This window comes from Lepus europaeus, chromosome 21 (assembly GCF_033115175.1).
Source record: "Lepus europaeus isolate LE1 chromosome 21, mLepTim1.pri, whole genome shotgun sequence".
NCBI lineage: Eukaryota > Metazoa > Chordata > Mammalia > Lagomorpha > Leporidae > Lepus > Lepus europaeus.
In genome coordinates this window covers 27,075,058-27,146,473 of record NC_084847.1, presented here as the reverse complement: position 1 = coordinate 27,146,473, position 71,416 = coordinate 27,075,058, and the positions used below count along the sequence as shown (strand labels likewise).

At 50.2% G+C, this 71,416-nt stretch overlaps 2 pseudogenes; both read left to right on the top strand.

Moving 5' to 3' along the window:
* Positions 1-27,905: 27,905 nt before the first annotated feature.
* On the top strand, positions 27,906-35,967 carry LOC133750490 (septin-14-like; annotated as a pseudogene).
* Positions 35,968-39,633: 3,666 nt separating this feature from the next.
* On the top strand, positions 39,634-59,311 carry LOC133750489 (histone-lysine N-methyltransferase EHMT2-like; annotated as a pseudogene).
* Positions 59,312-71,416: the final 12,105 nt, after the last annotated feature.

Sequence of the window (71,416 nt, the reverse complement as noted above, 5' to 3'; positions counted from 1 at the left end):
ACGGGGCAGCTCGGGCCCGGGTCTCGACCCCAGGGCTGGCCCAAGGAGTCAGGCCTGTCTCCCTAGACCCCAGGGCCGGCCATGGGTATCTTGGGCCTGTCTCCCTCTTCTCCAGGGCCGGGGTGGGGTGACCCAATCCCATCTCACTAGATCCCAGGGCTCGCCAGGTGCAGCTCGGGCCCACGTCTAGAACCCATGGCTGGCTGGGGGTGGCACAGGCCATTATCCTGACTCCAGGGCCAGCTGGGGGAGGCCCATCCCTTTTCCCTAGACTCCAGGGCTGACTGGGGGCAGCTCAGGCTCGTGTCTCGACCCTATGGCCAGCCGGGGGCAGCTTGTGCCCGTCTCCCTAAACGCCTGGCCTGGCCAGTGGGTGCTTAGGCCTGTCTCCTCACCCCAGGGCTGGCAGGGGATAGCTCGGTCCGGTTTCCATAGACACCAGTGCCAGCCAGAGTGCTAGGGCCTGTCTCCCTCTTCTCCAGGGACAAGGGGAACGGCCATGGTCTGTCTCCCTATACCCCAGGATTGCTGGTGCTGGCTCGGACCTGACTTCCTCTTCCTCAGAGCACAGACGAGAGGCAGCCTGGGCCCTTCTTCCTAGACTCCAGGGCCACAAGGAGACTGCTCAGGCCTGTGTCTCAATCTCAGGGCTGGCCGGGAGTAGCTCTGGCCAAGCTCCCAAGACCCCAAGGCCGCCAGGGGCACTTGGGCCTGTCTTCCTCTTCTCCAGGGCCAGGGTGGGGGACCTGGGCCTGTCTACAGACACCCCAGGTTTGCTGGGGGCAGCTCGGGCACATGTCTTGACTCCAGGGCCGGCCAAGGGCAGATCCGGCCCGTCTCCCTAGACTGCAGGGCTGGCCAGTGCTGGGCTTAGGCCTGTCTACTGACCCCAGGGCTGGCCGGGGGTAGCTTGGCCCCAGCTCTCTAGACCCCAGGGCCAGAACGGGGCAGCTCGGGCCCGTGTCTCGACCCCAGGGCTGGCCCAAGGAGTCAGGCCTGTCTCACTAGACCCCAGGGCCTGCTGGGGACAGCTTGGGCCTGACTCTGTAGACCCCAGGGCTGGCCAGAGAGCTTGGGCCTGTCTCCCTCTTCTACTGGACTGGGGGCAGTGGCTTTGGCCCGACTCCGTACCCCAGGGCTGGCCGGGGACAGCTCAAGGCCTGTCTGCCTCTTTTCCAGGCTGTGGGAGGAGTGGACGGACCCTTCTTTGTAGACAACAGGGCTGCCAAGGGCAACTCGGGCCTGTCCCCCTAGATCCCATGGCTGGCTAGGGACAGCCCAGGCCCGGCTCCCTAGACTCCTGTGCTGGTCGGTGGGGGGTTTAGGCCTGTCTCCTGACCCCAGGGCTGGACAAGAGCAGCTTGGGCACGTCTTTGTAGACCCCAGGGCCAGCCAGAGAGCTTGGGCCTTTCTCCCTCTTCTACTGGGCTGGGGTGGTGGCTTGGGCCCGATTCCATATATCCTAGGGCTGAGCGTGGGCAGCTCGGGCCAGTCTCCCTATACCGCAGTGCTGGCTGGGGATAGCTCGGGACCGTCTCTTGACTCCAGGGCCAGCTGGGGGCAGATTGGGCCTGTCTCCCTCTTCTCCAGGGACACGGGTACGGCCGCTCCATCTTACTAGACCCCAGGACTGGCCGGGGGCAGCTCAGGCCTGTTTTCCTCTTCCTCAGGGCCCGGGCGAGGGGCAGCCTGGGCCCTTCTTCCTAGACCCCAGGGCCACAAGGAGACTGCTCGGGCCTGTGTCTCAAACTCAGGGCTGACCGGGAGTAGTCTGGCCAAGCTCCCAAGACACCAAGGCCACCAGGGGCAGCTTGGGTCTGTCTTCCTCTTCTCCAGGGCCAGGGTGGGGGACCTGGGCCTGTCTACAGACACCCCAGGTTTGCTGGGGGCAGCTCGGGCACATGTCTTGACTCCAGGGCCGGCCAAGGGCAGATCCGGCCCGTCTCCCTAGACTGCAGGGCTGGCCAGTGCTGGGCTTAGGCCCGTCTACTGACCCCAGGGCTGGCCGGGTTTAGCTTGGCCCCAGCTCTCTAGACCCCAGGGCCAGAACGGGGCAGCTCGGGCCCGTGTCTCGACCCCAGGGCTGGCCCAAGGAGTCAGGCCTGTCTCCCTAGACCCCAGGGCCGGCCATGGGTATCTTGGGCCTGTCTCCCTCTTCTCCAGGGCCGGGGTGGGGTGACCCAATCCCGTCTCACTAGATCCCATGGCTCGTCAGGTGCAGCTCGGGCCCATGTCTAGAACCCATGGCTGGCTGGGGGCGGCTTGGGCCGTTTTCCTGACTCCAGGGCCAGCTGGGGGAGGCCCGTCCCTTTTCCCTAGACTCCAGGGCTGACAGGGGGCAGCTCAGGCTCGTGTCTCGACCCCATGGCCAGCCGGGGGTAGCTTGTGCCCGTCTCCCTAAACGCCTGGCCTGGCCAGTGGGTGCTTAGGCCTGTCTCCTCACCCCAGGGCTGGCAGGGGGCAGCTCGGTCCGGTTTCCCTAGACACCAGTGCCAGCCAGAGAGCTAGGGCCTGTCTCCCTCTTCTCCAGGGACAAGGGGAACGGCCATGGTCTGTCTCCCTATACCCCAAGATTGCTGGGGCCGGCTCGGACCTGTCTTCCTCTTCCACAGAGCACAGGCCAGGGGCAGCCTGGGCCCTTCTTCCTAGACCCCAGGGCCATAAGGAGACAGCTGCCGGGGACAGCTTGGGCCTGAGTCCCTAGACACCAGGGCTGGCCAGAGAGCTTGGGCCTGTCTCCCTCTTCTACAGGGACTGGAGAACGGCTGGGGCCCGACTCCATAGACATCAGGGCTGGCCGGGGGCAGCTTGGGCCCATATCTTGACTCCAAGGCTGTCAGGGGTGGCCCGGCCCCGGCTCCCTAGAACCCATGGTTGGCCGGGTTAGATCGAGCCCATCCCCCTAGATGCCAGGGCTGGCCGGTGGAGGGCTTAGGCCTGTCTCCTGACCCCAGGGCTGGACAGGGGAAGCTTGGGCCATATCTTTAGACCTCAGGTCGGGCCAGAGAGCTTGGGCCTGTCACCCACTCCTACAGGGCAGGGTGGACGGAGGTGACTGGGACCAGACTCCATGGACCCCAGTGCTGGCCAGGGGCAGCTCGGGTCCATGTCTCAATCCCAGGGCCTGGATCCATTTTCTTAGACTGCAATGCCGGCCGGGGGCAGCTTGGGCCCATGCTCAATTCCAGATCCTGCCCTGGCCCGGCTCCCTAGATAAAAGGGCCAGCCGGGGGCAGCTCTGGACAGAGTATCGACTCCAGGGCCAGCCGGGGTGTAGCTCCGGTCCGTGTCTGGAAGCCAGGGTCAGCTGGGGACAGCCCTGGCCCGGCTCTCTAGACCCCAAGGCTGGCCGGGGGCAGCTCGGTCCTGTCTGCCACTTTTCCAGGACTTGGGAGGGGGCCGGCCTGGACCAGTCTCCCGAGACCCCAGGACCAGCCGGGGGTAGCTTGTGCCCGTCTCCCTAAATGCCTGGCCTGACCACTGGGTGCTTAGGCCTGTCTCCTCACCCCAGGGCTGGCAGGGGGAAGCTCGGGCCGGTTTCCCTGGACACCAGGGCCGGCCAGAGAGCTTGGACCTGTTTCCCTCTTCTACAGGGCCGAGTGGAAGGGGGTGGCTGGGGCCGGACTCCATGGACCCCTGTGCTGGCCGGGGGCAGCTCAGGTCCATGTCTCAATCCCAGGGCCTGGATCCATTTTCTTAGACTCCGGTGCCAGCCAGGGGCAGCTTGCGCCCATGATCAATTCCAGATCCCGCCGGGGGAGGCCCTGGCCCGGCTCCCTAGATAAAAGGGCCAGCCGGGGGCAGCTCTGGACAGAGTATCCACTCCAGGGCCAGCTGGGGTGCAGCTTGGGCCCGTCTATGGACTCCATTGTAGGTTGGGGACAGCCCTGGCCCGGCTCTCTAGACCCCATGGCTGGTCGAGGGCAGCTCAGGCCTATCTCCCTCTTTTCCAGGGTTGCGGGGGGCGGTCCGGGCCCCTCTCCCTAGACCTCAGGTCTGCCGGGACAGCTCAGGCCCATCTCCCTAGACCGCAAGGCCGGCAGGGGAGGCTAGGTCCAAAATCCCTACACGTAAGGCTGGCTGGTAGGGGGCTTAGGCCTGTCTCCTGACCCCAGGGCTTGACAGGGTCAGGGGCAGCTTAGGCCCGTATCCCTGGACCTCAGTTCTGGCCCAAGAACTTGGGCTGGTCCCCCTTTTCTACAGGGCTTGGGGCGCTGGCTTGGGCCCGACTCCATTGACCCCGGAGCTGGCTGTCTCGACTCCAGGGCCAGCCGGAGTGCAGCTTGAGCCTGTGTCTGGACACCAAGGTTGGCTGGGGCCGGCCCAGGCACACTGCCTAGACCCCAGGGCTGACCGGGGACAGCTCAGGCCCGTGTCTGGACTCCAGGGCTGGCAGGGGGCAGCTCGGGCCTGTGATTTTCGCCAGGTTGACCAGGGACGCCAAGGCCTGTCTCCCCAGACTCCAGGGCTCACCAGCGGCAGCTTCGGCCAGTCTCCCTCTTCCCCAGTGCTGGCTGGGGTAGCTCGGGCCCGTCTCTCGACTCCAGTGCCAGCTGAGGGCATATTGGACCTGTCTCCCTCTTCTCCAGGTCTTCGGGAATGGCCCGGGCCCATCTCACTAGCACCCATGGCTTGCTGGGGGCAGCTCAGGACCACCGTCTTGACTCCAGGGTTGGCTGGGTACGACCCAGGCCCGGCTCCCTGGGCCCCATGGCTGGCCAGCGGCAGCTCGGTCCTGTCTGCCACTTTTCCATGACTTAGGGGAGGGGGGGCAGCCCAGAGCAGTCTCGCTAGACACTAGGGCCAGCTGAGGGCAGCTTGTGCCCATCTCCCTAAACGCCTGGCCTGACTGCTGGGTGCTTAGGCCTGTCTCCTCAGCCCAAGGCTGGACAGGAGTAGCTTGCGACCATATCCTTAGACCCCAGCGCTGGGAAGAGAGCTTGGCCCTGTCTCCCTCTTCTGCAGGGCTGGGTGGGGGGAGGTGACTGGGGCTGGACTCCGTGGACACCAGTGCTGGCCGGGGACAGCTCGGTTCCATGTCTCAATCCCAGGGCCTGGATCCATTTTCTTAGACTCCAGTGCCGGCCAGGGGCAGCTTGCGCCCATGATCAATTCCAGATCCCGCCGGGTGAGGCCCTGGCCCGGCTCCCTAGATAAAAGGGCCAGCCTATCTCCCTCTTTTCCAGGGCTGCGGGGGGCGGCCCGGGCCCCTCTCCCTAGACCTCAGGTCTGCCGGGACAGCTCAGGCCCATCTCCCTAGACCGCAAAGCCGGCAGGGGAGGCTAGGTCCAAAATCCCTACACGTAAGGCTGGCTGGTAGGGGGCTTAGGCCTGTCTCCTGACCCCAGGGCTTGACAGGGTCAGGGGCACTTGTCCCATCTCCCTAGACCTCAGGGCTAGCCAGAGAACTAGGGCTGGTCCCCCTTTTCTACAGGGCTTGGGGCGCTGGCTTGGGCACGACTCCCTAGACTGCAGGGCTGGCCGTCGGAAGCTCGGACCTGCGTTTCGACTCCAGGGCCAACGGGAGTGCAGCTTGAACCTGTATCTGGACACCAAGGTTGGCTGGGTCTGGCCCAGGCCCACTCCCTAGACCCCAGGGCTGGCTGGGGACAGCTCTGGCCTGTCTGCCTCTTTTCCAGGCTTGCAGGGTGGGGGTGGGGGGGACCCTTCTCTGTAGACAACAGGGCTGCCAAGGGCAACTCGGGCCTGTCCCCCTAGATCCCATGGCTGGCTAGGAAAGCCCAGGCCCAGCTCCCTAGACTCCTGTGCTGGTCGGTGGGGGGTTTAGGCCTGTCTCCTGACCCCAGGGCTGGACAAGAGCAGCTTGGGCACGTCTTTCTAGACCCCAGGGCTGGCCAGAGTGCTTGGGCCTTTCTCCCTCTTCTACTGGGCTGGAGTGGTGGCTTGGGCCCGATTCCATATATCCTAGGGCTGACCGTGGGCAGCTCGGTCCAGTCTCCCTATACCGCAGTGCTGGCTGGGGATAGCTCAGGACCGTCTCTTGACTCCAGGGCCAGCTGGGGGCAGATTGGGCCTGTCTCCCTCTTCTCCAGGGACACGGGTACGGCCGCTCCATCTCACTAGACCCCAGGACTGGCCGGGGGGAGCTCAGGCCTGTCTTCCTCTTCCTCAGGGCCTGGGCGAGGGGCAGCCTGGGCCCTTCTTCCTAGACCCCAGGGCCACAAGGAGACTGCTCGGGCCTGTGTCTCAAACTCAGGGCTGGCCGGGAGTAGTCTGGCCAAGCTCCCAAGACACCAAGGCCGCCAGGGGCAGCTTGGGTCTGTCTCCCTCTTCTCCAGGGCCGGGGTGGGGTGACCCAATCCCGTCTCACTAGATCCCATGGCTCGTCGGGTGCAGCTCGGGCCCACGTCTAGAACCCATGGCTGGCTGGGGGCGGCTTGGGCCGTTTTCCTGACTCCAGGGCCAGCTGGGGGAGGCCCGTCCCTTTTCCCTAGACTCCAGGGCTGACTGGGGGCAGCTCAGGCTTGTGGCTCGACCTCATGGCCAGCCGGGGGCAGCTTGTGCCCGTCTCCTTAAACGCCTGGCCTGGCCGGTGGGTACTTAGGCCTGTCTCTTCACCCCAGGGCTGGCAGGGGGCAGTTCGGTCCGGTTTCCCTAGACACCAGTGCCAGCCAGAGAGCTAGGGCCTGTCTCCCTCTTCTCCAGGGACAAGGCGAACGGCCATGGTCTGTCTCCCTATACCCCAGGATTGCTGGGGCTGACTCGGACCTGTCTTCCTCTTCCTCAGAGCACAGGCGAGGGGCAGCCTGGGCCCTTCTTCCTAGACCCCAGGGCCACAAGGAGACTGCTCGGGCCTGTGTCTCAATCTCAGGGCTGGCCGGGAGTAGCTCTGGCCAAGCTCCCAAGACCCCAAGGCCGCCAGGGGCACTTGGGCCTGTCTTCCTCTTCTCCAGGGCCAGGGTGGGGGACCTGGGCCTGTCTACAGACACCCCAGGTTTGCTGGGGGCAGCTCGGGCACATGTCTTGACTCCAGGGCCGGCCAAGGGCAGATCCGGCCCGTCTCCCTAGACTGCAGGGCTGGCCAGTGCTGGGCTTAGGCCCGTCTACTGACCCCAGGGCTGGCCGGGGGTAGCTTGGCCCCAGCTCTCTAGACCTCAGGGCCAGAACGGGGCAGCTCGGGCCCGTGTCTCGACCCCAGGGCTGGCCCAAGGAGTCAGGCCTGTCTCCCTAGACCCCAGGGCCGGCCATGGGTATCTTGGGCCTGTCTCCCTCTTCTCCAGGGCCGGGGTGGGGCGACCCAATCCCATCTCACTAGATACCAGGGCTCGCCAGGTGCAGCTCGGGCCCACGTATAGAACCCATGGCTGGCTGGGGGGGGGCTCGGGTCGTTTTCCTGACTCCAGGGCCAGCTGGGGGAGGCCCGTCCCTTTTCCCTAGACTCCAGGGCTGACTGGGGGCATCTCGGTTTCGTGTTTCAACCCCAGGGTTGCCCGGGGGCAGCTCGGTCCTGTCTGCCTAGACCCCAGGGCTGGCCCAAGGCAGATTGGGCCTGTCTCCCTTTTCTTCAAGGCCGGGGAGCGAGGTTACTCCGGCCTGTCTCCCTAGACCACAGAGCTTGCCAGGGGCGGTTCGGGCCGGTCTCCCTAGACCCCAGGTCCAGCCAGAGAGTTTGGGCCTGTCTCCCTCTTTACAGGGCCGGGGGATGGGCTGGCTGAGCCTGAAACCATAGACCCCAGGGCTGGCCAGAGGCAGTTTGGGCCTGTGGCCCTGTTCTCCAGGCATGGCGGTGGGTGGGGTGAGGGGTTGGACGGCCCGGGCCTGTCTCACTAGAACCCAGCTCTAGCCAGGGAAGGCTCAGGCCCATCTCCCTAGACCCCAGGGCCAGCTGGGGGCAGCTCGTGCCCTTCTTCCTAGAATCCTGGGCTGGCCGGTGGGGGACTTAGGCAAGTACCATGACATAGGGCTGGCCAGGGGCAGCCCTGGCCCATCTCCCTAGACCCCAGTGCCAGCCAGAGAGCTAGGGCCTGTCTCCCTCTTCTCCAGGGTCGACGGGGGGAAGAGGGTAGCTGTGCCTATCTCCCTAGACCCCAGGATTGCTGGAGGTGGCTCGGGACCATGTCTTGACTCCAGGGCCAGCCAAGGGCAGATCTGGCCTGTCTCCCTAGACTCCAGGGCTGGCCGGTGCTGGGCTTAGGCCTGTCTCCTGACCCCAGGGCCTGCCGGGGACAGCTTGGGCCTGAGTCCCTAGACACCAGGGCTGGCCAGAGAGCTTGGGCCTGTCTCCCTCTTCTACAGGGACTGGAGAACGGCTGGGGCCCGACTCCATAGACATCAGGGCTGGCCGGGGGCAGCTTGGGCCCATATCTTGACCCCAAGGCTGTCAGGGGTGGCCCGGCCCCGGCTCCCTAGAACCCATGGTTGGCCGGGTTAGATCGAGCCCATCCCCCTAGATGCCAGGGCTGGCCGGTGGAGGGCTTAGGCCTGTCTCCTGACCCCAGGGCTGGACAGGGGAAGCTTGGGCCATACCTTTAGACCTCAGGTCGGGCCAGAGAGCTTGGGCCTGTCACCCACTCCTACAGGGCAGGGTGGACGGAGGTGACTGGGACCAGACTCCATGGACCCCAGTGCTGGCCAGGGGCAGCTCGGGTCCATGTCTCAATCCCAGGGCCTGGATCCATTTTCTTAGACTGCAATGCCGGCCGGGGGCAGCTTGGGCCCATGCTCAATTCCAGATCCTGCCCTGGCCCGGCTCCCTAGATAAAAGGGCCAGCCGGGGGCAGCTCTGGACAGAGTATCAACTCCAGGGCCAGCCGGGGTGCAACTCCGGCACATGTCTGAAAACCAGGGTCGGCTGGGGAAAATCCTGGCCCAGCTCCCTGGACCCCAAGGCTGGCCGGGGGCAGCTCGGTCCTGTCTGCCACTTTTCCAGGACTTGGGAGGGGGCCGGCCCAGACCAGTCTCCTGAGACCCCAGGGCCAGCCGGGGGCAGCTTGTGCCCGTCTCCCTAAACGCCTGGCCTGACCGCTGGGTGCTTAGGCCTGTCTCCTCACCCCAGGGCTGGCAGGGGGAAGCTCGGGCCGGTTTCCCTGGACACCAGGGCCTGCCAGAGAGCTTGGACCTGTCTCCCTCTTCTACAGGGACGAGTGGAAGAGGGTGGCTGGGGCCGGACTCCATGGACCCCTGTGCTGGCCGGGGACAGCTCGGGTCCATGTCTCAATCCCAGGGCCTGGATCCATTTTCTTAGACTCCAGTGCCAGCCAGGGGCAGCTTGCGCCCATGATCAATTCCAGATCCCGCCGGGGGAGGCCCTGGCCCGGCTCCCTAGATAAAAGGGCCAGCAGGGGGCAGCTCTGGACAGAGTATCCACTCCAGGGCCAGCTGGGGTGCAGCTCGGGCCCGTGTCTGGAAGCCAGGGTCAGCTGGGTACAGCCCTGGCCCGGCTCTCTAGACCCCATGGCTGGTCGAGGGCAGCTCAGGCCTATCTCCCTCTTTTCCAGGGCTGCGGGGGGCGGCCCGGGCCCATCTCCCTAGACCTCAGGTCTGCCGGGACAACTCAGGCCCATCTCCCTAGACCGCAAGGCCGGCAGGGGAGGCTAGGTCCAAAATCCCTACACGTAAGGCTGGCTGGTAGGGGGCTTAGGCCTGTCTCCTGACCCCAGGGCTTGACAGGGTCAGGGGCAGCTTAGGCCCGTCTCCCTAAACCTCAGGGCCGGCCCAAGAACTTGGGCTGGTCCCCCTTTTCTACAGGGCTTGGGGCGCTGGCTTGGGCCCGACTCCACTGATCCCGGAGCTGGCCGTTGGAAGCTCAGACCTGTGTCTCGACTCCAGGCCAGCCGGAGTGCAGCTTGAGCCTGTGTCTGGACACCAAGGTTGGCTGGGGCCGGCCTAGGCCCACTCCCTAGACCCCAGGGCTGGCCGGAGACAGCTCTGGCCTGTCTGCCTCTTTTCCAGGCTTGGAGGGTGGGGGTGGGGGGGACCCTTCTCTGTAGACAACAGGGCTGCCAAGGGCAACTCGGGCCTGTCCCCCTAGATCCCATGGCTGGCTAGGGACAGCCCAGGCCCGGCTCCCTAAACTCCTGTGCTGGTCGGTGGGGGGTTTAGGCCTGTCTCCTGACCCCAGGGCTGGACAAGAGCAGCTTGGGCACGTCTTTCTAGACCCCAGGGCCGGCCAGAGAGCTTGGGCCTTTCTCCCTCTTCTACTGGGCTGGGGTGGTGGCTTGGGCCCGATTCCATATATCCTAGGGCTGACCGTGGGCAGCTCGGTCCAGTCTCCCTATACCGCAGTGCTGGCTGGGGATAGCTCGGGACCGTCTCTTGACTCCAGGGCCAGCTGGGGGCAGATTGGGCCTGTCTCCCTCTTCTCCAGGGACACGGGTACGGCCGCTCCATCTCACTAGACCCCAGGACTGGCCGGGGGCAGCTCAGGCCTGTCTTCCTCTTCCTCAGGGCCTGGGCGAGGGGCAGCCTGGGCCCTTCTTCCTAGACCCCAGGGCCACAAGGAGACTGCTCGGGCCTGTGTCTCAAACTCAGGGCTGGCCGGGAGTAGCTCTGGCCAAGCTCCCAAGACCCCAAGGCCGCCAGGGGCACTTGGGCCTGTCTTCCTCTTCTCCAGGGCCAGGGTGGGGGACCTGGGCCTGTCTACAGACACCCCAGGTTTGCTGGGTGCAGCTCGGGCACATGTCTTGACTCCAGGGCCAGCCAAGGGCAGATCCGGCCCGTCTCCCTAGACTGCAGGGCTGGCCAGTGCTGGGCTTAGGCCCGTCTACTGACCCCAGGGCTGGCCGGGGGTAGCTTGGCCCCAGCTCTCTAGACCCCAGGGCCAGAACGGGGCAGCTCGGGCCCGTGTCTCGACCCCAGGGCTGGCCCAAGGAGTCAGGCCTGTCTCCCTAGACCCCAGGGCCGGCCATGGGTCTCTTGGGCCTGTCTCCCTCTTCTCCAGGGCCGGGGTGGGGCGACCCAATCCCATCTCACTAGATACCAGGGCTCGCCAGGTGCAGCTCGGGCCCACGTCTAGAACCCATGGCTGGCTGGGGGCGGCTTGGGCCGTTTTCCTGACTCCAGGGCCAGCTGGGGGAGGCCCGTCCCTTTTCCCTAGACTCCAGGGCTGACTGGGGGCAGCTCGGGCTCGTGTCTCCACCACAGGGTTGCCCAGGGGCAGCTCGGTCCTGTCTGCCTAGACCCAAGGGCTGGCCCAAGGCAGATTGGGCCTGTCTCCCTTTTCTTCAAGGCTGGGGAGCGAGGTTACTCCGGCCTGTCTCCCTAGACCACAGAGCTTGCCAGGGGCGGTTCGGGCCGGTCTCCCTAGACCCCAGGTCCAGCCAGAGAGCTTGGGCCTGTCTCCCTCTTTACAGGGCCGGGGGATGGGCTGGCTGAGCCTGAAACCATAGACCCCAGGGCTGGCCAGAGGCAGTTTGGGCCTGTGGCCCTGTTCTCCAGGCATGGCGGTGGGTGGGGTGAGGGGCGGGACGGCCCGGGCCTGTCTCACTAGAACCCAGCTCTAGCCGGGGACGGCTCAGGCCCATCTCCCTAGACCCCAGGGCCAGCTGGGGGCAGCTCGTGCCCTTCTTCCTAGAATCCTGGGCTGGCCGGTGGGGGACTTAGGCGAGTACCCTGACATCAGGGCTGCCTGGGGGCTGCCCTGGCCCATCTCCCTAGACCCCAGTGCCAGCCAGAGAGCTAGGGCCTGTCTCCCTCTTCTCCAGGGTCGGGGGGGGCCGGGGGGGAGCTGGGCCTGTCTCCCTAGACCCCAGGATTGCTGGGGGTGGCTCGGGCCCATGTCTTGACTCCAGGGCCAGCCAAGGGCAGATCTGGCCTGTCTCCCTAGACTCCAGGGCTGGCCGGTGCTGGGCTTAGGCCTGTCTCCTGACCCTAGGGCCTGCCGGGGACAGATTGGGCCTGACTCTATTGACCCCAGGGCTGGCCAGAGAACTTGGTCCTTTCTCCCTCTTCTACTGGACTGGGGGCAGTGGCTTTGGCCCGACTCCGTAGACCCCAGGGCTGACCAGGGACAGCTCAGGCCCGTGTCTGGACTCCAGGGCTAGCAGGGGGCAGCTCGGGCCCGTGATTTTCGCCAGGTTGACCAGGGACATCTGGGCCTGTCTCCCCAGACTCCAGGGCTGACCAGCGGCAGCTTCGGCCAGTCTCCCTCTTCCCCAGTGCTGGCTGGGGTAGCTCGGGCCCGTCTCTCGACTCCAGGGCCAGCTGAGGGCAGATTGGACCTGTCTCCCTCTTCTCCAGGTCTTCGGGAATGACCTGGGCCCATCTCACTAGCACCCATGGCTTGCTGGGGGCGGCTCAGGACCCCCCTCTTGACTCCAGGGTTGGCTGGGTACAACCCAGGCCCGGCTCCTTTGACCCCATGGCTGGCCGGGGGCAGCTCGGTCCTGTCTGCCATTTTTCCATGACTTGGGGGAGGGGGTGCGGCCCAGAGCAGTCTCACTAGACACTAGGGCCAGCTGGGGGCAGCTTGTGCCCTTCTCCCTAAACACCTGGCCTGGCCGGTGGGTGCTTAGGCCTGTCTCCTCAGCCCAAGGCTGGACAGGAGTAGCTTGCGACCATATCCTTAGACCCCAGCGCTGGGAAGAGAGCATGGCCCTGTCTCCCTCTTCTGCAGGGCTGGGTGGGGGGAGGTGACTGGGGCTGGACTCCGTGGACACCAGTGCTGGCCGGGGACAGCTCGGTTCCATGTCTCAATCCCAGGGCCTGGATCCATTTTCTTAGACTCCAGTGCCGGCCAGGGGCAGCTTCCCCAGCAGGCCCTGTGTAGCTCCGGCCAAGCTCCCAAGACCCCAAGACTGCCAGGGGCAGCTTGGGCCTGTCTTCCTCTTCTCCAGGGTGGGAGTAGGGGCAGCCCGAGCACGTCTCACTAGCACCCAGGGATACCTGAGGGCAGCTCAGGACCTGTTTCTTGACTCCACGGTTGGCTGGGGATGGCCCAGGTCCGGCTCCTTAGACCCCAGCGTTGGCTGGGGTCAGCTCGGTCCTGACTGCCACTTATCAGGAGTTGGGGAGGGCGGCACGGACCAGTCTCCCTAGACCCCAGGGCCTGCCGGGGGCAGCTTGTGCCCATCTCCCTAGACTCCTGGCCTGACCGGTGGGTGTTTTGGTCTGTCTCCTGGCCCCAGGGCTGTATAGTGGCAGCTTGGACCTATATCCCTAGACCCCAGGGCAGGCCAGAGAACTTGGGCCTTTCTCCCTCTTCTACAGGGCCGGGGGATAGGGTGGCTGGGCCCGAATCCATAGACCTCAGGGTTGGCCAGAGGTAGGTTGGGCCTGTCTCCCTTTCTCCAGGCCCGGGGGTAGGGGGGATGGCCCGGGCCTGTCTCACTAGAACCCAGGGCTGGCCGGGGGCTGCTCTGGCCCATCTCCCTAGCCCCCATGGCCGGCCAGAGGCTGCTTAGGCCTCTCTACCTCTTCCCCAGGGTTGGGGGGTGGTGGCCTGGGTATATCTCCCTAGAACCCAGGGCCAGCCTGGGGCAGCTCGTGCTTGTTTCTCAATTCCTGGGCCAGCCGAGGGCAGCTTGTGCTTGTCTCACTTTATCCAGGGCCATGGTAGGGCAGCCCGGGCCCATCTGCCTAGACCACAGGGCTGGCCGGGGGCAGCTCGGGCCTGTCTCCTTAGACCCCAGGGCCAGCCAGAGAGCTAGGGCCTGTCTCCCTTGCTCTCAGGGCTGAGGGGTGGTGCTGGGCCTGTCTCCCTAGATCTCAGGTTTGCTGGGGGTGGCTCGGGCCCGTGTCTTGACTCCAGTGCCAGCCAAGGGCAGAACCCGCCCGTCTCCCTAGACTCCAGAACTGGCCGGTGCTGGGCTTAGGCCTGTCTCCTGACCCCAGGGCCTGCCGGGGACAGCTTGGACCTGACTCCCTAGACCGCAGGGCTGGCCAGAGAGCTTTGGACCGACTCCATAGACATCAGGGCTGGCCGGGGGCAGCTTGGGCCCATATATTGACACCAAAGCTGTCAGGGGTGGCCCTGGCCTGCCTTCCTAGACCCCATGGCTGGCCAGGTTAGAGCTAGCCCATCTCCCTAGTCACCAGGGCTGGCCGGTGAAGGGCTTAGGCCTGTCTCCTGACCCCAGGGTTGGACAGGGGTAGCTTGGGACCATATCCTTAGACCCCAGCGCCGGCCAGAGAGCTTGGCCTGTCTCTCTCTTCTACAGGGCCCGGGGTGGGGGAATGCCTGGGGCCGGACTCCATGGACTGCAGGGCCAGCCGGGGGCAGCTCGTGCCTGTCTCCCTCTTTTCCAGGGCCAGGGTGGGGCAACCCGGGCCCATCTGCCTAGACATCAGGGCTGCCGGGGACAACTCAGGCCTATCTCCCTAGATCCCAGGGCCGCCTTGGGGCTGCTCGTGCCCATCCCTAGACTCCTGTGCTGGTCGCTGGGGGGTTTAGGCCTGTCTCCTTACATCAGGGCTGGCCGTGGGCAGCTCGGGCCTGTCTCCCTCTTCTCCAAGGACAGGGTGGTGCGGCCCAGACCCGTCTCACTAGACCCCAGGGCCGGCTAGGATCAGCTCAGTCCAAAATCCCTACACTCCAGGGCTGGCCAGGGGTGGCTCAGGCCCATCTCCTGACTCCAAAGCCAGCTGGGGGAGGCCCGTCAATGTCTCTCTAGACTCCAGGGCTAACTGAGGGCAGCTCGGGCTCATGTCTTGACCCAAGGTCTGCCCGGGGGCAGCTCATGCCAGTCTCCCTAGACTCGAGGGCCACAAGGGGCAGCTTGGGCCTGTCTTCCTATTCTCCAGGGCCGGAAAGGGGACGGCCTGAGCCCGTCTCACTGGAAGCCAGGGCTAGCTGGGGGCAGCTCGGGCCTGTCTCCCTAGACCCCAGGGCTGGGGGTGGGGGTGTCCCGGGCCTGTCTCACTAGACCCCAGGGCTACCTGGGGGCAGTTCATGACCCGCGTCTTGACTCCAGGGTCAGCTGAGGACGGCCCAGGACCGGATCCCTAGACCCCAGGGTTCGCCGAGGGCAGCTCGGTCCTGTCTGCCACTTTTCCAGGACTTGGGGGGCATGGTGCCCGGACCAGTCTCCCTAGACCTCAGGACTGGTCGTGGGCAGCTTGAGCATGTCTCCCTCTTTTCCAGGGCTGGGGGGGGGGTTGGCTGTCCATGGCCCGTCTCCCTAGACCACAGGGCTGCTGGGGGCAGCTCGGGCCCATCTCCCTAGACCCCAGGGCTAGCCAGGGACAGCTTGTGCCTGTCTACCTAGACTCCTGGGATGGCCGGTGGGGCGTTGTGGCCTGTTTCCTGACCCCAGGGCGGTCCTTGGGCAGCTTCTACCTGTCTCCCTCTTCTCCAGGGCCAGGGCGGGACAGCCCAAGCCCATCTGTCTAAACCACAGGGCCGGAATGGGGCAGCTTGGACCCGTGTCTCGAACTCAAGGCTGGCTGGGTGTAGCTCGGGCCAAGCTCCCTAGACCCCAAAGCCTCCAGGGGCAGCATGGGCCTGTCTTCCTCTTCTCCAGGGCTGGAGGGTGTGCGGCCCAAGCCAGTCTCACCAGAACCCAGGGCTGGTTGGGGTCAGCTCGGGCCCATCTCCCTAGACCCCAGGGCCAGCCAGAGGCTGCTTAGGCCTGTCTCCCTCTTCTCCAGGGCCAGGGGAGCGGCCCAGGCCTATATCCCTAGACCCCAGGGTCGGTCAGACAGCTTGGGCCTGTCTCCCTTTTCTACAGGGCCAGGGGAGCAGCTAGGTCCCAACTCCATAAACCCCAGCACTTGCCGGGGTCGGTGCGGGCCTGTGTCTTGACTCCAGGGCCGGCAGGGGCAGCTAAGGCCTGTCTGCCAAGACCCCAAGGCTGCGAGAGAGCTTGTGCCAGACCGGGAGTGTGGCTGGAGCCAGACGCCATAGACCCCAGGCCTGGCTGGGGGCAGCTGCTCGGACCATGTCTTGACAGCAGGGCTGCCTGGGGGCTGATCAGGCCTGTCTCCCTAGACCACAGGACTGGCCAGAGGCAGGTTGGGCCTTTCTCCCCCTTCTCCAGGGCCAAGGGGGTGGTTGCCGGGCCTGTCTCCTTAGACCCCAGGGCTGGCTGGGGGCAGCTCAGGCCTGTCTTCCTCTTCCTCAGGGCCTGGGCGAGGGGCAGCCTGGGCCCTTCTTCCTAGACCCCAAGGCCGGAAGGGGACTGCTCGGGCCCGTGTCTCAAACTCAGTGCTGGCCGGGAGTAGCTCTGGCCAAGCTCCCAAGACCCCAGGGCAGCCAGGGGCAACTTGGGCCTGTCTTCGTCTTCTCCAGGGCGGGAGTGGGGGCAGCCCAAGCACATCTCACTAGCACCCGGGGCTGGCTGGGGGCGGCTCAGGACCTGCGCCTTGACTCCAGGGTCAGCTGGGTATGGCCCAGGCCTGGCTCCCTAGACCCCAGGGTTGGCCGGGGCAGCTCGGTCCTGTCTGCCACTTTTCCAGGACTTGGGGGGGGGGGGCGGCCCGGACCAGTCTCCCTAGACCCCAGGGCCAGCCGGGGCAGCGCGTGCCCATCTCCTTAGACTCCTGGGTTGACCGGTGGGGCGTTTAGCCTGTCTCCTGACCCCAGGGCAGGCCAGGGGCAGCTTGGGCCTGTCTCCCTCTTCTCCAGGGCTGGGGTAGGGTGGCAGTCCGGGCCCTTCTGCCTAGCTCCCAGGACTGGCCATTGCCTGATTGGGCCCATCTCCCTAGACTCCTGGGCTGGATGGTGGGGGATTCAGGCATGTCTCCTGACCCCAGGGCTAGACAGGGGTAGTTTGGGCCCATATCCCTAGAACTCAGGGCCGGCCAGAGGGTTTGTTCCTGTCTCCGTCTTCTACAGGGCCAAGGGGTGGGATGGCTGGGGCCCAACTCCACAGACCCCAGTGCTGGCCGGGGACAGCTTGGGCCCAAGTCTCAATCCCAGGGATGTCCGGGTGGCGCCCAGGCCCATTTCACTAGAATCCAGGGCGAGCAGGGGGCAGCTTGGGCCCCTGATCATCTCCAGATCCCGCCGGGGGAGGCCTGGGCCTGGCTCTCTAGACTAAAGGGCCAGCCAGGAGCAGTTCGTGCCCGTGTCTAGAACCCAGGGCTGGTCGGGGGTGGCTCAGGCCCGTCTCCTGACTCCAGGGCCGGCCAGGGGAGGCCTGTCCCATCTCCCTAGACCCCAGGGCCAGCCAGAGGCTGCTTAGGCCTGTCTCCCTCTTGTCCAGGGCCTGGGAAAGTGGCCTGAGCCCATCTTCCTAGACCCCAGGGATGGCGTGGGGCAGCTTGGGCCTGTCTCTCTCTTCTATAGGGCCAGGTGGGGGCCCGACTCCATAGACCCCAGTGCTGGCCAGGTGCAGCTCGTCACCATGTCTCAACCCCAGGGCCGGTGGGTGCAGTCCGGGCCCTTTTCCCTAGACTCCAGGGATGGCAAGGGGCAGCTCGGGTCTGTGATCAACTCCAGATCCCGCGGTGGGAGGCCCGGGCCCGACTCCCTAAAGTGCCAGCCGGGTCAGCTCAGGCCCGTGTCTTGACTCCTGGACCGGCAGGGGTGCAGCTCATGCCCCTCTCGCTAGACTCTTGGCCTGGCCAGTGAGGGGTTTAGGCCTGTCTCCTGACACCAGGGCTGGACGTGGGCAGCTCGGGCCTGTTTTCCTAGACCCCAAGGCCGGCCAAGGGCAGCTTGGGCCTGTCTCCCCCTTCTCCAGGGCAGAGGGGGTGGCCTGGGCCCATCTCCCTAGACCCCAGGGCTTGCTGGGGTCAGCAGGGGTGGCTTGGGCCAGTCTCCCTAGATGCCAGGGCCTCCGGGGCCTGATCGAGCCCATCTCCCTAGACTCCAGGGCTGGGCGCTGGGGTGCTTAGGCCTTTCTCCTGATCCCAGGGCTGAACAGGAGTAGCTTAGGCCCATATCCCTAGACCCCAGGGCCGGCCAGAGAACTTGGGCCTGTCTCCCTCTTCTACAGGGCCGGCGGGGGTGTGTGTGGCTAGGGCCGGACTCCATAGACCCCAGTGCTGGACGGGGGCAGCTCAGGCACATGTTTTGACCCCAGGGCAGCCCAGGTGCGGCCTGGGCCCATTTCCCTAGACTCCACAGCTGGCTGGAGGCAGCTAGGGCCCGTCATCAACTCCAGATCCCTCCAGGGGGTCCGGCCTGGCTCCCTAGACTAAAGTGACATCTGGGGCAGCTTGGGCCCGTGTGTCGACTCCAGGGTTAGACGGGATGCAGCTTGGGCCCATGTCTGGACTCCAGGGTTGGCTGCAGATGGCCGAGGTCGGCTCCTTACACCTCAGGGCTTGCCGTGGGCAGCTCGGGCCTGTCTGCCTCTTTTCCAGGACTGGGGGGTATGCTGCCCAGGACCGTCTCCCTAGACCACAGGACTGCTAAGGGCAGCTCAGGCCTGTCTCCCTAGACCCCAGGGCCAGCTGGAGGCAGCTCGGGCCCGTGTCTCATCTCCAGGGCTGGCCGGTGGCAGCTTGGGCCTGTTTTCCTCTTCTCCAGGGCCAGGGGAGCGGCCCTGGCCCGTCTCCCTGGACCCCAGAGCCAGCCAGGGGCAGCTCGGGCCCTTGTCTCAACTCGAGAGCTGGCTGGGGGCACCTCAGTCTCGTCTCCCTAGACCCCAGGGCTGGCTGGGGGCAGCTCTGTCCCATCTCCCTAGACCTCAGGGCAGGCTGGGGGCAGCTTAGTCCTGTCTCCCTAGACCCCAGGGCCAACCAGGCATAGCTCGGGCCCGTGTCTCAACTCCAGGGCTGGCTGGGGGCAGCTCTGTCCGGTCTCCCTAGACCTCAGGGCCGCCTGGTGGCAGCTTGGAGCTGTCTCCCTCTTCTCCAGGGCCAGCGGGAATGGCCCGGGTCCGTCTCCCTAGACCCCAAGGCCGGCCAGGGGCAGCTTGGGCCCAAGTCTCATCCGTAGGTCTGACAGGGGGCAGCTTAGGCCAGTCTCCCTAGACCCCAGGGCCGGCAGGGGGCAGCTTGGGCCTGTCACCCTCTTGTCCAGGGCCGGGGAAGGTGGCCCGAGCCTATCTCCCTAGACCCCAGGGACGGCCAAGGGCAGCTTGGGCCTGTCTGCCTCTTCTCCAGGGCCACGCAGGGGTGGCCCGGGCCCATCTCCCTAGACCCCAGGGCTGGCCGGGGGCGGCTTGGCCCCATCTCTCTAGACCCCAGGGACAGCCAGGGGCAGCTCAAGACCGTGTCTTGATTCTAGGGCCAGCCAGGCAGCAGCTGCATCCCATGTCTCGACTCCAGGGTTGGCTGGGGGCAGCTCAGTCTCATCTCCCTAGACCCCAGGGCTGGCTAGGGGCAGCTCAGTCCCGTCTCCCTAGACCCTAGCTGCCGGCAGGGGCAGCTCGGGCCCGTGTCTCGACCCCAGGGTTGGCTGGGGTAGCTCAGCCCATTTCCCTAGACCCTAGGACCGGCTGGAGCAGCTTGGGCTGGAGCAGTCTTGTCCACAGGGTTGGCCAGGGGCAGTTCGGGCCAGTCTCCCTAGACCCCAGGGCCGGCTATTGGCAGCTTGGCTTGTCTACCTATTCTCCAGGGCGGGTGTGTGTGTGTGTGTGTGTGTGGCCCAGGCCTTTCTCCCTTGACTCCGGGGTTGGCCAGTGGGGGGCTCAGGCCTGTCTCTTCACCCCAGGGCTGTCCGAGAGCAGCTCGGGCCTGTCTCCCTAGACCCCAGGGCTGGCCAGGGAGCTTGGGCCTGTCTCCCTTTTCGCCAGGGATGGGGGGGGTGGGGTGGCTGGGGCCTGACTCCCTAGACCCCAGGCCCTGCCAGGGGCAGCTTGGGCCTGTCTCCTTCTCTCCAGGGCCAGGAGGGTGGGTAGCTGGGGCCCGTCTCCCTAGACCCCAGGGCTTATAGGTGTTCGCTCGGGCCTGTCTCCTGACTCCAGGGCCGGCTGGGGGCATCTCGGGTCCTTCTCCCTAGACCCCAGGTCCGGCAGCAGGCTTGGGCTGTCACTCACCCCTGTCACGTGTCACTGGCGTCCCTGGGAACCAGGCAACATGGCAGCCACTGAGTCATCCCAAGGAATTGGCACTTGAGCTCCCAGCTGCCCACCTCCAGCCATGTTCAAGTTCATCTTGGCCATTACCTCATGTCTGTTTTCCGTTGGCAACCAGACAGGCTCTGGGTGTGACCCTCTCCAGTGGACAGCCCCCGCCTCCTGTGGCCTTGCCGCGGCTGCCCTCGTGGCTTTTGGCACCTGACCCTGGCCTTCCTTGGGGCACTCCCGGGGCCGGCGGGCAGCTGGGGGCTGGGGTGTCCAGGTGAGTCCAGCTCAGAGGGCTGGGCATGTGTTGGGGGTGGGGGTGGAGATCAATGGGTATTGATCGGGGGAGGGGCTGCAGAGGAGGAGGCTTGGGGGCGGGCAGGGGTCCGAGTGGCACACCACCAATGGGGGAGGAAGTGCAGACAGAGCCGGAATCAGCCCTGAGGGGGCCCAGAGTGGGGCTTTGGCTTCCTCCCCCATCCCCGGCTGCGGGGAGCAGGCGGTGCCTGACCTCACACCCCCCTCCCAACAGTCACAACCTGTCCCAGCGCCCTGACCCGCTGTGGACCCCCCTCCCCTCGAGTCCTGCCAGGGAAGCCCCTCCACTCTGCTCCCTGCACCCCGGCCCCCCACTCCAACCTTGCCTGGCTGGGTTTCCCTCTGCTCTCAGGCAGGTGGCGGGGGAAGAGTTAGGGCTGGGCCTGCGCCCTATTAGCTTTGGTTTCTCAATCAATTAGGAGCTGGCAGCCCCCACTGGAGGGGATCTGGGCCCTGTCTGCGCCGCCCTGGCTCCCAGTGACCTGGGTGTGGGAGCTGCTGGCTCCCACCCTACACCCGAGGCCCAGAGTGGGTGCAGCAGGGTCTGGCCACGGCCTCAGGGACCCCCCCTCACATGACCTGGAGCTTCTGGGCTGGCTTCTCTGTGCATCTGAGACACCCTCCCCAACAACATGGCAGGGGGCAGAAGCTCTGGGGCCCCCTCCTACTGTCTCAGGCCCAGGGTACCCGAAGGCAGGCAGGTTGGGGGACACGTGGGCCCTGGGGTCACTCACCTCCCTGCTCTGAGCCCCTCCCTGGTGCGGGGTTTTCCCCCAGGCCGCTGGGCCTGGGGCATGGGGTGGGGGTGAGGTAAGTTCCAGCCAACGGCTGTGTGACCCTGGGCAGGTCCCCGGCCTCTCTGGGCCTCTCCCCATCTGGACAGATGTCAGGCAGGAGGTGGGAGGAGGAGCCCAGGAGAAACCAGCCCAGGCTCCAGGTCCCCAGAGCCCTGGCTATGACCAGTGATGGAGGCAGACAGGCTGGCCTCTCCTCTCCCTGTGCCCCCCAGGCCAGCCCCTCTGCCCAGCTCCCCGCCCCCCTCCGGCCAGCATCTAGGCCAGGCCCAGAGAGGGTGTCCACTGCCCGGGGTCACACAGCCGGCCCTTTGCATGCACTCACTTGGCACCCCGCTGTCCTGGGGGCCACCTGTCACCGAGGGCATTTGGTAACTTCCAAACTGCTGTGCGGGGCAGGGCAGGGCAGGGCAGCCTCAGGTCTGTGCAGGCCTTGCTCCCTAGCTCTAATCTCGCCCAGGGCACTTGGTCTGGGGCTGCAGAGGGGGAGGGGAGCAGGGGCGTGTCCAGGCCTGGGGGCAGAAACCCAGGTTTGTGGTCAGAGCCCCTTGTGGCTTCCAGGGAGGGGATTAAGTAACTACTGTATGCCAGGCCCTGGGCAAGGCCCCGTTCACCCCCAGGGGAGTCTTCCCAGGATAAAGTTGCCCTCCCTTACCTCACAGGTGACTGGGTGGGGAAAGCCATGTCCTTCAAGCGGCTGTGGCTGTGTCAGGATTTGAATCTGGGGCGGGCTTCATGGCAGTTCAAGGGAAGCTGGTTCCTGGCCTGGGTGTGAGAGGGGGCAGGGCAGGCAGGGGCCACCAAGCTGTGATCCGGGTTCCCAGCTGGAAAAGTATAGAACGGGGGTGAGGGGCTTCCAGGGCCAGGCGGGACCCTCGCATGGCGAGATGTGGCCCATGGCAGGCTGTGCATAATGCCAGCACCCACGGCTCCGTGGTTCCACACTCCACTTCCCATCTGGGTCCCGGCTGATGGCCCAGGTGCCTGGGCCCCCGCACCTGCGTGGGAGCCATGGATGGAGTTCCTGGCTCTGGCCTGGCCCTGCCCCAGCCATTCTGGGAGGGACCCAGTGGAGGAAACACCTCTACCCCTCTCCCCCCCCCCCCCCCCCGGGGCTTTCAGATAAATCATAACTGTATCCTGAAAACACCCAGAATGGCGCGGGCCGGCCTGGGGCTCCGTCCCCCTGAGCCCCCAGAGCTGTGACTTCCGGATCCTTGCTCCTGCCACCCATGGACTCCTGGGGCCTGAGACCCCTGCCTCCCAGGTGCTGCCCCTCTGGCCCTGACCACGTGACCCCGGGCTCTCTGGAGGGCAAACCGCGGGTCCCACAAGGGAGCCCCGATTCCCACCGGCTTCCGGGGAGGCGGCTCCCCCAGGCGGTGGGGGGGAGGCGCCCCCGGTATGTGCGGGGGGAGAGGGAGGGAGGTTCCACTGGACTGGGGCCAGAGCCTGAGGGGAAGGGAGGAGCGCTGGGTGCCGCGGTCGAGCGGGAGGGGGGGGGGGGCGGCCGCAGAGGGACCCAGGCGCCGGCAGGGCCACGAGGGTTGGGCAGGCCGGAGACTGGCTGGAGGTCCAGGGGACTGGGACCCCTGCACCCCGCCTCCCTGTCAGTCCACAAGGTGACACTTTGCCCGCCGCTCCCAAATGCGAAACCCCGAGGGCGGGATGCGCATCGCTGCGGGGGCCTGGCAGGAGCCAAGGAGGAGGAATCTGCGGCCGCCCACGGAACCCCGCCGGCGGCGCCGCGCCCCCTCAGCCGCCCCCGGACCCCTGCCCGCGGCTCCCCGCCCCCTCCCCCAGCCCGCCGGCCACCCCGCACTCACCGGTCCGGGCTGCGGGCTGGCCAGGTCGCAGGCCAGCGACATGAGATCTTTGAGCGGGTCCTGAGGATTGAGATACGGCGGGTAGCGGATGGCCGTGTGCGGGAAGTAGGTGGACGCTGTCTGCTGCAAGATGGACCTGGTGGGGAATTGCAGGGCGGAGGTCGAGTGCGGGCTCCGGGCGATGCCTGCAGGGCGGGACGGTCAGCGCAGGGCTTGGGCCCAGCGCTCGGCCCAGGCTCCGGTCCCCCCGCGCCTGTGTGCGCGCTCTGCCCTGGCCCCCTGCCCAGCCCCCGCCCCGCCCCGCGCTCACCGCTGTGCACCGCGATCATGGGCCTGTGGTGCTGCATGAAGCTGGACTGGCGCGGCGAGTTCTGGGGCGAGGGGTTATTGAATGGCGACTTGTTCATCTCCGTCTTCACAGGCGACGAGATGCCTGTGCGGGACGGGGGCGCCGCTGAGCCGCGAGGAGCCCCAGGCCCCGGCCCTCGTGAACGCACCCTCGCGCGTCCGCTGCTCACTCCCCAGCCGCCGGCCTCAGCTGGGAGCTCCAATCCCTGCGGGTCTCCCGGAGGGCGCGGCGACCCCAGCACGAAGCCGCCCCCGGCCCGCCCTGTGGGGCCGCAGGGTCTGTGCCCCAAGCCCGCCCTGCATGGTCCCTTCCGTCCTTGGCCACCTCCCCCTCCCCAGGCAGGGGCCGGGCCGCTGCCCCCCTCACCGCCCCTCACTGGGAGGGGCGGCACTGGGACGTCCCCGGGGCCCAAGCCTTCGGGAGTAAGAGCTGAGCCACTCCCCGGGGTCCCACGGCCCACCTGGTGCCACCTCCCGGGGGGACGGGGGACCCTAGGGGAGAGGAAGCTGGGTTGGCCCTGCAGGCTGCGCGTGTGCAACCGTGTGTGCGTGCGTGTACCTGTATACACCCGTGTGCATCCGTGTGTGTGCACCCGTGTGTACATGTGCACCTGTGCGTGTGTGTGTACCCATGTGCGTACATGTGTACCTGTGTGTATGCATGTATGTGTGCGGACGCTCGCTCACAGGATCTCCCAGCAGAGTTTCCCTGAGTGGAAGCAACGCCAGGAACTCACTGGGCCAGACCCGGGCTGAGGGAGCTGTGCGGGAGGGGGGGACGAGGAGGGCGGGGCGGGGCGGGGCGGGGTCCGGGGGGAAGGGCGGCGCGGGCGGGAGCCAGCCTGTGATCCTCATAGTTGACCAAGGGGAGTGGCAAGAAACGGCTCCTCTGAGCCTTCCCGGAACTTTCTGGGGGGGCTTCCCAGTCATCCCTGAGGCCCTGGTGGGATGGCCAGGGGGCAGGAACCAAGGCCACCTCCCTCGTGCGTTTCTCTTGGAGCTTCCTGCGCCTTTATTCCCAGTTCCCCCTTCCCCAGTGACCAGGACACCAGCTAGGAATTCTCTTCGCGGGGAGGGTTTCACTTGCGTCCCCTGCTCTGCTCACCTGGGCCCTGCGCCCCTGTGGGGGACCCCAGATGGAGCTCCTGGCTCCTGGGTGCAGCCTGGCCCCGTCCTGGTCCTGGTGGTCATCTTGGGAGTGACCCAACAGGTAGAGGACCCCTCTCTCTTTCCCTCCCTCTCTCGCTAACTCATTAAATAGATAAATAAACCTTTAAAAAGTTTATATTTGTCATAATCACCAATATCTTTGGAAAAGTTTTTAAGTATTGGGCAGCTGTCAAGTTTATAATGATGGACAGGGGCTGGTGCCGTGGTTCAATTGGTTAATCCTCCCTCTACGGTGCCCACATCCCATATTGGCACCAGGTTCTAGTCCAGGTTGCTCTTCTTCCAGTCCAGCTCTCTACTGTGGCCCTGGAGGGAAGTGGAGGAAGGCCGGAGTGCTTGAGCCCTGAACCCTCATGGGAGACCAGGAGGAAGCACCTGGCTCCTGGCTTTGGATCCACGCAGTGCCGGCTGTAACAGCCATTTGGGGATTGAACCAACAGAAGGAAGACGTTTCTCTCTGCCTGTCTCTGTCTCACTGTCTGTAACTCTACCTGTCAAATAAATTTTTTAAAAAAGATGGATAAAAATTCTCCAAAAATTCAAACTTTAGCTTTAAAGCTCAAATTTAATCAGTTGCAGAATATATTTTCAGTTATTTTATTACATTTTAAAAATTTATTTGCGGGTCAGAGGATCAGAGAGATTTGGAGAGAGAAAGAGAGAGAGAGAGGAGAGAGGAGCGAGGAGAGAGGAGAGAGAGAGGAGAGAGAGAGAGTAGGCTGAAGCTAGACTGGTCCAAAGCCATGAGCCAGGAATTCAGATCTGAGTCCCTCATGTGGATGGCAGGAAGCTAATTATTTCAGTCATCTCCGCTGTCTTTCAGGGTTCTCACTAGCAGGAAGCTGGAGTCAGGAGCCAGGACTGGGTATAGAACTCAGGTACTCTGGCACTAACTGGCATCTGAACCACTGGGCCAAAAGTCGACCCCTTGGTTATTTTTCTTAATGTTTTATATCACGCTTCATTTATTTTCCAGAAGTTGTCTTGAGATATTCAAACCCAAATACCAGTGTTCGTCAATTTTTCTTACAATTGACAATGTTTCATAAAAAAGAAATAGCTATCTCTTGCCACTCACAGAATCTGTTGTTCTCAAGACAACCAACACATCTATGTACAATGTAAGTGCTTTATGAGGGCTCGTTCTACATTTTTTTCTGTTGTTATTGTGAACGTGTGTGGGAAATAGCACAATGAACAATAATACAATTTTGTGGCACTGCCGAGCTGAAGATCAACAGGTGTTTTTATCTACCATTGCTTTTGAACCATCACTGTAAGTGTTATCACCGTGGGAAAGGCAAATCACACCTTGGTATTGTTAAAAAAAAAAAAAAAAAGAGAGAGAGAGAGAGAGCATTTTTACCTCCTGGGCCCCGTCAAAAAGTCTCAGGGATTCTCAGGGGCTCAGTGACCATATTTTGAGAACTTTTGCTCTAGTCTTTTTTTTTTTTTTTTTAAGACTTACTTACTTACTTGAGACATAGAGTTACAGAGAGGGAATGACAAAGAGAAAGGTCTTCCATCTGCTGGTTCACTCCCCAAGTGGCTGGAGCTGGGCAGATCCGATGCCAGGAGCAAGGAGCTTCCTCAGAGTCTCCTATATGGGTACAGTGACCCAAGAACTCAGGCCATCTTATACTGCTTTCCCAGGGCATAGCAGAGAGCTGGATCGAAGTAGAGCAGCTGGGACTTGAACCAGCACCCATGTGGGATGCTGGTGCCACAGGCCGCAGCTTTCCCTACTCTGGCACAGAGCTGGCTCCCCAACCAGTCTCTTAACTGCAAGGCCAAAAGATCCGAGTTACCAAGAGAGAGGGAGAAATAGAGAGAGATATTCTGTCTGCTACTCCACTCGCCAGATGATCACATAGGCAGGGGCTGGGATGCTGGCATTGCAGGAGGCTGCTTTTCCTGCTATGCCACAATGCTGGTCTCCTGCAATTCATTTATAATTGGGTTTTGAAATACACACCAACCAATGTCTCTGGTTTTCAAACTAGACTTGGGCAGATGTGCCAAAATATCAGCAGTTATAGGGAAAGAGATACTCTTGAATTTGAGGAACTTGCCTACATTCTTAGAGAATAAGAAGTTAGGGAGCAACATTTTCCCAGTAATTTAAATGTTTATTACCAATTTTAATTAAATGACTAGAAGTTACTGTGATGCCCAACATCAGCAAATATAGCGTCTTCGTATAGTCTATGCTAGAGTAAACCATGTCATAGAACAGAATGTTATCTATAGAAAAGAACCCATCTAATGCTAGGGGAAATGAGGAACTTATATATTCTAAAGGGTAGCAATTTTCAGAGTAGATCCAGTGAAGAGACCACCACACAGAGTCGTTTTTTTGATTTAATTTTTCTTTTTTTACGTTACCCATATATAATATTTCCTTTGAAAATATGCCTCCTATTCTTCATATCTTTATGCTATTGTTCTCAAAAGTAGGGTAGCAGGGCCATCTCAGGTGGTCCTGCTGGGAAGTCAGCACACAGGACTCTTGTATCCTTTCCCCTTTTTTGCAGCTGTTGCAAACACAGGAAATGGTGATTTGGTCCACAAGTGTGGCCATTAGGAAGAACACCAGCTTTGGGACCAGCTCAGACCTGCTGGACCTCTGGGCAAGTAAGTTCCTTCAGCTGTGTCATTTTTTCCACCTGGCAGATGGCAATGAAAATCTGTCCACCTCAGGGCTCCTAGGAGCACTAAACGAGGTAAAGCACAAGGCGCTGGGCACAATGCTGGGTGCATAGTAGGTGCTTTGTGAGAATTATCATTGTGTTAGTTCAGTGTCCAAGGGACTCCTTTATATTCTATAAGCTCTGTCTTTCTAATTCTCCTTCAGTTATTGTGCTCTAATGTCCCACACTCCCCTGGTAAGCTGTTCTGGAAAGTTAAGCAATTATGCAGGCTTCTTGGTTGGTTGGTTTAGCATGGACTTAAAACAAAAGTCTCAGCCAGCGCCGCGGCTCAATAGGCTAATCCTCCGCTTTGCGGCGCCGGCATACCGGGTTCTAGTCCCAGTTGGGGCACCGGATTCTGTCCCCGTTGCCCCTCTTCCAGGCCAGCTCTCTGCTGTGGCCAGGGAGTGCAGTGGAGGATGGCCCAAGTGCTTGGGCCCTGCACCCCATGGGAGACCAGGATAAACACCTGGCTCCTGCTATCGGATCGGCACGGTGCGCCGGCCGCAGCGCGCCGGCCGTGGCGGCCATTGGAGGGTGAACCAATGGCAAAAAGGAAGACCTTTCTCTCTGTCTCTCTCTCTCTCATTGTCCACTCTGCCTGTCAATAAATAAATAAATAAATAAAGTCTAGTTTCTCATGACTGTTTAGTCTTTTAATGAAGAGTGAGTGCTCTTTGTCCTCTTGATTTCAAAAAGGAAGTTACCTTTCCTAGAATGCTTCTGTTTGTCATGGTTACATGCATTACCGTGTATCTTGAATATATATTATTTATTGTGTAGAAGCCTCTGTAGCAAGACAGCTACAACTCAAAACAGGTCTGGGGTGTTATAAAATAAGAATGTAACCTTTGTAAGTACATTTTTAAGACTTTATTTCTTCATTTTCAGTTCTTTCAATCTGACATGGTAGAAAAACCAACATGTGTGCCTACAAAGAAACCTAATGATGAAGAAACAGTTAAGTATATCTTCCCAATAGAACTCTGTGGGCCTCAGTTAGATTGGAAACTATTGACTGAGTACACTGCTATAGATCCTGATGTTAAAGGCTTGCTTTTTATGGTTGCACATGAATTAACTATTTTGTATATTTGTACAGTCTATATACCAAAAATGAATACCTTTTATTTTTAAATTTTATTTTATTTATCTATAAGAATGGCAGAAAGAGAAAAAGAGGAAGTGAGAGAAAAGAGAGAGAGAGAGAGATTTTGCTCATAGCTGGTTCACTCTCCAAATGACCACAACAGCCAGAGTTGGGCCAGGCCAAAATCAGGAGCCGGGAATTCCATCTCCCGACTTGAGTGGCAGGGACCCAGGAACTTAAGCCACTATCTGATGCCTTACCAGGTGCATTAGCAGGAAGCTGGATCTGAAAAAGTGCTGTAGGGACTAGAACTGGCATTTCCATATAAGATGTGAGCACCCTAAACAGCAGCTTAACTCACTGTGCCATGACGCCCATGCCAATGAGAACTTTTTAAATGAAGTTATTTTAGGAAGTGATTGGGTCGATGCTTGCTAATTGCTTTACTGAGTGTCACTTTGAATCAAGTTCCATTTTAAGATGAGTCTCTGTACTAGGGAAAGGTATTTCATATTAAAATTTACATTAAAAATAGTAGTATGTCCAAAAAGTAAAATGTTCAAAAGAGTGAAACTTGAGTTTCAGAACTCTTTATGATGGAGAATGTCAAATTTATACATGGATATTCAGTTATGTTAAATAGTGTTTATGTCTTAATTACTAATATCATTCCTGTTGGTGTTTTCTCTTTTTTCAAATTCTATATCTAAGTTTGAACTGCCAAACCACCAATTTTTTTCCCTTTTCCTTTTCCTTGAAAGAATGGTCTGTTTCACCTTTATTTTTCAAACATCCACACTTTTTATTTTTTTAAAAAAAAGATTTATTTATTTATTTTCAAGTCAGAGTTACAGAGAGAGAGAGCGAGAGCAAGAGAGAGAGAGAGAGAGAGAGAGAGAGAGAGAGAGAGAAAGAGGTCTTCCATCGGCTGGTTCACTTCCCAACTGGTCGCAATGGCCGGAACTGCACCAACCTGAAGGCAGGAGCCAAGAGCTTCCTCTGGGTCTCCCAAGTGGATACAGGGGCCCAAGAACTTGAGCCATCCTCCACTGCTTTCCCAGGCCACAGCAGAGAGTTGGGTCGGAAGTGGAGCAGCCGGGTCTTGAACTGGTGGCCATGTGGGATGCCAGTGCTTCAGGCCGGGGCGTTAACCTGCTGTGCCACAGCGCCAGGCCCCTCAGTGTATCCTTACATGGCAGAAGAAACAGTTTCCATCAAGCCTTTTTCATGAGGGCAGAACTCTCACAGTCTAGTCACCTCCCAGTGGCCTACCCCTTGACACCTTGCTTTGGTGATTGGGGTTCAACATACAAATTTTTAGGGGAACCCAAAATTTCAGACCACAGCGTGAGTAATCTTCCAACCTTTTGTTGAATGCTTTTACAACTGGACAACATAATTTTAAGTATTAAAAAATACTATTCTCACATTATTAAAGAATTTAAAGAATAGAAAAGAGAAAACATCTTTTCAACTCAGCAATAACTAATCTTTGAATGACTTTTTGTATCAGCAAATACAGGTCAACCTATTCCTTTTAAGTTCTGTACTTTCTCAGTGCACAGATGTCTTGTTCTTCAGTAGCCAGTCCCTTCTGGGTAGTTGTAAGGTGATATTTTCTCTATTTCTTATAATGCTGCGGCACTGAACATACCTATCTTTTCATGTATATTTTATGCTATTTTCTTATAAATGAAATTGTTGGGTCAGAAAGTATACAAAGTTTTAAAATTGGGTAATCATTGTAGATACTATGCCAAGATATACTCTCATCATTAGTGACAATCCCGTTTTTCATTCCTTTCTTATGTGAATTTAAGGTTTAAGTGGGCACACTTAATTTATAAATTTAAGATTTTTTTTTATTATGTATTTGAGAAGGGGACAGAGAGAGAGAGAGAGAGAGAGAGCACTCTATCTGCTGGTTCATTCTCCAAATGCCTGTAGTGGCCAGGACTGGAGCTAGGAGCCAGGGATATAATCCAAGTCTTCCATCTGAGTGGCAGGAGCCCAATCATTTGAGCCATCAGAGCTGACTTCTAGGGTCTGGATTCCAGGAAGTTGGAGCCAAAACTGAGAATCAAATGTAGGCACTCCAATGTGGGATAACCACTAGGCTAAATGCTCATTCCTCCACCACTACTCAATTACTGAATGACTTTATGATAAAGTCCCTTTCATATTTTATAGAAAATTAGTTCTTTGGAACTTGCTCTCCTTTTGCCATTCTTTTGGGCATCCCACAATAAATGTAATACCTTTTCCATATGATGATCTTCATGCATTTTCAGGCTTTATTCCTCTAAAACACTTGTTTTACTCCCTCTCCCAGTCTTCACTTTGCATATACAAGGTTCTATTATGAAGCTAAACACTCCACTTTGGGTTCTTTCCATCCTTTTCCTGTCTGTCCTCCCTCTTCCTCTTCTTCTTTTCCTTTCTTCCTGATTATTTAATAAACAACACTGTATCAGGAACTCTGCAAAACATGGGATGACATGCAGTATTCCAGTGTGCCCCTTAGAGTTGAACAAGAATTTCCTAAAATTTTGACCAGCAGAGACAAGTTCAGCTGGCTGCATCCTTTTATCTTGCTACATGGACTATCATAGTTTTTTTGAAATTATATTACACTATTAACTCTTTCTTGCACTTGTAGTCATTTTAGTTCCTTGCCTCCTCCCTTTATGCTTTTATTAGATTTAATTTGCCATTAAGCTACAGGCTATATATGCAACATACTATGTTTAATTCTTTTGTATTTCACGTAGTTTTCTCATTTGTTATAATATATTTAAAAAAATTATTTGGAAGGCAGAGTGAAGGAGAGAAAAGGAAGGAAGGGGGGAAGAATCTTCCATCCACTGGTTCACTCCCCAAAGATGGCCAGGGCTGGGCCAAACTGGGTTTCCCATGTTGGTGTGGGGGGGACAAGCACTCAGGCTGCCTTCTGCTGCTTTCCCAGGAGCATTAGCAGGGAGCTGGATGGGAAGCAGAGCAGGCAGGATTTGAATAGGCACTCAAGCCTTCACTCTGCTCAGTCGTCTTTTAGGGTGTTTCTGTAATTTCCTTAAAATTTGAAACTCAAACTGATTTTTCTCTCACACCAAAAATACCCTCCTTCTTCTGACCTTTTATTACTGATCCCAACATTTAGTTGGCTGTTAAGTTTTTTTGACTTTTTATTTCCCAGAAAATGTGTCTCCTTTTCCTTCCATCCTCAAGATCATATTTGTTACCCTTCTGTCCTATTTGCCTCTTATTGACAATACTCATCTCCTCCATGCAAACGTTGCCCTATCTTCAGGGCATTCATTCCACTATATGGGTTTACCTACAATTTTGGTAATTAGTACAATAGTAAGCTATTGTTAGCATTTTCTGATATGGTGTATATTATCCTTGAAATTATAGGTTCTTGACTTACAGAGATTAGAGTGTGAAAGACTTTTAGGATCATATGACCAAATGCTCTATAGAAGAGAGAACAAAAGCACCAGCAACTGTTCCTATGACTTCCCAAGGTGGATATCTTGTCTTTTTCACCTACCTTTGCCCAGTGCCACTGGGAAATAGGCATCAATGAGTGCAGATTACACATCAGGGCTTATCAGCAGGTGTGGAGTCCTTTATAATTTACAGCCTTTATAATGTACACTATTCCATTTTCTAGTGCAGTCTACATGTACTTTGTATCATAGATATTAAAATAAACCATGATTAGCACTCAGGTTTCATGTGAATACTTATGAAATAATCCTTTAATTTATTATTGTAGATTAAAACTGATTTTTCACATCTATCCATCTTTGCTTCTTAATTTGCTTTATATGGGGCCATCGCATGAAGGGTTAAGCTGCCGCTGGCAATGACGGCATCCTATATGGGTGCCAGTTCAAATCCTGGCTGCCCCACTTCCAACCCTGCTCCCTGCTAATGCACCTTGGGAAAGCAGTAGAAGATGGTCCAAATCTTTGGACCCCTGTACCCATGTGAGACACCTGGAAGAAGGTCCTGGCTCCTGGATTTGGCCTGGCTGAGCCCTGGCCATTGCAAGCCATTTGAGGAGTGAACCAGTGGTTGGAAGATCTCTCTCTCTCTTACTCCCTTTCTCTCTCTGTAACTCTTTTAAATAAGTAAAAAATAAATCTTTAAAAAATTGCTTTATTTGTAAATGCTACAAAGGCAAATTTAAGAGCAATATTTGAATGATCACAAATTCCAAGTCATTAGAATTTGAAATATGTATGCTTTCTACATGGACATTGGCATTTATGTGAAAGAATTTTGATCCACCAGAAGCTATTATCAAATAATGCTAGTGATACTATTGAAACTTCTGCTTGCTCTAAAAATCACTCTGTGGGTGAGAACTGAGTGCTGATGAGGCCAAAGTTTCTGCTCTTTCCTGATAAGACAGTGGGCACAGGAAGAACTTTATCATGTACCTCCCTAGGCTACAGTTTTAAAAATACGAGAAAGGAGTCTAGGCCAGAGAGGACAGAGGAGTGTTTGAATCTCTTGTTGATTCATTAACATAATCTCCAGAGTATATCAGAAATCTCCAGCATGTTCTTTTCATAAATGAGAAGAGCTCAGCATTTTCCATTGTTATGAAACTCCATCTTCTAAGAGAACAATCAGTAAGGAACTGAATGTATTTTATTTATTTCTTACTGGTTGTATTTTCAGTTTAGTGGTGAACATTCTTTTTAAAAATTTATAATTGAGTAATCATGCATCTTATACACTTATGGGATATTGTGTGATAATCTGATGCATTTATATGATTTTAGTGATAAAATCAGGGTAAACAGCATTCCCATCTCCTGATGCGTTTATCATTTCTTTGTCCTTGCTGTCAACAAGTTCTTCTCTAGTTCTTTATAAGACCCATAAGAGGTTTTAAATATTTCAAATACTACAGTAATATAGAACACTAGAATTTATTCCTCATATCTAACTGTATTTTGGTACCCCCTCCCCCTCTATCAATCCCTATTCTGTTGATTATTTTCTACTTCTTGTGGGGTTTACATGTTCATGTTTTCATTATGGTAGTTTTCTTCCCTTTGTGTCTGCAGGACTCCCTGAAGCAGCCATTGTAAGGGTGGTCTGGTGGTAATAAATGTTCTGTTTTTTCTTGCAAAGTCTTTCTCTTTCACTTATGGAGGACGTCTGTGCTGGATATATTATTCTTGTTTGGAAGTTTTCTTCTTTCAGAACTTGGAACATGTCCTTCCATTCCCTGAGGGCCTGGAAGGTTTCTGCTGAGGAAGCTTCAGTTTATTCTAATACACCATCCCTTAAACATGAGTTGGCACTTTTCTCAGGTACCACAACACCAGCCCCAGTTAGAACTTTCAAATTGATAGTAACCCTTTGACTGGGTTCACCATCCTTACTCCTATTACATAGGGTTTAAATGGAAACCCACTGTATTAAACTTACCATAACATGGGATAAACTTAAATTCCAAACTCTATCTCCCCAGGACTACTGCTGAAATATTTGTTTGACACCTTCAGAATGCTAGCTCTCCTCTAAATTGCCACTGAGAACACACAGAATTCAAAGGCCAACCAGGAGTTTTTAAGTTTGAAGATCTGAGACTCTATCTATTGCATTGTCTTAGAGAATTTTGACACTTCAGCCTCTGACTTCTACTCCCCGGTCTATGATTGTCTCTCTCTGTGCCCTATGCCCCAAACACATCATTCTCTGGTGACTGGCCACAGGAGACTATGTAGATAAATGTGATTCCACTCAATATACTTCTCTTACTTACAGGGTTTGACCCCTTCCTGTTTCTGCCTGCTTTTATTTTCCATCCAGTGCCTTCAAACACTTGTTTCTATCATTACTGTGAGAAGACATGGGATGCTCCAAGTTCCTCAGATATTACCAGAAGTTAGGCAGATATTCACAACTTTGTATCTTGATTCATTTTACTTTATATTTCTAGTATGTATTTCTCAACTCCTTAAAGCATTCTTCACAAATACTTTTCATGACCTAAGATACTCCCATTGTGTGAGCAAATATACAAACATTAATTGGGAGGAGGAGGGGTGTCAGTGTGGGTGGGAGGGTGGGTATGGTGGGAAGAATAACTATATTCCTAAAGTTGTACTTATGAAATTTGTATTCCTTAAAAAATAATTTTAAAAAATGCTAGTAACATAATCTTTTTGAATGTGATGAGATAAATTCATTTTTGTTTATAAACAATGATCACATAATATATGTATCTGGTCCCAAACTTCTTTTTGTACAAATGTACTTACCACATTTGCATCTTGTCTGAGGTATGATAACTCTAATTTCTTTGGCATATTATCATTGTCTTTTCAAATGTCTTCATCCCCTATTCTAATAAAACCTTTTCACTTTCTTTTCTTTAAGCAAAAAGAAGAGAATATCCATTGCTTAACCACACTTGGCCATTTTGGTTTTGAATGTTTGCCCTACCAGTTGGTAAACAGGGCTCTCATCAAGGATTATCTTTTAATATTCTCTGTGTGGGTAAGTGCCAAACACCTCATCTGAATTTCTCAATGCTATGCTCATTTCATTTATCTTAAGTCCTGTAACATTGGTGCTTTTAGTTTAAGACCATGTCTTAATACTTATATTGGGTTTCATCTTCTTAGTTATATTATTTAAATACATTTGAATATTTAAAATTATTTATTTTTTGACAGAGATATATAGAGACAGAGCGAAAGGTCTTCCTTCCGTAGGTTCACCCCCTGAATGGCCACCATGGCCAGCGCACTGTGCCTATCTGAAGCCAGGAGCCAGGTGCTTCCTCCTGGTCTTCCATGCGGGTGCAGGACCCAAGTACTTGGGCCATCCTCTACTGCCTTCCTGGGCCACAGCAGAGAGCTGGACTGGAAGAGGAGCAACCAGAACAGAACCAGCGCCCCAACCGGGACTAGAACCCAGAGTGCTGGCGCTGAAGGTGGAGAATTAGCCTAGTGAGCCATGGTGCCAGCCTAAATACATTTGAATTTAAACACCTCAGTGGTGTTCAAAGTCTGTTGCAGCTTAGAGTCCATTTTCTTTCTATACCTCATTAATGTCTGAAGGAGTCCTGGTCAGCATGTATGTTTTCAAGACCATCCCAGTCTCTAAAGTATTTGGGGCCCAAAATTTACTTATTTTTTAAAATAATATTTTCCAATGAACAAATCTTAATTGTATACACTTATTGGCTACAACAGTGTTTTGATGTGTGTATACAGTGTAGAATTATTAAATCAAGATAATTAGCATACTCATTGTCTCCTTTACCTATCCTTTTTTTATGGTGAGACATTTGGATTTTACTCTTTTAGTTCTTTTGCAATATAAAATACATTATTACTGATTCTGGTTCTCCTGTTGTAAACTTATTCTCCTTCTCTATTTGAAAATTTATGTCCCTACTTCATCCCCACTCTCTAGCACCTGGTAACCATCATTCTACACTAATCTATGAGTTAAACTTTTTTAGATTTTGGGGCCTTTTAAAGCACTGTAGAGATCTAGTGTTACTTCTCAGCAGTCTTCTGCTCCTATGGTGATCCAGCCATGTTTATTACAGGGGAGACTGGAATTGGAAAATCAACGCTGATTGAAACATTGTTTAATACCCATTTGAGAGATAACAAATCCTTACATTTTTACTCAAATGTTGGACTTAAAATTCAGACACATGAGCTGCAGGAGAGCAATGTTCAATTGAAATTGACTGTTGTGAAAACAGTGGGATATGGAGATCAAATAAACAAAGAAGCCAGGTTGGTGTTTTCTTATTTCAATTTAGCATTTTCTTATTTCAAGAGATTTTCCTTATTTCTCCATAGATGAAATTGTAATATTCTTCTAAGGTGATTGATGCATTTCCTGCCATATTTTAATCTTTCCTAATTAAGTAACAGTCTCTTCTTATGAAATTGATAGTTTTCTATCCCATTGTCTGATTTCCTTACTATATATATATTATTTATTATATATTTTATTTATTTGGCAGGTAGAGTTATAGACAGTGAGAGAGAGAGAGAGAGAGAGAGGTCTTCCTTCCATTGGTTCACTCCCCAAATGGCCTCTATGGCCAGAGCTACTCTGATCTGAAGCCAGGAGCAAGGTGCCTCCTCCTGGTCTCCCATGTGAGTGCATGGGCCCAAACACTTAGGCCATCCTCCACTGCCTTCCTGGGCTACAACAGAGAGCTGGACTGGAAGAGGAGCAGCCTGGATTAGAACCCGGTATCCATATGGGATGCCGGCACCGCAGGCAGAGGATTAATCAAGTGAGGCACAGCACCAGCTCCTTACAATAAATTTTTAAAAGATTGATTTATTTGAAAGACAGAGAGAGAGAGAAAGAGAGAGAGAGAGAGAGAGATTCCATTCCCTGATTCACTCCTCAAATGGCTGCAACAGCTGAGACTAGACCAGGCCAAAGCCAAGAGCTCCATCCAGTCCCTGTGTGAGTGGGAGGGACTCAAGTATTTGAGCTGCCTTCTGCTGCTTCTCAGGTGCACTAGCAGGGAGCTGGATTAGGAGTAGATTAGCTGGGATTCGAACCAGGCACTCAGATATGGAATGCAGGCATCCCCAGTGGTGGTTTAACCCACAGTGCCACAACATCAGACACTCCTTATATTTTGAATTAAACAATTATAGCAGTAATTCAATGTGGTTTTTAATGTTCTACTTTATTTCCTTGTTTCTTTCGCTATTGTGGAGACTTTTTATAGCCATGTGCCATATTTAAACTGTGAATGAGGGAAATAAATGATGGCATAGCAATATTTCATTTTCTTTCTGTGGGGAACTGCAGGGTGGCCACCTGTGGGAACCTCCTCATTTTTGTATCTACATAGCTTGCAGCAATCTGTCGAGAAAAACAACTCTAGGAAGTATCCACCACAAGTCCTAGGAAAACAACCAAGTTGAAACAGGATGGACTTTGCACAAACAACTAGGAGGAACTAGATGAATCAGATGAACTTTCAACCAGAGGCTATATGTGCCCTTTCATCAGATTGGACCACATTAGCATAAACTGCAGGTGAACAGAACCACTATTGGCTGTGGAGTACATGCTCCTAGGGACTTGGGATATAAAGGGACATTGGGATCTGGGCGAGGCCCCCTCCTCCTCTTTTCTCCTCTCCCCTTGCCCTTTCCTTCTGTCTCCGTGAATAAAGTTCCTTGAGAACCAAGAAACAGTGACCTTGTCCTGTGTTGGATCCTTGCTGGTTGGATCCTTGCTGGCAAGGGTTTGACACTTTCTTGAAATGCATGAATGTGAGTCTCCTACTGAAAGTTAGCTTTTGAATAAAAATGTGGTTCACATATTGCTTTGTGGGGGATGACCTAGCTCCAGTGGTGCTCCTAAGCTGGCTAGCACCTAGCACTTAGCACTTGGTGAGAGCTCTGCATTCCAGGGCATTATGCAGGTGGCTTGAAATCAACAACAGGCCAGTGTTAACCTGTATGTGAGCAAATGCTGCAAGTTAACATTTTTCCTCTTAAACATTCACCAACACCTCACCAGTTAGACAAGTGTTTAAAAAATTCATTATAACTTAAGTATAGAAACAATTTCTGTAAAACTTATGACAGGAATAAGCATATAGTAGAAAAAGGCTTGAAGCAAAGGCAGGCACAAGTGGTGCATTGCTTTAAATAGTTATTAAGAAAAGAAAATGAATATCAAAGAAAATGAATGTCACCTTAGTGCTTTAGTCACTTTGTTGGAAAATGTTTTTGAAATACAGGGTTAGGACTCGGGTCAATAGGCTTAATAAGGGTGGACATTGTGTCACAGTGGTTAAGTAGAGGCTTAAGATACCTGCATCTCTTATCTGAGTGCAGGTTGGAGCCCTGGCCACTCTGCTTCTGATCCACCTCTCTGCTGCCCTGCCTGGAAAGCAACAAATGACAGTTTAAATATGTTAGTCTCTTCCAGCCACATGGGGATTCAGGTGGGCGTTCTGGGCTCCTGGCTTCAGCCTGGCCAGCCGTGGATATTCTACCCATATTGAGGGAGTGAACCAGCGATGGAAGATTCTCTCTTTCCCTCTCAAATAGGTAAGTGTTAAAAAATTTTAATACTTTGTACACATTTGGTTATATTACGGATAAGTGCATCTTGTATTAGTTTTCAGAGTCTACAGCAACAAATCTGAGTGCCCCGGTGTGACAATCTTTTCTCTCCCATTTAAGGAAAAGACACACAACAGCCCACTTACTCCTGCTTTTGTGGTCAGTCCCATGGGGTTAGGAAACAAAGGAGGAAGCTGCGGGTGGCCCTGGGAGGGGCTGCCCACCGCTTTGTAGAAATGTCTGGGATCCCAGAGGGAAAGAGGTTAAGGTTAAGGCGCGTTGGGGCTGGAATGTGCCTGCACGCCACCCATGGCGTGCGAATGTTCTTGTGGGGCGTGGTGCGGCTGAGAAGGAGGGTGAGGGGCCACACACCAGGGAGCCCCAGGGTCTCTGGGTGAGTCCTATTGCGGGTCTGTTTGTGGAGACCATATCCTGGCTGCTGGCGGCTGAGAGTGAGGCCAGGAGTTGCCTCAGAGCCAAGGGGTTCCCTGGAGCTCCCTCATGCACAGAAATTTCTCCCGCAGGAGCCCCTCAGCCAGGTGCAGCCGGACCGGAAATGGTTCTTGCAGGGTCCCGCAGCTGGAGGGCGGTGGAGGCGGCCCCTGGAAAAGCGGGGCTCATCCCCATTCACGGGCGACGCCTACCCGGGGCCTCACCCGGCGCGCCAAACGCCTGCGCCCCGCGGCTCCGAGTCCGCAGTAGTAACGCTGGCACAAACGGCGTCCCGGCGTGCAGAGGGTCCCAGGCCGCAGTGCCACAGGACCCTCGGGGCCTGGCCGGAGGCCCAGGCAGAAAGGTCAAGGACGCGGAAGCTGGAGCCCGGGCCGGGAGGCTGCTGCACCGCGGCAGGTGGCGCCCGCCTTGGCTCTCGGGCGCTCCAGGTGGCGTCCGCGCCCTCTCCTCGCGGGGCGCTCGCTCTTGGTGCCGGGAATCGGGGCGCCGGGTGCTCCCGGGCTCCTGCTCCTGCTCGTGGCGCCCCAAATACGCGGAGCCACAGCAGGGGCAGCCGCGGCGGCGGGCCCGGGGAGACCAGCAGGGCTGGGGCGGGCGGGGGCAACGCGAGTCTCGGGAGGTCGCCCCCAAGTCGCTGGGCGCCGACGCGGAGGCCCGAGAACTACAGGACAGGAGCTCTAAAGATCAAACATAAGGTAATGATTAAGAGAAAGAGGCTCGTACTTGCAGGATCAATATCCTGAAATATCATTGTAGCCTATAAATATATAAAATTATTGTATGTCCGCCAGAAACGTATAAAAACCCCTGTGGAATGCAAAAAAATGCAATTATTAAAAAATAAAAAAAGAATCCAGGGGCTGAAAGAAATAGGGTTATGTCAGAGTATCTTTTCTTTCAAGGATAAAAGTACTTTTGAGACTTTTAGCTTGCTGTTTTAAAACTAGTCGCTGAAATTGGCGTTTTTTTGTTGTTGTTGTCGTCAAGCAAGATGATGGGTGCTAGCGTTGATGATGCGGAAAGAAGTGGGCGTAGTTGCCTGTTGGCCGAGTCAGAACAGTGGCCTATTCCAGGGTTGTGTTTCTTGTAAGGCTGGAAGTCTTACACTACGCATGAAACCATAAAGTCACAAAATTCATTAGAAGTATGTCCGACCCAGTTTCCAACCCAAATCAGTGGATAAAATGAATTACATAGTTTTACTGAGACTTTGTGAAGTTTTGTTTTATTAAAATACTACTATTGGGTTTCTAGGATGGTTAATCATTTGTAATATTTCTCCCATCTTTATTAATGTAAACGTGGCTTAAAGTGGGATGGGTCATTTTTAATACAGAAAACTTCAAATGTTAATGACCGTTAAGAAGCAGAAAGCTTCATGTTGGCCACATCCTTACTAGCATTTGTTATTTTCTGTCTTTCTGATTAGAGCCATTATAATGTACATTTACTGACTGGAATGTGAACCATCCCACTATTCATGGGATAAATCCCAGTTGATTATGATGCATGATCTTTTCGATGTTTTGTTGGATTTGATTTGTAGGCATTTTGTTGAAAACTCTTGCATCTATGCTCATCGGGCATATTGTTATCTATTTTATTTGTTGTGTCCTTTTCTGCTTGGGAAATCAAGGTAATGCTGAATTCGTAGGCTGAGTTTGGAGAGTGTCATCTGATGCAGTTTTGAGAGATGGTTTGAGAAGAATTGGTGTTAATTTTCCCTAAAAATTTGGTAGAATTCAGCAATGAAGAAACCCATGTGGTCCGTGCTTTCCTTAGAGACTTTTAATTACTGACGATTTAATCACTCATTTGTCTGTTTGTGTTTTCTATGTTTTCATGGTTAAATATTGGTAGGTTATTTGTATCCAGAGATATCTGCATTTCTTCTATGTTTTCCAATTTGTTGGTATATAGTTGTTCATAGTGATCTCAAATGATCCTTGCATTTCTGTTCTATCAGTTGCCCAATCTACTTTTTCACTTCTGGTTTTACTTATTTGTACCTTCTTGTTTCCTTTGTTTACCACAGCTAAAGTTTGTCAGTTTTACTTATGTGGAAGAACCAACTTTTGGGGCTGGCACCATGGCTCACTTGGTTAATCTTCCTGCTGTGATGCTGCTACACCATATGGGCACCTGGTTCTAGCCCTGGTTGCTCCTCTTCCTGTCAAGCTCTCTGCTGTGGCCCAGGAGGGCAGTGGAGGATGGCCCAAGTGCTTGGGCCCCTGCACCTGCATAGGAGACCAGAACGAAGCACCTGGCTCCTGGCTTCAGATCTGCACAGCGCCGGTTTTGGGAGTGAACCAATGGAAGGAAGGCTTTTCTCTCTGTCTGTTTCTCTCAAATTAAAAAAAAAAACAACTCTTATTTTATCAATCTTTTGTACTGCATTTTAAGTTTCTGCTTCATTTATTCTGCTCTGCTTTTTTATTTCTTTCCTTTTCATTTTTCTTACTGTTTTTCTAGATGTTTGAGATGCATAGTTAGTGTGTTTAATTGGTATTCTATTTTTTATGTATATACTTGTTAAAAATGTCCCTTCTTGTATTGCTTTTGCTGTATCCCAGAAGTTTTGGTATGTTGTGTTTCTATTTTTATTTGTTTCAAGGAATTTAAAATGTTCCTTTTGGTTTCTTCAGTGACCTGCTGTTCATTGAGAAGCATATTGTCAGTTTCCACATATTTGTGAAATTACTAGAGTTTCTTTTGTTGTTGATTCCTAGTTTTATTCCATTATGGTAAGAAATGATACATGATATTACTTTGCCTTTTTTTTTAATCTGATGAGGCTGGCTTTTTGCCATAATGTATGTCTGTACTACAGAATGTTCCAAGTGCTGATGAAAAGATTGTGCATTTTGTACCTGTTTGATGGAATGTTCTCTAAGTAGCTGATGTGTTCATTTGTCCTATATCATTATATAGCTAAACTCTAATATGTTTTTGTTGATATGTTTGTCTGGATGTTCTGTTCATAGATGGAAGTGAAATGTGGAATTCTGCTACCATTGTTGTACTGGAGCTTATTTGTCTCTTTTGATCTATTAATCTAGCTTTAAGTATATGTTCATCTAAAACCATTGTATTTTCTTGTTGAGTTGACCTATTGATCATTATATGGTCACCACTTGTGTCTGGTTTTACATTAAAGTCTAATTTGGGATATTAATAGCCACCCCTGTTCAAAAAGCTTTTGGTTTCTACCTGCATGGAGTGTATTTTTTCATCCTTTTACTTTCAGTCTCTGTGTGTCTTTCTGGAGAAGCAAATTTTTGTTGGCAGCATATTGTTGAGCCTTTTTCTTTTATCCATCCAGCCAGTCTGGTTCTTTTAATTGGGAAATTTAGATCATTTACATTTGAAGTTTTTGATAATAAGTAATGACTTAGTCCTATAATTTAAAAGTTGTTTCTGCTTATTTTTATTATCCTTTGTTCTTTTTCGTGGGCATTGTACTTCTAAATGGTAGGCTTATTTCATTGTTTTTGTATGAAGGACTCCCTTAAGCATCTTCTGGAAGCCTGGCATGGTGGTGATGAATTCCTTAAATTTTTCCTGTCTGTGCATGCTTTTGTTTTTCCTTCACTTATGAAAGATAGTTTCATATCATACTGCCTTGGTTGGCAGTACTTTCCTTTCAGAACTTGGAATAATTTCAGTGATCCACTCTTCCATTTGTATGTCATGTATTTTTGTGTATTTGTGATGGGAATTTTATTTCAATAGAAGTTGCAGAATTGCTACTGACTGGCTGCCCATGACTGTATATGTGTCTGTCTTGCTCTTCTACTTTTTGGTGATATAATGTTCCCATATGTCAAGGCCTAGAGTGCCTACCTTTTTTTTTTTAAAAAAAAGATTTATTTATATATTCAAAAGTCAGAGTTACATAGAGGGAGAAGAAGCAGAGATGGAGAGAGATCTTCCATCTAATGGTTCACTCCCCAGTTGGCTGTAATGGCTAGAGCTGCACCAGTCTGAAGGCAGGAGCCAGGTGGTTCTTCCAGGTCTCCCATGAGGGTGCAGGGGCCCAAGGACTTGGGCCATCTTCTACTGCTTTCCCAGACCATAGCAGAGAGCTGGATTGGAAGTGGAGCAGCCAGGTCTCGAACCAGCACCCATATGTGATGCCGGCGCTTCAGGCCAGGGCATTAACCCACTGCGCCACAGTGCTGACCCAAACCTTGTTTTTCTCCTATTTCTTGTATTTAGCTAAAGACACTTATTATCCCAGGAATAGCAGAAATTGGGCCATGGTGTTTGCTGCTGTCTGCTGCATGAGTGTGTATTTTGCTTAACAGAAGATGGTCAGAAAATGTTTCAAGTCTGTGATGTTTTACCAGATCCCTGTTAGAAGTCAATGTTACACTTGCTGCAGACAAAGATTTCTCTTGTTTATGTGAATATGTCTGTTCTACCCATGATGACTCTTATTGATGACATTCTCATTGTGGTGACAAGTCATATGAGGCACTTAGTCTTCCTATTGCTAACATTGACAAGATATGACCATGGATAGGTATTGTGACACAGCAAGCTAAACTGCCACTTGAACTCCTGCAGCCCGTATCAGATGCTAGTTCAAAGTCCAGGTAATTTACTTCTTACCTAACTTCTTACTAATGCATCCTGGGAAGCAGCAAATGACAGTTCAAGTGCTTGGTCCCCTACCACTATATGGGAGACTCAGATGGGGTTTTGGGTTCACATGGCCCATCTCCAGCTGTTGCTGGAATTTGAGGGGTGAACCAATAGATGGATGATTTTTTTTCAGTTTTTTTTTTATCTTTTATTTAATGAATATAAATTTCCAAAGTACAGCTTACGGATTACAATGGCTTCCCTCCCCCCATAACTTCCCTCCCACCCACAACCCTCCCCTTTCCCACTCCCTCTCCCCTTCCATTCACATCAAGATTCATTTTCAATTCTCTTTATATACAGAAAATCATTTTAGTATATATAAAGATTTCAACAGTTTGCCCTCACATAGCAACACAAAGTGAAAAAATACTGTTGGAGTACTAGTTATAGCATTAAATAACAGTGTACAGCACATTAATGACAGAGATCCTACATGATATTTTTTTAAAAAATTGATTAATTTTCTATGTAATTTCCAATTTAACACCAAGTTTTTTTTTCATTTTCAATTATCTTTATATACAGAAGATCGATTCAGTATATACTAAGTAAAGATTTCATCAGTTTGCACCCAAACGTAAACACAAAGTGTAAAAATACTGTTTCAGTAGTAGCTATATCATTACTTCACATTGGACAACCCATTAAGGACAGATCCCACATGGGACGTAAGTACACAGTGACTCTTGATGTTGATTTAACAATTTAACACTCTTGTTTATGGCATCAGTAATCTCCCTGGGCTCCAGTCATGGGTTGCCGAGGCTATGGAAGCCTTTAGGGTTCGCCGACTTCGATCTTATTCCGACAGGGTCATAGTCAAAGTGGAAGTTCTCTCCTCCCTTCAGAGAAAGGTACCTCATTCTTTGATGGCCCCGTTCTTTCCACTGGGATCACACTCGCTGAGATCCTTCATTTAGGTCTTCTTCTTCTTCTTCTTCTCCTTCTCCTTCTCCTTCTCTTCCTCTTCCTCCTCCTCCTCCTCCTCCTCCTCCCCCTCTTCCCCCTCCTCCCCCTCCTCTTTTTTTTCCAGAGTGTCTTTGTTTTTCCATGCCTGCAATACTCTCATAGGCTCTTCAGCCAGATCCGAGTGCCTTAAGGGCTGATTCTGAGGCCAGAGTGTTGTTTAGGACATCTGCAATTCTATGAGTCTGCTGTGTCTCCTCCTTCCCATGTTGGATCCTTCTCTCCCTCTTTGGTTTTATAAGTTAGTATTAGCAGACACTAGTCTTATTTATGTGATCCCTTTGACTCTTAAATCTATCAGTGTGATCAATTGTGAACTGAAATTGATCACTTGGACTAGTGAGATGGCATTGGTACATGCCACCTTGATGGGATTGTATTGGAATCCCCTGGCACATTTCTAACTCCATCATTCGGGGCAAGTCCAATTGAGCATGTCCCCAATTGTACATCTCCTCCCTCTCTTTTTCTCATTCTTATATTTAACAGGGGTCACTTTTCAGTCAAGATTTAAACACCTAAGAATAATTGTGTGTTAATTACAGAGTTCAAGCATTAGTACTAGAACAAAAAAAAATACTAAGATGGATAAAGTATTACATTGTACATCAACAGTCAGCATAAGATCTGATCAAGTCACTGTTTCTCATAGTGTCCATTTCAGTTCCACAGGTTTCCCCTTTGGTGCTCAGTTAGTTGTCACCAATCAGGGAAAACAAATGATATTTGTCTTCTTGGGACTGGCTTAATTCACTCAGCATGATGTTTTCAGATGGATGATTTTTACACCACCTCTTTCCCTACTTTTCAGGTAGATGAAAGTAAATAAACATTAAGAAATAGATATGTAGCTGTCTGAGCAAAAATATTTCCTTATTTTAGAGGTATTATTCAGGGAAGGATGATATAGGTGCTTTTCTAAAACTTCAGTTTGTAGGCACATCAATCACACCATCTATTAAAATGAAATTCTGGACCAAAGATGAACCCAGAAGCAGTGCCTCTAATACTTGTCCACCTTACTTTTGGCTTCTTATCTGCCTTGTTAACATTCCAGTTTCAAATCCTTTTCAACTTTCTGGGCATTTCCCCCCGTATTTGTGGAAACTCATGTGTCAGTTCATCCAATAATTCTAGAGTGATTGTTGGAGTTAGGTATTCCTACCAGTACTTTTCACCAATTGCCACAGGAATCTCCCAGTTTGATCACTTACAAGTGAAATGAATGAATACACATGCTATTATTGTTGCTTTGTAGTGAAGACATGTAGTAAGTAGAAAAACCACTGTCCCTTAGGAATATGGACAAGGGCTATAAACAATAATCAAATCTAAAAATGTCAGTTTCACTCAAAACATTATTTTTTTATACTGTGTATATTAGTTACCACAAGTCAAGGAAAATATATAATATTTTGAGTTTTTGTGTATTTCAGTAAGCATAATGTTCTCCAGTTGCATCTATTTTGTTGCAAAAGACAGAATTTCATACTGTTTTATGGCCAAGTGGTATTCCATCATATATATTTACCAGTTATTTTTTTTTTTTATTCAGTCTTCGGTCTAGGATTGATTCCATATCTTAGCTATTGTCAGTTGAACTGCTAGAATCATAGGAGTAAAGATAACTGTTTTGTATGATGATTTCATTTCCTTTCAGTAAATTCCCAGAAGTGGAATGACTGGGTTGTATTGTAGATCTATCTTCAGATTTCTGAGGAATCTCCATATTGTCTTCCATTATGTTTGTACTAGCTTACATTCTCACCAATATTGGATTAGGGTACCTTTTCCCCATATCATCACTAGCATTTTTTTTCTGACAGGCAGAGTTAGACAGTGAGAGACAGAGACAGAGAGAAAGGTCTTCCTTCCGTTGGTTCACCCCCCAAATGGCCGCTATAGCTGGCGCACTGTGCTGATCCAAAGCCAGGAGCCATGTGCTTCTTCCTAGTCTCCCATGTGGGTGCAGGGCCCAAGGACTCGGGCCATCCTCCACTGCACTCCTGGGCCACAGCAGAGAGCTGGACTGGAAGACGAACAACTGGGACAGAATCCGGCACCCCAACCAGGACTAGAACTCGGGGTGCCGGCACTGCAGGCAGAGGATTAGCCAAGTAAGTTGCGGCGCCAGCTTTTTTTTTTTTTTTTTTTTTTTTGGATGATAGCTGTGCTAACTGTGGTGAGGTGATAAATGTTCATGTTTGTTGTATTTCTCCGTTTATTTTTATACATTTGTGGAAACACTTGGTTTTCTCCTCTGAGGGATTTTGTCTTTGAAATATACCACTGTGGCTTAGTGGAGTGTCTGTGCCATCAGTGGATATCCAGAAGCATGTGCTGGGTGTGGCCATGGAGCCCTGGTTAACACTCTAGTGTGGAGTAAGAGTCTGGGGTGACACCTGTGTTGGGCATGGTAGATCTCCTCTGTTGTCAACAGAGGGTGGGTATGATCACTTTGGCTGTCATGATCACAGCCTCAGCTTCTCTCTACCAAGAGAACCAATTGTTCAATGTGAGCCCACAGTTGGTATGCACCTCACCCACTCAGGTGCATGAAGAACCCTCTGCAATGACCCACCCAAGGCACTCAGGGAACTCAGAGCCTTTGAAGCCAGACACATGATTACACAACCACACCCACGCCCCATCTAACAGTCACAGAATTCCCACAATCACAGGTCACATAGCTCCCACAGTCACAGGGTATGCAGGGTCCACTCTTAGCAGTGTGAGCCTCCCCTGGCTGTGAAGGGAGCTGCTGCATTCCCAGAGCCAGATGCTTGCTGGATAGAAGTTGGTTGTGCTCTGCCTCAGCAAAATGAGTCTGGGTGCCTTGGTAGAGTGATGGGAGGGGAGCACTTCACAAGCCTAAGTGGGTACCCTGCTCTCCGCCAATTGTTCATGCCACACTCAAAGTCAGTGTGGACCACAGATTTATCCCTCTGTAAACTCCCTGTCATGTGCAGGCGGTAGCAGTCTCTACCTACTTTACTGAGGTGTTTCCTCTTCCCTGCTGGTCACTGGGCACCTGGATGCACATAGATGGTGTCCCCTCCAGCCAGCAGCTTTGTGAGTTGCTGGTGATGCCCCGCCACTGCTGTGTGATTGTACCATCCTCGCTGCTCCCTGGTGTCTCCTTGCTTTCTGTAGAATTTCCACTGCACACTTCTCTCCAACTGTCCCCTGCAGAATGCAGTTCCACCCTTTTCTTCTGTTATATTCCCATGGTCAAAGTCAGCACATCTTTTCCCTATTAAGCCATCTTGGATCTGGAAATTACCTTTTTATGGACATATTATTCACCTTTTTAATCACCATAGAAACTTGTTTAGCATACATATTGTTTATTAAATGGTGAAAACCAGACTTCATATTTTATTAATCTGTTATGCTCATTTTTTTAGCTACCTAGATGCTCAGTTTGAGGCCTATCTTCAAGAAGAACTGAAGATTAAACGTTCCTTCTTTGAGTACCATGATTCTGGTGTCCATGTGTGCCTTTACTTCATTTCACCTGTGGGACATTCTCTGAAGTCCCTTGACATAATAACAATGAAGAACATTGACAGTAAGGTGTGTGCGATAAATCATCTGCTTTTAAAGTTTAATATTTATTTTAGAATAAAAAGGTATATTGAAGCATTTGCACACAAATACCTGTTATTTTGTAATATGTGGATATGTAATTTTTTCCTGTTAAAGTGTTTGTATTCATTCTAGGGATGCTTTAATGAAATATCATAAACTGAGGTTTAAACAATAAAAAATTATTGTGTCATGGTCCCTGAAGTTGTAAGTCCTAGATCACTGTGTCAGTAGGTTGTATATCTTCTGGAACCTGTTTTCTTGGCTGGCAGATGACTCCTCTCCGTTCATCATCATAGGTTCTTTCATCTTGTGTCTCTGTGTATATCCCAGTTTCTTCTTCTAAGGACGCCAGTCAGACTGGATTTGGCCCCACTGTAGCAGCATCATGTAAATTTAATAACCTGTTTAAAGACTCTCCAGTTATAGACACATTCTGAGGTACTGGAGGCTTAGGGCTTTAGCATAGGAATTGTGTGGTGGCAAAAACTTAATGTTTGGTTGATTTTAATTTTAGCTTCTTTGTAGACAAAGTAAATATTGTATCAGCTGGGAAAATGAAAATTCAAGTAAAACATCCACTAAAAGGGAACTTAAGTCATGATCATTTACCAATATTTTAAACATTAGATTCATTACATGATACTGTAAAGAATCCTGTCTGTGCTCATCTGAAGCCACTGATAGTGTGAAACATGACACTTTATTGATTGTGGCTGCAGGGTCTATCAAGGATTCAGAATAGAAGAACCTTGAAGAAGCTATTCCTTGTTGAGTAGAAGCAGCCAGGGGAAACATGGTTCCGTCTCGCAAAAGTGTGAGACACATGATGACTTCTTTTTGCCAATATGCTTATTCTCATGGCTTTGGAAAACCCTTGAGGAAATTTATGAAACCTATTCATTTAATTAAATTTTCAGATTATGAATTTTTCATGTTTCAGGTTGAATGCAGAGAAAATAATTTTATGGAATGTATAGAAAAACTAAACAATTCAACTTAGTCTTAACCCTACAGAAGGAATATAATGTTGTATATATAAAATATATAGGATTTGCTATCACTGGAAGTAGCTTTTGAATATTTGCATTATTACATGCTTCTGTGACCTTGAAAAAATGTCTTGAACTTTCTGGGATTAAAGCTTGGGCATTGAGTTTAAGCTTTCTGATTTCAGCCACTTTCTAGGCTATACAGCTTGGGGACCATGAAGTCTCAGTTTTTTTCTCTGAACTGTTTATACAATTCTTTATAAATCTAGAATGGCTTCACATAAAAAGTTTAAGTGTGTACATATATAAATACAAAAGATTTTTTATTTATTCAAAAGATAGAAAGGGAGAGTGAGCGAGTGAGTAAGAAAGAGAGCGAGCTTCCAGCTAGTGGTTCGCAGTTCATGCACCAAATGTCTGCAGTGGATGAGGCTGGGCCAAGCTGATGCTAGGGAGCCAAGAGTCAGGAGCCGGGAGCCATGGACTGCATTCTGGCCTCTTCTGTGGGTGTCAGGGGCCCAAGTACTTGACTCATCTGCTGCTGTTTTATCAGGCTCATTAATACGGAGCTCATTGGGAAGCAGAGCAGCCAGGACTTGACCCAGCACTCTGATATGGGATGCTGCCATCACAGTTGGAGGCTTAGCCTGTTGCACCAAAATGTTGGCCCTCAAAACATGTAATTATATTTGCAGTAAAGAGTCAACATACACATGAGTAAGACTGTCACATCATTAGATTCTTTCCTGCATTCATTCCTGATAAAATATTTGTCTTCAACTTTATTCATTAGACAAGAATAAAATTTCTAAAGCTAGATTCCCTTTGTCATAAGAGCCATAGCTTTAATTACATATTGTTCAAGCTTGAAAAAAAAATCTTTGTATGTAATCTTAGATGACATCAAGTTGAAATAAATTTTATTTCTAGTTCAGTTAAGAGCTGCCTCAATTTCCCAATTAGTAGTATACTCATAGTTGAGGACATGGTGTCTGCTAACATCAAGCCACTTTTCAGATAGAGGAAAGCCCTCCTTTTCACAAGGACCATTATATAAAGGGGCCAGCCAGTGTGTCTGTTGTCATCTTCTCCAGATTGTTTAGTTATCCTTGCTATAAATCCCTTTTTCCTCTCAAAAATGAATATCTAAGGAATTGTTAATGTAGGAAATTTTCATTTCTTTATATGTGAATGATTTATCACCATTGGGGGATGTATTTACTGGACTTTCTCATCAATATAATACTAAATGTTTGCTTTAGGCTTGAATCTACCTTAGCATTTGTCTGCCCTTTACAAGTGAAGAGGTTAGGTTTAGATATCAAAACTTGGCAATTTTTTTAAAAAAAACTTTTATTTAATAAATATAAATTTCAGAAGTACAACTTTTGGATTATAGCAATTTTTCCCCCCATAACCACCCTCCCACCCGCAATCCATCCCATCTCCTACTCCCTCTCCCATCCCGTTCTTCATTAAGAGTCATTTTTAATTATCTTTATATACAGGGAGATCAACTCAGTATATACTAAGCAAAAATTTCAACAATTGCACCCACATAGACACACAAAGTATAAAGTACTGTTTGAAGACCAATTTTACTGTTAATTTGCATAGTAGAACACATTAAGGACAGAGATCCTACATGGGGTGTAAGTGCACAGTGATGCCTGTTGTTGATTTAATAATTTACTAATAATTGACACTTTTTTTTTTGACAGGCAGAGTTAGACAGTGAGAGAGAGAGACAGAGAGTAAGGTCTTCCTTCCATTGGTTCACCCCCTAAATGGCTACTACGGCCGGTGCGCTGCGCTGATCTGAAGCCAGGAGCCAGGTGCTTCCTCCTGGTCTCCCATGCAGGTGCAGGGCCCAAGCACTTGGGCCATCCTCCACTGCCCTCCCAGGCCACAGCAGAGAGCTGGACTGGAAGAGGAGCAACCAGGACAGAATCCAGTACCCCAACCAGGACTAGAACCTGGGGAGCTGGAGCCGCAGGCGGAGGATTAGCCTAGTGAGCCATGGCGCCGGCAATAATTGACACTTTTATTTATGAATCAGTAATCATCTGAGGCTCTTGTCGTGAACTGCCAGGGTTATGGAAGCTTCTTGAGTTCACAAACTCCAACCTTATTTAGACAAAGCCATAATCAAAGTTAAAGTTCTCTCCTCCCTTCAGAGAAAGGTACCTCCTTTGATGGCCCATTCTGACAAAATTTTGAACAACTGTGTTTTAATTTTGAAGCCTTGTATTTGCCCAGTGTTTTTTTTTTAAGTGATTTGAGAAATCTAAAACAAAAATTATCCAATAAAACTGATGTCTGTTTGTCACATTTTGACATTATGAAGCTATGATTTTAATATTATAACAGTAGTAAGGCATATTTTAGAATTTTGGATATTTTTATTTTCTACAAGTTTAGCTATTTCAGTATAAATTCACAGATTTTGTGAGAATGATCATATAGTAGAACTGGGAAAAAGCTTATTTGTAAAGCTTCAACCTAGAATATGTAAATATTCAACTTTAAATGTGAAAATAATTCATTTTTACAAATTTAAGTTAACATATTTGTTAGAAAGGTGCCCTTCACACACACACATACATGCACACACATACTCATACACATACATACACACACATGCAAATTCACACACACATACTCATACATAAACACACACAGATACACACACACATTCACAGTCATTAAACTATGGTAACCAAAAAAGTCTATTATGTTTATGTGGTCTTTGGGAAACAAGCAAATCCATCTTCAAGAACATTTTCCAAAAAGATATATTTATTTATTTGAAAGGCAGAGTTACAGACACACATGCACACACATACACACACACACAGGTCTTCCATTTGCTGGTTCACTCTCCAAATTGCCAAATCTGGGCCAATCCAAGGCCAGGAGCCAGGAGCTTCTTCCAGGTCTTCCATTTGGGTGCATGGGTCCAAGGACTTGGGCCATCTTCTGCTGCTCGTCCCGGCGCATTAGCGTGGAGCTGAATCTGAAGTGGAACAGCCAGGACAAGCACCAGCACCTATATAGGATGCTGGCCCCACAGGTGGAGGCTACCTGCTACACCACAGTGCTGGCCTCTCTTCAAGGACATTTATATTTATTTGACAGGAAGAAATAGAACTCTTCTATCCACTGGTTCACTCCCCAAATGGCTGCAATGACCAGGGCTGTGCCAGGCAGAAGCCAGGAGCCTGGGTCTCCTGCATGGGTGGCAGGGGTCCAAGTACTTGGACCATTCTCTGCTGCTTTCCCAGGCAGACTGTCTGGGAGGTCGACGGGAAGCAGAGCAGCCTGGACTGGTGCTCCAGTATGGGATGTCTGCATCAGCTTAACCCATTGTACCACAATGCTGGCCCCTGTCTGCAAGGACATTTAGGTCGGGCACAGATAGGTGAAGATGAGACCCTGATTAGGATGTCTTTATGGAGAAGGTGCTGTGCATGACTGAGATGCACAGCAAATGAGACCTTTTCCACAATTGTGTTGAAAGGTTTCCAATTCTGGTTTTTGCCACTCAGTCTAATAAGAAATAAAATTGATAATGAAATAGATGGTCTGTTTCATAGTATAGCTTACATTTTACTAACTCAAAATGTGTTGGAAGTGAGTGAGACTTTTAGGAGAAAAACAACATTGAGACTTCTAAAAAAATTATAAAAGATGAATATTAAGATACTAATGATTTTTGAAAAATATTTGGAAGGAAGATATGATAACCAGGGATCATCTAGTTACACAAGTTTATTCTCAGAGGTTGTGAGACTTTTTGACAACTATAAGATAAACAACAAATCATTAGAAGTGAAATTTGTTTGTCTTTCTTCTTAATAGGTGAACCTTATACCATTGATTGCCAAAGCAGATACAATTTCTAAGAGTGATTTACCGAAGTTTAAGAGTAGGATTATGAGTGAGTTGAGCAGCAATGGCATCCAAATATACCACTTCCCAACAGATGATGAAACTACTGATCAGGTGAACTCCTCCATGAATGTAAGCTTCTGTTTAATTGTTTTACATGTGAGAATGAAGATATGATTTATAAGTAGCAATATTAGTCATATGTTTCATTCGTATCTGACAAAAAGATTAATACTGTGTTTTCCCCAAAATCCAGTGCGAGAAGACATTTTCTTGACCTTGAAAAATGTTTTTCAAGAATCAGTACTTTTTTATGGCTTCATTTAGTCTTAATTCGCATATTCACAGATACATGTAACCATCATATGATAATATGGACATTTTGATGATATTAATTCATCTAATCCACGATTATGGAAGATTTTTTTTCCATTTTTTTGGTGTCTTATTTCTTTCATTAATGTTTTGTAATTTTCATTGCAGAGATATTTCCCATCCATTACTAAATTTATTCCTGGTGTTTACATTTTTTTGTAAATATTGTGAATAGTGTTGAACTTACAAATTCTCAGTCACATCATTGTTTGTGTATACAGCGGCTTTTCTTTTTTGTGAGCATCTTATTGCTGATTCAGTCTCTGTTTTGTTTATTGGTCTATTTAAGTTTTCTATGTCTTCATGACTCAATTTTGTAGATTGAATGTGTTCAGAAATCTTCTTGAATGAACAGTGTGCCAAGAAATAAAAAAAAAAAAATCCATGTGGGGGTTTCCTCCCTAAATGGCTGCAATATCCAGGACTGGGCCACGCCAAAGCCAGGAGCCAGGAACTCCCTCAGAGTCTCTCGTGTGCCTGATAGGGGTCCTAGCACTTGGTCCATGTTCCACACTTTTCCCAGGCACATTAGCAGGAAACTGGATGGAAAGTAGAGCAGCCTGGGCTTGAACCAGTGCCCATATGGGATTTAGATTCCCATGGCATGTTACTAGGTTTACTCTTAGGGGTAAGTCCGAGTCATTGTGTGCCAAACTGTGCATCTCCTCCCTCTCTTATTCCCACTCAGTTGTTTTTTTAAAGATTCATTTATTTTACTTGAAAGTCACAGTTACACAGAGAGAGGAGAGGCACAGAGAGAGAGAGAGAGAGAGAGAGAGAGACAGAGAGGAGTGGGGGAGAGAGGTCTTCCATCTTCTGGGTCACTCCTCAGATGGCCACAATGGCTGGAGCTGCACCGATCTGAAGCCAGGAGCCAGGAGCTTCTTCTTGGTCTCCCATGTGGGTACAGGGGCCCAGGGACTTAGGACATCTTCTGCTGCTTTCCCAGGCCATAGCAGAGAGCTGGATCAGAAGTGGAGTAGCCACGTCTCGAACCAGCACCCATATGGGATACGGGCACTGCAGATGGTGGCTTTACCTACTACACCACAGCGTCACCCCCCACTCTTATTTTTAACAGGGATCAATTTTCAGTTGAATTTAAACACCTACGAATAATTGTGTGTTAATTAAAGAGTTCAACCAATGGTATTAAGTAGAAAAAAAATATTAAAAGGAATAAAATAGTAAGCTGTTCCTTGACAGTCAGGGTAAAGGCTGATCAAGACATTGTTGCTCATAATGTCCATTTCATTTCTACAGGCTTCCTTTTAGGTGCTCAGTTAATTGTCACCAATCAGGGAGAACATATGATATTTGTCCCTTTGGGATTGGTTTATTTCACTCAGCGTGATGTTTTCCAGATTCCTCCATCTTGTTGCAAATGACTGGATTTCCTTTTTTTTTTTTTTTTTTTTTTTTTTTGACAGGGAGAGTGGATAGTGAGAGAGAGAGAGAAACAGAGAGAAAGGTCTTCCTTTTTGCCGTTGGTTCACCCTCCAATGGCCGCTGCGGCCGGCGCATCTCTCTGATCCGAAGCCAGGAGCCAGCTGCTTCTCCCGGTCTCCCATACAGGTGCAGGGCCCAAGCACTTGGGCCATCCTCCACTGCTTTCCTGGGCCACAGCAGAGAACTGGCCTGGAAGAGGGGCAACCGGGATAGAATCCGGCACCCCAACCAGGACTAGAACCCGGTTTGCCAGCGCCGCAAGGCAGAGTATCAGCCTGTTAAGCCACGGCGCTGGCCTGTATAATATTCTATGGGCATTTAGGTTGATTCCATGTCTTAGCTATTTTGAATTGAACTGCAATAAACATTGAGGTTCAGATAACTATTTTATTTGCCACTTTAATTTCCCTTGGGTAAATTCCAAGGAGTGGGATCGCTAGGTCGTGTGGTAGGGCTATATTCAGGTTTCTGAGGAATCTCCAAATTTTCTTCCACAGTGGCTTTACCAGTTTGCATTCCCACCAACAGTGGATTAGTGTATCTTTTCCCCCACATCCTCACCAGCATCTGTTGTTAGTTGATTTCTGTATTTGAGCCGTTCTAACCTGGGTGAGGTGAAACCTCATTGTGGTTTTGATTTGCATTTCCCTGATGGCTAGTGATCCTGAATTTTTTTCATGTGGCTGTTGGCCGTTTGGATTTCTTCTTTTGAAAAATGTCTGTTTAGGTCATTGGCCCATCTCTTAAGGACTTTAAGATTTTTTAAATGGTGGAATGATATTCCCTTGTGTATATGTACCAAGTTTTCTTTACTCATTCATGTACTAAAGGACATTTAGGTTGATTCTCTATCCTGGATATTGTGAACAGAAGCATTATACACCTTTTGTTAAATATGCTTATAAGTATTTTATTTTTGATGCTATTGTAACTAGAATTATTATTGTTGTTTTTTTAAAGAATTACTTGTATTTATTTGAAAGAGTTAGAGAGGTAGAGACAGAGAGGTATTCTAGCCGCTGGTTCACTCCCCAGATGGCTGCAACGGATGGAGCTGGGCCTATCTGAATCCAGGAGCCAGGAGCTTCTTCCTGGTCTCCCACATGGGTGCAGGGGCCCAAGGTCTTGGGCCATCTTCCACTGCCTTCTCAGGCTATAGCAGAGAGCTGAATAGGAAATGGAGCAGCTGAGACTTTAACTGAATAGGAAATGGAGCAGCTGAGACTTTAACTTAATCCCACATGGGATGCTGGCGCTTCAGGTCAGGGCTTTAACCTGCTACATCACAGTGCTGACCCCATAACTAGAATTATTTAACTGCATTTTAGGTCTTTTATTGTGAATGTATGAAAATATAATTAAGTTGTATATCTTACATTCTGCAATCTTGCCAAATTCATTAATTAATTTTATAGTTTTTATTGGATTCCTTAGGCTTTTCTATTCATAAGATCATGTCATATGTGAATAAGGATAATTTTAATCTCTTACTTTCAAACCAGATGCCTCTGCCTAGTCTCTAATGGAATGTTAACTAGAGGTGGCGATTGGATATCCTTAGCTTTTCCTGATCTTATGATGAAGTCTTTCACACATGGTGTTGTAATGCTAGCTGTAGTGTTTTCACAGACACTATCATCAATTTTAGGAAATAATCTTCTTTTTAAAATTAAGGTTTATTTAAAAGGAGTGACAAAGAGAGAGGGAGAGACAGAGAGAGGAGTCTTCCATGCACTGGTTCATTCCTCAAATGCTTGCAACAACTGGGACTGGCCCCGATTGAAGCTGGGAACCCAGAACTCCTGCCACAGAGCTGGCGGGAACCCAAATAGTTGGGCTATCACCCAATGCATTTCAGGCACATTAGCAGGAAGCTGGATCAGAAGCAGAGTGGCCACCACATAAACTGTATGATATGATGAGATATAGGCCTTCGAAATAGTGGCCCATAATGTCACAACACCTGCTCCTGAGGAAGTTCCCTTCTGTTCTTAGGTTTTGGGGCAGTTTGTCATGAAGATTTATCATTTATAATTTGTCAGTTTTCTCTAATGAAATGTTACAATTTATTATCTGTGTTTTTTGACTCAGATTAGTAGTCCTTATCTTCTAAGCTTTTTTCATTACCTCTATGCTGTATAATTTTTTGAAGTAAGATTTTTGAGCATATTCCTGTATAATCCCTTTAATTTATGTAAAGTTGATAATGTTATCTGTTATTTAAATTCTACTAAATTGAGAATTCTCTTTTTATCCTATCAGTTTTATTGATTTTTAAAGGCTTTGAAAAAGAGTTTGATATTCTGGTGTTTGAGTGTTTGTATCTATTCTATATTTCATTACCTTCTACTTAAATCTTTATTATTCCCTTCCTACTATTTTTAGGTTTGGTTTGATTTTCTTTTTGTAGTATCTTAAAGTGAATGGTTAGATTACTTACTTGAGATCTTGTTTCTTCTTTATACAAGCATTTTTAGCTATAAATTTTTCTCTAAGCATTGCTTTTTATATATATATATATATATATATATATATATATATATATACTTTTAAGTTTTTGTGTCTTTTACCTTTATTTCTATTAATCTTGGTGTATTTATGTTCTCCGCTCTGTTTTTTTGGGTTCAGATATTTAGACTGCTATTTAATTTTCACATATTTGTGAGTTCGGACGGGGCACGGGTGGCCATCTTGCGGACCGAGGACTTCCTGGCCAGGGGCGCCCAGCCTCCCTTGTTGCTGGCCGCCAGCCCCTTACTCTTGGCTGCAGCCGCGGGTCCGGCCTTGGGCGCGGCCGTGCTGGAGGCAGGCCGGGCCGGGTCCTTGCGCGCGCGGGCTGCGTCCTCCGGTGGCCGGGCCGACTTGGGCCTGGGGGATGGGGTGACATCCCCGGCTGGCACTGCAGTGCCCGTGCCCCCAACCCTGGCCCAGGATGCTCCTGGGAGAGTGGACACGTCTCAGCCCAGCAGCCGGATGCGTGGGCATGGGGAGCCATGGCGCCCACCCTGCAACCCCCTCTCTGACACCATCGACTGTTCCGGCCCCTCTCTGACCCTGCCCAATGGAGGCTGCCTGTCAGCCGTGGGGCTGCCACCAGGGCCAGGCTGGGAAGCCCTGGAAAAGGCCCTGGCCATCCAGGAGTCAGAGAGGAGGAAGAAGCTCCGGTTCCACCCCTGGCAGCTGTACCTCTCGATGAAGCAGGGGGAGCTGCAGAAGGTGATCCTGATGCTGCTGGACAGCCTGGACCCCAACTTCCAGAGCGACCAGCAGAGCAAGCGCACACCCCTGCACGCAGCCGCCCAGAAGGGCTCCGTGGAGATCTGCCTCGTGCTGCTGCAGGCTGGAGCCAACATCAACGCGGTGGACAAGCAGCAGCGGACCTCTGATGGAGGCCGTGCTGGACAACCACCTGGAGGTGGCGCGCTACATGGTGCAGCAAGGCAGCTGTGTGTACAGCAAGGAGGAGGATGGCTCCACCTGCCTCCACCATGCAGCCAAAGTCGGGAACCTGGAGATGATCAGTCTGTTACTCAGCACAGGACAGGTGGACGTCAGTGCCCAGGACAGCGAGGGGTGGACGCCCATCATCTGGGCCGCGGAGCACAAGCATAATGAGGTGATTCACATGCTGCTGACACGAGGTGCCGACTTCACCCTCACTAACGAGGAAAACATCTGCTTACATTGGGCCTCCTTCACCGGCAGCGCTGCCATCGCCGAGGTCCTCCTGAACGCCCACTGAGACCTGCATGCCATGAACCACCATGGGGACATGCCGCTGCACGTCGCTGCCCGGGAGAGCTACCACGACTGCGTGCGGCGCCAACCCCGAGCTGCGCAACAAGGAGGGGCAGACTGCGTGGGATCTGACCCCGGAGCGCTCTGACGTGGGGTTCACCCCGCAGTTCAACCGCAAGCTCCAGCTCGGGGTGGGCAATTGCGCCATCCGCACCGAGATCATCTGCCGGGTTTTGGCTCGGGGCTACGAGAACGTGCTTATCCCCTGTGTCAATGGCGTGGACAGGGAGCCCTGCCCTGAGGATTACAAGTACATCTCAGAGAACTGTGAGAAGTCCACCATAAACACTGACCCCAGCATCACACACCTGCAGCACTGCACGTGTGTGAATGGCTGCTCCAGCTCCAACTGCCTGTGCGGCCAGCTCAGCATCCGATGCTGGTGTGATAATGATGGGCGGCTGCTCCAGGAATTTAACAAGATCGAGCCGCCCCTGATTTTCTAATGTAACTGCAAGAACCAGGTGGTGCAGAGTGGCATCAAGTTGGGACTGCAGCTCTAGCAGATAGCCACGATGGGCTGGGGGGTCCGTGCCGTACAGACCATCCCCCAGGGCACCTTCATCTGCGAGTGCGTTGGGGAGCTTATCACCAACGCTGAGGCTGACGTGAGCGAGGATGACTCTTATCTCTTTGACTTAGACAACAAGCCGCTTCATCAACCATCTGTGCGACCCCAACATCATCCCCATCCATGTCTTCATGCTCCACCAGGACCTGCAATTTCCACACATCGCCTTCTTCAGCTCCCGCAACATCAGGACTGGAGAGGAGCTAGGATTTGACTATGGTGACCACTTCTGGGACATCAAAAGCAAATATTTCACTTGCCAGTGTGGCTTTGAGAAGTGCAAGCATTCAGACAAGGCCATCGCCCTGGAGCAGAGCAGCCTAGCCCGGATGGATCCTCAACCCGAGCTGCTTCCTGAGCTCGGCTCCCTGCTCCCTGACAACACCTGAGCCTGGACCAACCCTGCCTCCCCCACCCCAACCCTGCGCTCAGCAGCCTCCTATGCCATCTGCCCTCTCCTCCCCTACTATCCTGACACACATTGCTGGACCAGAGACGCCAGCCAGGCCTTGGAGGTCTGACAGCCCCGTCCCCCAGAGCTGGTTCCTCCCTGGGAAGGGGGCTTCAGGGCTGGCCGTCCCTGTTCCCCATCCTCAGCTGACTTCTGATGAGTTGAAATTGGGCCTCAACGTCAACTGGTTTCTTTTCATTTTCAGTAAATGTTGGTTTCTGATGTTGGTTTCTTTTTAAAAAAAATTATTTGAATTGGAGAGGGAACAAGTGAGAGAAAAAGGGAGGGAGGGAAGGAGAGAGAGAAAGAGAGAGAGAGAGATTGAGATTTTTCATTTACTAATTCAGTCACCAAATGGTCGCAACAGCTGGAGATTGGCCAAGATGAAGCCAGGATCCTGAAACTCCATCTACGTCTCCCACATGAGTGTCAGGGACCAAGTACTTAAACTGTCATTCACTGCTTTCCCAGGCACGTTGGCAAGTAGCTGAGTCAGCAGCAGAAGCATTGTGGCTAGGTCAGCAACCAGCACTCTGATATGGGATGGAGGCCTCCCAGGTGGTGGCTTAACCTGCTGCACCACAGCTTCCACTCTTCTGTTATTAATTGCATTGTGGCCAGAAGACATTTTTTCCTTATTTCTATTCTTTAATACATATTGATATTTGCTTTTGTGGCCTATCATGTGGTTTATTCTAGAGAGTTTTCCATATACACTAAAAAAGAATGTATATTCTGTTATCCATTGGAGTGTTAACTCTGGTTTATAGTGGTGTCTGAATTTCTGCTTGTTGAACTTCGCTTTGCTCTGTCCATTTTTCATGTTGAGGTGTTGAAGTCTGTAAGTATTATTAAATTGCTTGTTTACTTCTTCATTTCTTTTTCACTTCTTGTGTGCAATTTTGGTGCTTTGTGAACAGGTGCATATGGATTCATAAATCAAGGATTGGGTGGGCCCTTTCTTGTAAAATTATATGTAAGACATTCTTTATAACTTTAGTAGAAAAGTTTAAAATATTTTATCTAATATTAGAAGAGCCACCACAGCTTTCTTGTAGTTGCTGTTATCATGATGTGCATTTTCAATCCTTTTACTTTCAATATATTTGTGTCTTTGAACCAAATTGTGTCTCCTGTAGAAAATATACAGCTGAGACATGCTTAATTGTTCAGTCTGGCAATTTGTGCTGTTATTCACTTGTTTAATCCATCCACAAGTAATATTATTACCTCTATAATTTGATTTGTGACTGCCATCTTACATTTTGTTCTCTAAATTTCTCATGCTATATTTGCAATTTCTCATGCTATATTCTATTATTCTCTTTTTACTTCTTTTTTTGGCATTAAGCAAATGTTTATCTAGACTTTTAATTTATTTAATGCCTTTTCAGTGTACATTTTAGCTTTGATTATAGTAGTTGCTCAGGATTCACCAAATACATATACCTTAACTTACCAGAACTGACTTCACGCATATTCCACTTTTGTTTTAAATAGTATAGAAACTTTACTATTATATAGCTCTATTCTATTTTCATATTTTCTGTGGCATTATTGTTATACACATATTTTTATATTTCAAACTTTGTAATACATTAGTAATTTCCTCATTCCCGTTCAACTTTGGTGCTACCTACAGTCTTTACATGGCTATTAGCAAATGTGCTACAAATGTAATACCTTTCTATGTGTTCTAAACACTTAGCAGGTTGAAAACTGCTAAAATGGTTTCCAAAGTGACTGTATGCTTTTACATTCCCACTTACAGTGTCTGAGAAATACTATTGTTCTCTATTCACATGGACACTTTTTTAAATATTTTATTTATTTCATTGAAAGGCAGTGTACAGAGAGAAATGGAGAGCCAGAAAGATAGAGAGATATTCCATTCTTTCATCATCAAAATGGCCACAACAGCCAGGGTTGGGCCAAGCTAAAGCCAGGAGTCAGGTGTCCCGTCCTGCGGGACAGCAACTGGGGCCGAGCACCTAGAAGGAGTAATGAAAGGGACAGGAGACAAAAAGATGGCATCAAGACAAGTCCTGATCAAGCTGCAAATTTTATTTTTCAACCACACACTTATATATCATAAAGGCAGGGTGTCGGGCGAGGGAAGGAGGGGCGTTTAGGAGGGCAGGATGTCAGGTGGGGGAAGGAGGGGGAGCTTATTTTGTAGCTGCAATGCTTGTGAAAGTAGGGGAAAGGTTACAAGTGCAAGTAGGGGAAAGGTTACAAGGTCTTAAGGCACAAGGTCAAACAAGGTTGCGTTATCAGTACTCTCTGGTCTGGGCTGTTTTAGCCCTGCCTCAGTAGTTTTCCACTAACAGGCTACATGCTGCATGGTCCCTGACAGTCAGGAGCCAGGGTCTTCATTTGGGTCTCCTACATGAGTGGCAGGGGCTCAACCACTTAGACCACCTTCAGCTGCTTTTCCCAAGTACATTATCAGGAGCTGGATCAGAAGTGGAGCCATCAGGACTCAAACAGGTACCCATATGTGATGCTGGCATTGCAGGTGGCAGCTTAACTCACTGCCTGTGTGCCATAATTCTGGCTCCTCATACAAACACATTTTAATGTAAAATAGCGTATGACATTGAATGCTTTTTCTGGCAGTTCCAATTTACCAAATGTTGGTATTAGGAGTAGAGGTGGTATATGAAGCCTATTAAAGAAGAAAAGGCATAGCCTTTCCAAACATCATGAGTTGCAAAATTCCACAAAATCAGAGAGAATTGAAAGACAATGTCAGGCTGGCGCCATGGCTCACTTGGCTAATCCTCCACCTGCGGCACCAGCACCCCAGGTTCTAGTCCTGTTTGGGGCTCTGGATTCTGTCCTGGTTGCTCCTTTTTCAGTCCAGCTCTCTTCTGTGGCTCAGGAAGGCAGTGGAGGATGACCCAAGTGCTTGGGCCCTGCACCCGCATGGGAGACCAGGAGGAAGCACCTGGCTCCTGGCTTCAGATTGGCGTAGTATCGGCAGAAGCGGCCATTTGGGGGGTGAAGCAACGGAAGGAAGACCTTTCTCTCTGCCTCTCTCTCTCACTGCCTTAACTTTACCTGTAAAAAAAAAAGAAAGACAATATTTTTAAAAATATTTTATTTGGGCCGGCGCCGTGGCTCAACAGGCTAATCCTCCGCCTTGCGGCGCCGGCACACCGGGTTCTAGTCCCGGTCAGGGCGCCGGATTCTGTCCCGGTTGCCCCTCTTCCAGGCCAGCTCTCTGCTGTGGCCAGGGAGTGCAGTGGAGGATGGCCCAAGTGCTTGGGCCCTGCACCCCATGGGAGACCAGGAGAAGCACCTGGCTCCTGCCATCGGATTGGCGCGGTGCGCCAGCTGCAGCGCGCCAGCCGTGGCGGCCATTGGAGAGTGAACCAACGGCAAAGGAAGACCTTTCTCTCTGTCTCTCTCTCACTGTCCACTCTGCCTGTCAAAAAAAAATTTTTTTTTATTTATCACTTGAAAGAATTACAGAGAGAGAAAGAAAGAAAGAGAGGGGAGAGAGAGAGAGAGAGAGGGAGAGAGAGAGACAGAGAGAGAGAGAATGAATATATCTCATCTTCTGGTTCACTCCCCAGATGGCTGCAATGACCGAGGCTAGGCTGGGCCGAAGCCAGGAGCCAGGAACTTCTGGGTCTCCCATATGGGTGCAGGGGCCTAAGGACTTAGGTATCCTCTATTCTTTCCCAGGCACATTAGCTGGGAGCTGGATTGGAAGTGGAGCACCCTGTACTTGAACTGTCACACATATGGGATGCTGAGAATGCAGATGGTGGCTTAACCTGCCACAGTACCAACCCCTATGCATAGATTTGACATTATTCCATTAGCACATAGTATGTCTTAAAATGATCTTAGCTGGAATGAGGAATTTCATCCAAAGGAAGAATGAAAAAAGAACCATGTTTGCTAAATAGATTTCACAAGTACTTCATTGAGAAGAACCCAGGGCAGTGGTGGTGGTGGTGAGAAATTTCAGGCAGCCACGAGGAATGGCGGATCATGGCAGTCATGGAACGATGGTCCGCACACCATGCTAGGTGATGGGGCAGTATGAGTAAGAAGAGCCAAGACATACTTTGCCTCTGAGAAATACAGAGCTGAGGCCGGTGCCATGGCTCAACAGGTTAATCCTCTGCCTTGTGGCATTGGCACACCGGGTTCTAGTCCCTGTCAGGGCACTGGATTCTATCTCGGTTGCCCCTCTTCCAGGCCAGCTCTCTGCTATGGCCCAAGAAGGCAGTGGAGGATGGCCCAGGTCCTTGGGCCCTGCACCTGCATGGGAGACCAGGAGAAGCACCTGGCTCCTGGCTTCGGATCAACATGGTGCACCGGCTGCAGTGGCCATTGGAGGGTGAACCAACAGCAAAAAGGAAGACCTTTCTCTCTGTGTCTCTATCCACTCTGCCTGTCCAAAAAAAATAAATAAATAAAAATAAAAATACAGAGCTGAAGTCCTTGGATTTCATAGGCATGGCAAAATGCTATCCTCATAGTCAGGTTGTGTTTGAAGTTTGCAACAGTGAGCTTAGCAGTTCACAGCCAATCCATTTAGAATCAGGCTTGGGTGGACGTTCATTAATTCTATACCCAAAATACAGAGTGGGGGCATTAGAAGAAAGTTTCTCTTTGACTTTTAATAAACTTAAAACATCCAAATTCAGCCAAGCACAAAAACTGCGTTGAATGTTTAAATGGCAAAAGGACACCTAGAAGGTAATCAATGCTGAGCAGGAAATGGACTCAGTGGGGTTTTGCCTGTTCTTTCCATGTCTGTTCTTTCATTTCCCCCAGCTTCCACGGAGAAAATGGGAACTCACTGACACCACAATAAGAGGTCATTCTCAGCTGGGAGAACCTCCACATTAAGTTTTAATTATTTCACTAGTTTGTAAAATTGCGCAGTTTGTCCATGCTTCTCACATTCTTAACACATGTAGGTGGTTAATGTCTCTTCACATATGTTTCACAGCAGGATCTGAACTACTGGAACACATTCAGTGCAAGTTCTTTCTCAATAGAGCATGTAAATGTGACCACTAATGGGTGGTGTTCCTTCAGACATGATAAGAATGACTGCCTCTGCACCACACACAGAGAGCAGCGGTGGAGGAGAGTTGCTTAGAAGTTTTGTTGCCAGTGGATAATGACAAATAGATCACACAAAATGTTCCACAATAAGTGCTATGCTCTCTTCAATAACCAGATATAGAGATGATAAAGAGTTGATAGATGAAATAGATGACAAGTAAATGCATAGATAGATCAACAGATAATAGATAACAGAAGTGTTCTCTTTTTTATCTTATAGATTTATTTATTTATTTATTTGAAAGTCAGAGAGGCAGAGGCAGAGGCAGAGACACAGAGAGAGGTCTTCCATCCACTGGTTCATGCCCCAAATGTCTGCAATGGCAAGAGCTGGGCCAATCTGAAGCCAGGAGCCAGGAGCTTCTTCTATGTCTTCTACCTGGGTTCTGGGGCCCAAGAACTTTAGTCATCTTTCACTGTCTTCCCAGGCAATAGCAGAGAGCTGGATTGGAAGTGGAGCAACAGGAACTTGAATCAGCACCCATATGGAATGCCGGGACTGCAGGTGGCAGAGTTACACTCTCCACCACAGCGGTGCTCTCTCAAAGTGTTTTCTAGAGGCTTAATACTATAAAATATTCTATGAGTTTTTCTATTCTTTATTTATTTGCTCCTTTAATGTAGTTTTCTCCTAGGAATTATCTGCATCTGCCAAATTTGATTAGATCAAAATCATATAAAATAATGTGTTCTCAAATATGTTGCAAAATGTGTTTCTTTGAAATGTTGTAGGTGTATATGGCTTTCCTTGCTGGCTTATTTGATTCTCTCAAGAATCCTGCAGAATGTGAATGGAACACATAAATAAAAGCTTACTTCACAAGTGAAGAAATTGAGGTAACAAGATTATAATGTTGGAACATAGTTTTCAGTTGCATTTTATCCAGCACAAGTTTGATACAATGATATATGATTCCCTAAAGTTTTTTTTTTTCCTGTACAGGATGGTGAATTATGTACTGCCTTTTTCTTTTTCTTTTTTTTTTTTTTTTTGCAGGCAGAGTGGATAGTGAGAGAGAGAGACAGAGAGGAAGGTCTTCCTTTTTGCCGTTGGTTCACCCTCCAATGGCCGCTGCGGCTGGCGCATCTCGCTGATCTGAAGCCAGGAGCCAGGTGCTTCCTCCTGGTCTCCCATACAGGTGCAGGGCCCAAGCACTTGGGCCATCCTCCACTGCCTTCCCGGGCCATAGCAGAGAGCTGGTCTGGAAGAGGGGCAACCGGGATAGAATCCAGTGCCCCAACCAGGACTAGAACCCGGTGTGCCAGCACCGCAAGGCGGAGGATTAGCCTGTTAAGCCACAGCGCCGGCCTGTACTGCCTTTTTCTATTTTCCTCTCATTGTCCTTCCAACAGCCAGGCAGTTCTAACTTATCCAAGAGCTTAGACCTACAATCATGCCTCAAGCAAAGCATGACTAAAGTGAACCCATTAGTGACCCTACAGGAAACAACTGGCAAACACAACACAAGGGGCAAATGTACAGCCATGTGCAGAAGTATGATATAAAGAGAAGTCAAGGATGGTGCAACAACCTGATCTCTAACACTCCTATGCCCAAAGCAACTGACACCAGGATCTGATATCAGAAAATCTAGAGTCTTGTCCTGAGAGAAAAAGTGAACTTTAATACCCCAGGGAATTTTGTAGGATAATTGTGGGGACTAACAATCCTACCTCCACCCTCCTCTTCTTGGTCTCCTGCCAGGGCTCCTGTCTTGGCTGAACACCAGAAGGTTTGGTATATATAGATGTGATCCAGACAGGATGATCATTGTTCAGAGGGAGAAACACAGAAAATTATGGAGAGTATATTTACAAGAGTGACAGGAGTAAGAGAAAAAAACTTCTGTGAGGACATTATTAGGATGAATAGACTTCTTGGAATATAATGCTAGGGCTTTTCCATGTCCTTCATCTTGGACATAGCTTGCCTATAGGCATGTATCCTCATCTGGTTCCAAGAGTAAGAAGTGGAAAGATCTAGGAAATTGCCTTACTATTTCACCTGTCATGCAAACCTAAGTGATATTATATGACTACATGTGTTGGACATACCTTGGGAGCACCCAGGAATATAGTATAAAATCCACATCCTTCCACTACTGGACAAATCATATATGAATGAAATTTGTTTGAAGAAAGCATACTTTTTGATTCCATATTTTAAAATGTGAATTCTTTTTTCTCTGTCATTTCCTCAAATTTGATAGGGACATGGCTAAAATTCTATTTCCTCCCTTCATTTGTACTTGAAAAGAAGAAAATGAAACCACAACAAAAGAACACAAAGCTTCAGCAACCCAATAATTAGCAGTACATGCTCCTGGCTGGCTGCTTCTTCCTGAAAACATTAGATCTTTTTTTCTCCCCTGGTCAAGTGGGGGAGAAGCCTTTAGTTAATGAGTAACAAGAGTGTAGTGGCTTTGGGTACACAGAAATCTTATTTTTGTCATTTCAATCTATGAGGAGAAAGCAACTAGCAATTTTTTCCTTCTGTGCTCACAAGCATTGTGTAATAGTTATCTACTGACACAATGTATTGCATGACACACAACCAACAAAGCAAAGCTATGCAATGATGTACCTTTATGTCTGGCATGTCCTGTGACTTGCTGATCAGAACTTTCCAGGGCTGTTACTGCTTATATGTCCATGTACAACTTGCTCTGTGAAAGCTCTGTAGATGGGTTCAGCTAATTTTGATAGGGTGCACTCACATATTTGTGAGTTGGGAGTTATTAACTCATCTCAGAGGGTCTTAGCTGGTTTTATTAGGGACATATCAGCTCTGCTGCACATCTCTAATCTTCCAAAAGATTGCAATGGGCAGCTCCTGTTAAAGGTAGAAGCAGAAGGAAGAGCCATTCTCTGTGTAAGTACTGTTCACATATCTGGTATGTCACATTCACAGCATCCTATGTGCCGATGTAATTCACATGTTGCCACACAAAATCCATTTGGGAAGTTGGGAAAATACCCAAGACAGATCGCCATGTGTATGTGTTTTGGAAGATTTGAAGAATGTTTGGTAGCAGAACAGTACAATGACCTTTGGGCAGATGACAAGCACACTTCTTTGTTACTGACAGACCCAAATGACAGAAGGCTGACAGGCAAGGCCATGTGGTGAGCTGCACCCAGGATAGAGTAACAATGATCTGGGGCACTGAAGGGCAGCTCACAGAAAGCCAGCAGGAATGGACAAGATTAGCCAGCTTGCATGGGTTTCCTGTGGAGTTAATTTTTCTCGGTTTCCATGAACTAGGGAACGCTATCTGTAGCTGTCTGGCATTTGGCTAAAGGGTTGACTACAGCTGGTTTCTAGTGGCCCAAGAGTGTGAGAGCTATAAAAGGAAGAGAACTGAAGTATGGACTTCAGAAAGGGCCAGCAAATTGCTTCAACATAGCATTTCAAAACAAAGCAAAGCACAATTTTTTTAAAAGACAAAGTTAGAGAGGTAGAGACAGAGAGAAAGGTCCTCCATCCACTGATTCACTCCCTAGATGGCAGCAATGGCTGGAGCTGCACTGATCTAAAGCCAGGAGCCAAGAACTTCTTCCAGTTCTTCCGTGTGGGTGCAGGGACCCAAGGATTTGGGCCATCTTCTACTGCTATCCCAGTCCATAGCCAAAAGCTGGACAGGAAGAGGAGCAGCTGGGACTAGAATTGGCACCTATATGGGATGCCAGCACCTCAGGCCAGGGCTTTAACCCACTGCACCACAGCACTGGCCCCACAAAGTACAAATTCTAATACAACTTGGATCTGAGGAGAGATGGAATATTAGAGCCATATTTTATTTCTACCACAGAATGGAATGCAGCTATATCCTGACTTGTACCAAATTCCTATTAAATTAAATAAATTGTAAAGCCATTTTTATGTCTCCACACACAAAATATATTTTTTCTACATTTCAAATGTCAGGATTTTATTAGTTTAGTAAGTAGTCTTATGACCATGCAGAATCTTCATTTTATCATATATTATGCCTAGAAAATATCTAGACCCAGGAGATTTTCCTAAAATTATTTTCACACTATCACTGGTAAACCATTCTTGTAAAAATCTGAGTCTCTATGAACTTTCCCTTTACTTTTTGTTGTTTATTTTATTTTACTTTGTTTGAAAGGGAGAGAAAGAGATACACACACAGAGAGAGAGAGAGAGAGAGAGAGAGAGAGGGAGGGAGAGAGGGAGAGAGGGAGAGAGGGAGGGAGGGAGAGGGAGAGGAAGACTGACAGAGATTTTCCTATAACTGATTGACTTCTGAAATACAGCAACTGGAACTGGGCCAAGCTGAAGCCAGTGCTGAAAATTGAATCTGGGTATTCTGCATGGGTGACAGAGACACAAGTACTTAAGCCATCACCAGCTGTCTCCAGATATACACATTACCATCAAGCTGGAATTGGAAGTGGAGCTGGGACTGGAACCCAGGCACTCCAACAAGAGATGCAGGTATCTCAAGTGGCATACCAAACACCACCTCTGAACCTTCCCTTTAGATAGAGTACAAAATCAGCTGTTTTGAATGCCTGGATCATTAGGCCATCATTACTTGTTCATCAATGTCTTCTTGTGCATATTATAACAAGCGAGCATTCCAAACCCAGTAACTGTTTTTGGACAATGATTTTCTGGACTTTTGTTATTAAACTAACCACAGTGAGTTCACCATGCACATCCTGAAGTATCCCACTGATGCTATCATAGTAGACCTTCTGTAGTGTCCAATGCAAAAGTCTGTAAGTGTCCCCCAGAGTCATGTGTTGGAAACTTATTCCTGAAGCAACAGGGTTGGGACCTGGTTGAGTCATGAGTGTTTTGCCCTCATATATAGGTTTATGCCGCCATAGAAAGGGCTCCAAGGAGTATGTTCTCACTCACACTTTTGCCACATGAGGGCACACTGCTCATGTTTTGTCCTTCTAAAATCTGCCATGTGATACTGATGCCTTGTTTTTGGACTCCTAGCCTGCTGAACATAAATTTCTAATCTACATAAATTGTCCAATCTGAAATATTCAGTTACAGAATCATAAAATGGACTAGAACATCACATGTACCATGCGCTTCTACAAGTAGTCCACTACTTACAATGGCAATGGTTTCATTTTCTCCATTTCAGTTATTTGCAGTCAACCATGGTCCAAAACTTTAAATGGAAATTTCCCAAAGTAAGCAAATGAATGCTTACATTTTGTACCATTCTAAATAGTGTGATGAAGCTTTGAGCCATCCTGCTCTGCTCCACCCAAAACAAGAATTGTCCCTCCAGCCTCCGTGAAACAACTTGTCATTCTGAATGGCATTTTTGAGAATGGAAGAGAAGGTTATAAAAACTAAAATAAATACATTTTGAGGTATTTATCTTTTGACAAGTAATTGTTTTATTAAATAGACTAGTTTATAAAATGTACTACTAAATAGTTTAACACAGAATTCTAAATTACTGAGGCATATTAATAAAATACATCCCTGTGTATTTCAAAGAAAAATACCTTCATATTTCATATGAATGTTAAACATAAGCAGGATAATTATTTTGGTACACATTTTCTTTTTCTTCTTTTTTAAACTTTTATTTAATGAATATAAATTTCCAAAGTACAGCTTATGGATTACAATGGCTTCCCCCCCGCCATAACTTCCCTCCCACCCGCAACCCTCCCCCTTTCCCACTCCCTCTCCCGTTCCATTCACATCAAGATTCATTTTCAATTCTCTTTATATACAGAAGATCAGTTTAGTATATATTAAGTAAAGATTTCAACAGTTTGCCCTCACATAGCAACACAAAGTGAAAAATACTGTTGGAGTACCAGTTATAGCATTAAATCACAATGTATGGCACATTAAGGACAGAGATCCTACATGATATTTTTTTAAAAAAATTGATTAATTTTCTATGCAATTTCCAATTTAACACCAAGTTTTTTTTTTCATTTCCAATTATCTTTATATACAGAAGATCGATTCAGTATATACTAAGTAAAGATTTCATCAGTTTCCACCCACACAGAAACACAAGGTGTAAAAATACTGTTTCAGTAGTAGCTATAGCATTACTTCACATTGGACAACACATTAAGGACAGACCCCACATGAGAAGTAAGTACACAGTGACTCCTGTTGTTGATTTAACAATTTGACACTCTTGTTTATGGCGTCAGTAATCTCCCTAGGATCTAGGCATGAGTTGCCGAGGCTATGGAAGCCTTTAGGGTTCGCTGACTTCGATCTTATTCTGACAGGGTCATAGTCAAAGTGGAAGTTCTCTCCTCCCTTCAGAGAAAGGTACCTCATTCTTTGATGGCCCTGTTCTTTCCACTGGGATCTCACTCACAGAGATCTTTCATTTAGGTCTTCTTCTTTTTTTTTTTTTTTCCCAGAGTGTCTTGGCTTTCCATGCCTGAAATACTCTCATGGGCTGTTGAGCCAGATCTGAATGCCTTAAGGGCTGATTCTGAGGCTAGAGTGCTATTTAGGACATCTGCCATTCTATGAGTCTGCTGTATCTCCCACTTCCCATGTTGGATCGTTCTCTCCCTTTTTGATTCTATCAGTTAGTATTAGCAGACACTAGTCTTGTTTATGTGATCCCTTTGACTCTTAGACTTATCAGTGTGATATATTGTGAACCGAAGTTGATCACTTGGACTAGTGAGATGGCATTGGTACATGCCACCTTGATGGGATTGTATTGGAATCCCCAGTTGGCACACATTTTAATAACATGTCTCTTATAGTATCTGTCTCTGATACTTTATTTTTAAATAGAGTTATATCATTTTTTTTGACAGGCAGAATGGACAGTGAAAGAGAGAGAGAGAGAGAGAGAAAGGTCTTCCTTTCTTCCATTGGTTCACCCCTCAATTGCCGCTGCGGCCAGTGTGCTGCAGCCGACACATTGCACTGATCTGAAGTCAGGAGCCAGGTGCTTCT